Below are 72,089 nucleotides of genomic sequence, written 5' to 3'. Positions count from 1 at the left end.
ATGTAGGAGAGTGAATATAGTGTAAATACTATGTACACATGTATGTAAATGGAAAAATGATACCTGTTGAAACTATTCCAGAAATGGGAGGGGGAAGATAAGGCAGAATTATGAAGAACATGAATTCAAGTATGATATATTTATATATCATGATTTATTTATATAAATGCCACAATATACCCTCACCCAGTAAAATAAAAAAATTAATACTTAAAGAAAATGTAGTTTTTCATCTTAATATCTAAATATCTTGACTTTGAGCTTCTCTATCTCTAGGGTGGCAGCCTACAGAACTTGAGCTTTCATAGAAAAGAATGAGGAAGACTTGGCGATCTTTCAGAGTAATAGTGCAGGGAGTGTAAGGAATACAGGATGGATTTACGGATCTTCATGCCACTTTCCAGGTAGCATGTACTGAACTGCCATTAGCCAGACAGAAGAAGGGTAGTTTCAGAAATTACTTCAGGACATTGAGAGAGTTGAAAGGTACTACCAAGACATAGTCTTCTGCACATTTAATAATATTTAATAAATTTACCATGAATAATTTTTAAATGGCTCTTTAAATTTGACAACTATGCTAAAAAAGAAACCCAAAACAGAAGCTTTTTAGTTTCATTTTGTCCCATTTGTCACTCCTTTCTCTTAGTTGATGAGTCATTTCAGTTCTAAGGAAGTCCTTGCCTATATGTGTTAATTCCAATGTATTCTCTGCTCTTTCCTGCACTAGCTTCAGCGTTTCAGATTTTTTATTAAGGTCCTTAATCCACTTTGAGTTGATACTTACTTGTACAGGGTGAAAAGACATGGATGAAGTTTCAGTTTTCTGGCTGTAGGCTTATCATATGTAGCATTTATTATGTGGAGATACATTCCTTCTATTCCTAGGTTTATCAGAGCTTTTATAATGAAAGGATGTTGAATTTTATTGAAGGCTTTTTCTGCATCTATTCAGATGATCAAGTGGTTTTTATCTTTGCTTCTGTTAATATGCTGTATTACATTTAATGCTATGCATATGTTGAACCATCCCCAAATCCCTGGGATGAAGCCAACTTGATCATGGCATATGATCTTTTTGATATGCTATTGAATCCGTTTGTCAGTATTTTATTGAGGATTTTTGCATCTATGTTCATTAAATAGATTGGCCTGTAATTTCTTTTTTTCATTGTGTCCTTGTCCAGTTTTGGGATGAGTATAATACTGCTTCACAGAATGAGTTTGGCAGTGTGCCTTTCCTTTCTATTTCATGGAAAAGTTGGAGGAATGTTGGTATTAGTTCTCCTTTCAAGACCTGGTAGAATTCAGCAATGAATCTGTTGGGTCCTGAACTTTTCTTTTTTGGGAGACTCTTTATTGCTGCTTCAATTTCCTTGCATGTTATAGATCTGTTTAGGTGATTAACATTCTCTTGTTTAATTATGGATGTTAATATGTATCTACAAATTTTATATGCTACAGTCTTCAGTATTCTTTCCATGTTCTCTGTGCTAATTGTTTTAACTGTAATATGTATGAAGAGGTTCAGTTTTGGTTATGTCTATTTGGTGTCCGGGAGGCTTTCTGTACTTGAACAGGCATTTCTTTCTGGAAATTTGGGGAATTCTCTGCTATTATTTAATTGAATACATTATATGTACATTTGGTTTGCTCGTTTTCTCCTTTGTCAATGCCCATGATTTGTAGGAATGGCATCTTTTGACGGAATGGCAGAGTTCTTACATATTGTTTTGTCTAAGAATTCATTTTTTCTTTAATATCTAATTTGGTTTTGAACCCTGAAATTCTGTCTTCTACTTGGTCCTGTCTGCTGGAGTCACTTTCAACAATAGTTTTGGTTTGATTTATGGGACTTTTTATTTCCCAACTTTTGTTTGAATCTTTTTCCTGCAACTTTCCATATCTTTGCTACATTCCATTTTCATGCCTTATGCTGTCTTCTTTCTTTCATATAACTCTTTTTAAAAAAATAATCTTTTTAGTTTCATTATGGGGCTTGTTTAAATCCTCTCTGAGTTCATTTAATTGTTTATATGTCTTTTTCAGGATTTTTTCCATGTTCTCTTGATATTCATTTAGTTATTTTTGCATATTGTTTTAAAGCTCCTCTTAAACTCAGTGAACATTCTTATTGTCATTCTTCCGAGGTCAGCAACTGGGGATTCACCCCCTTCATTTTTTACCACTACTATGTTTATTATTTATCCTCTGTTATGTTATTGCTAGTCTTTTGTGGAGTTGTATCCCCCTGCCCTCTTTTTCTCCTTGTATTTCTATTTTGTGCTTTTCTCATGTGTTGTTGATTTAGTTAATTACCTGCTATCTTGACCTTGACTTAATTTCTATGCTCTGACTAGCTTAATTGTCAGCTAGGTTGTCGTAATATTTCTGTTCCTTGAGCAACTTAGCATTAACAAATTCACAAATTCAATGCCAAATCAGTTATTTACATAATATATAAGGAACACTTTGGCAATGTTATCAATAAATAGAAGGCACTGGGGAGATAACAGTTGCATGGATAAGGAGACACTTAGGTAATTAAAAAGGTGGTGGTAGAAGAGGGGGCAAGGGTAAGGGGGGGAGGAGGTGAAAGGTTTGCGGGTTATAAGGTAATTAGACTCTAATGTGTGTAAGGTACAGTTCAGTCATTGTGGAGGAAGGTACTCTTATCGGGGACTGCAGAGGGATAGGAAGCTTAGGGGCAACATGAAAAGCTGTCAAAATAGACTACTCAGTGTGCAGTAAGTGTGGAGGAGGTAGGGGCAGTAGAGGGAAAGGGAGGAGAGGGGGAAGAAGGAAAGGAGAAGAGAGGAGCAGAGAAAAGAAGACAAGAAAAGAAAAAAGAGAAGACAAGTAAAAATTAAAAATGGGGGAAAGACAGGAAAGTGGGGCAAGAGGGGGCTAGATAAATTGATGTTTGAACAGAGTAGAAGAGATAGATATAGATCAGTAAGTTGAAAAAGAAAACCAAAAATAAAAAGAATAAAATAAAAATACTAAATTAAAATATCAGTTCAATTAGTTGTTCTGAATTCAAAATCCAGGTACTGACACTTTTGTCAGGGCCTCTCTCTGTGTCTGTGCCTCTTCTTAAGGTTGGTGTGCTGGGCTTTGTGACGGTGGATGGTGCCTTCCCCCTATGGGGCAGCTTTGGAGGTGGTTGCTCAGCGTGTTTGAGCCCAGATTTTGCTTGATGGGATGGGTCATCATGTGCAGGCAGGTTCTCTGAAGTGGTCCCACAAAGAGCTGTTATGTGAGCAGGTACCAGCCCCTACTGCCTGCAGGGAAGGTCTGGATGCTGGAATTGGGTTTTTTGGTCTACTGATTTTCTCTTGGAGATTTGTCAGTTTGAGCTCACTACCAGTTTCTCCAAGGTTGTTTGCACCAGACAGTGGCTGTGCCACACCAATGCCACTCAGGCTATGTCACCTCAGCATTTTGCCCACTCCCACCAAGAAAAGGTAAAATATTCCTTGTGTTAATTTGGCTCCCAGTTTTGTACAGAGAAGTGGGTGCAATCTGCCCACCATGTGCTGTGGACTGTATGATTCCCTCCAGAGAAGTTGATGTGTCTTGCTTATCTGTAGGGTTGCAGTTTAACTCAGCTCTGGGATGGCAGAGGCAGATGATACAGACAGTTTCTGTTTCTAGGACTTGTGGCAGATCCAGAAAGTCTCAGATGCTTGCAGTAAAGTATCAGATGCTTGCAGTAAAATCTCATATGCTTGCAGTACTCGTTCAGCAGTTCTCTGCTTTGTGATTTTGCTCTTCCAAGTTCCAATACAGGAGAAGGTAACAATAAAAGAAAAAAAGGGGGGAGAAATGCCTTCCCAGCAGGTAGAACAGTAGCTCCTTCTAGTCCCAGCACCAGGTCTTCCCTAGTTATTCTGTGCTATAAAAAGCTAATTTAAGGTTTGGTGCATAGTATGTATTGGCAGTTTCTTAGTTGGCAAGAAAAAGCAGAATCCTTGCTACCAAAAATCTCAAGTATTTTTCTGAAATCCTGGAACTCAGAGACTCAAAGTCCCTCAATTATCTGCCATCTTGACACTCTTCTGTGTCTTCTTCGATTTCTTTCCTTGTAGTGAAAGCTTTCCTTGTAGTGGTCTTTCACATCCTTCATTAAGTTTATTCCTAGGTATTTTGGCATTTTGTGGCTATTGTGAATGGAATTATTTTCCTGTATTTTTTCTTAATTTGTTCATTGTTGGTATATAGAAAGGTTACTGATTTTTGTGAATGGATTTTATATCATACTAATTTGCTGAAGCTGTTTATGGTATCTAGTTTTTTTGGTAGAGTGTTTTTGGGTCGTTTAAGTATAAAATCATGTCATCTGGAAATAGGGATAATTTGACTACTTTCTTTTCCATTTGTATTTCTTTTATTTATTCTTCCTGCCTCATTGCTCTTGCAATGAAAGAAACGATCTCTAAACTGAAGGGGCTTCCTACAGAATGGGAGAAAAATCTTTGCTAGCTATACATATGACAAAGGATTAATAACCAGAATATACAGGGAGCTCAAAAACTAAACTCTCAAAAAATCAATTACTCATTGAAAAAAATGAGCAAATGAACTAAATAGTGATTTTTCAAGGAAGAATTCCAAATGGCTAAAAATCAAATAAATATTCATAAAGGAAATGTAAATCAAAACCATGTTAAGATTTCACCTCATTCCTCTTAGAATGGCTACCATCAAGAATACAAACACCAGCAAATGTTGCCAAGAATATGGGAAAAAGGAACCCTCAGACACTGTGGTAGGAATATAAATTAGTACAACTACTATGGAAAACAGTATGGAGGCTCCTCAAAAAAAAATAAAAATAGAACTGCCATATGACCCAGAAATTCCACTCCAGGGATATATCTGAAGGAATGTAAGTTAAGTCACAACAAAAGCATCTGCATACCATATTTATTGCAACATTATTCACAATAGATAAACTATTGAAACAATCAAGATGCCCCACTACTGATAAATGGATTAAGAAAATGTGGTATTTATATACAATGGAGTTTTATTCAGCCATGAACAAGAATGAAATTTTGTCATTTGCAGGTAAATGGAGGGAACTGGAGAACATCATCTTAAGTGAAGTTAGCCAGAATCAGAAGACCCAAAGCCACATGTTTTCTCTCACATGTGAAATATAAACCTAATATAAATATAGCAATATTATGAAAAATAGGTCACACTAAAGGGAGGTCACATAGGAGAGGGGGAGTTGATAAGAAGGAGAATGTAGCTGATATACTCTCTATACAAGAATGAATATAGAATTTTTAAACCTGTTGAAGCCATAAAAGGGGACTAAGATAGAAAAACAAAAATAGAGGAAATGAACCAATTCAGTATATATACTGAATTTATTTATTTATATATAAATATTGGAAGGAAACTCTCTGTGTAGCTACCTTACACAAACAAAAATCATTGTTTGTTTTCATTTACAAAGTCACAGAACAGGAAGGCATAACAGATCCTACCAAGGGGTGCTGGTATCAGTGGGGTGGGGAAAGAGATGGGGAAAGGGCATGGGAGCATGAATATAGTGCAAATACTATGTACACATGTATGTAAATGGAAAAATGATAGCTGTTGAAACTATCCAGGAATGGCGGGAGGGGAGGATAAAGGAGAATGATGGAGGGAGTGAATTAAAGTTTGAAATATTTGTTATATTTCAGGGACATATGTAAATGCCTCAATGTGCACCCACTCAGCACAATAATATAAAATCCCAATGGTACCAATACAAAGAGATTCACCCATAGGCATATTGTATTAAAAAGTGAAGAAGAATGTTACAAAAGCAGTCAGACAGAAAACACAAATTCTCTAACAAGGAATGACAACCTAAATGAGCTCGGTCATTGAACAGAAATGGTATAAATCAAAAGATAATACAATTATATCTATAGAATAATAAGATTCTACTTACTAATATGAAATGTTAGAAATTGTTAATATTCCATTCAAGTTAAGAAAAAGAAAAATTACACCAGTATCACCATCCTCAGGAAACAAACTTCTAAATATTGTTCTGTCAGAAGACTATGAAACCTGTATACACCAATATTTATAAAAGAAACAGAATTAGGAGGCACAAACAAGTTTATAGCTTTCTCCTGCCAAATGATCAAGGGTAATTTTATCCAAAATCTGAAGAAGAGTAGGGATAGGTAAAATGATCTACATTTAATTTTGTATTAACTATTTCCTTAAAAATAAGATAAGCACAAAAATGTAGAAGAAACTATACTTGACAAGATAGGCTAAGCTAAATACTGATAGGGTGAAAGTAAAAAAACCCTCAATATAATAAATATTATGATCATACAGAATATAGCTCAAAGAAGGTTTAGTTTGGTTTCCCCAGAATCTGTCCTTTGTATAATTGCAACATTCAGGGATATTTTCAAGATATGGCTTCCCAAACTTGATTTACAAGAAGGAAAGAGAGGACAAGGAGAATTGATACCAGTCTTCCAAGTATTGATCTGGAAATGACATATGCCATTTCTGTCCATGGCACATTGACCAGTATTTCTCATATATCTGGACATAACTGCAAGTAGCCTGGGAAATGCAGGGATTTGTTTTCAGTAGTTGCTGAGTGTTATTGTCTTTCCCACAAGACAAGGATAACTTTAGTTATGAACCTATATGAAATTATCCTAAGTTTCTTCCTCTAAGAAGTATAAATGATCTGGATTAAGATTCTTAGTTAGGTCTAGTGATCTTGCAGAATCTTTGAAAGACAAGGAACATAAACTAAGGAGAAAAACTTAATTTTGTTGGGCATTTTCTAATTGTCAATCATATACTAAGTGTTTTATATACTTTATCTCATCCAATCCCCAGAGCAACCCATGAGGTAATTCCAGCATAATTATTTACTGTTATAGATAAGGAAATCACTCTTTGAGATTTCTAAATTATTGTCTGCATGTCACCCAAAGCAGAGGAGAGACATTAACACAAACAGTTTGACTTAAAAGACTGTATTTATCACACAGTGAAAATCCTGGTTCAACCACTTTCTCATTGTGTAATCTTGGTTGAAAATTCAACCTGCCTGAGCTTCAATTCCTTATAAGAAGTAAGTACACTAACAATAAGGATTTTGATATTTATTAAGTATATGTGGTTTGAGGATTATATGCAATAAAGGAGGAGGATTAAATCCATATAGAATGTGTCACCCAGAGTCTACCATATAGTAGGAAAAATATTAAATGCCATTTATTAATATATTATTAATATGCAACTTTTTTTACTATGCATATTTAATATTGTAAAAGTGTACCTTTTTAAAAATCGAACACATTTTGTCCAGAATGTTTAGCTACAGTGAATAGAGATCATCTAATACATGAATCTACTAGATGTCCCACAGGGTCTATAAACTAAGCCAAGCTACCTACCATTCAGCAAGTACTGGGCAATTTGTGATCATATTAACATAGCATACATTATTTTTACAATTCTTTTTCATAGTTTACTATTTTAAGCAAACCATTCTATAATTATAATATAGATTATTATAATTATATAATTATATTATTATAATTATAATATAATTGTTTTTTATAAGATGACCTGAGAGAAAATGGGCACTTTTAAAGACAGGTGCTGTGAAATTGCCATTATCCTAGGCCTGACCTAAAACCATTATTCTTCCAATTAGACAAATTTCGCACATGACTACAGTAACAATGTGGATAAATGTTCTCTACTGTTCAAAGGATCTACAGTGTTTGTGAAAGAAGTTACACAATGAAGAAAATGGAAAAGCTAAGGTAACTTACTAGTATCACAAAATCCTAAGCTTTGTTTTCACAAGTCATATACTCCATTTGCTTCATAGAAGAAAAAGCCTAAGGTCATAACAGATAACAAAGAGAAAGACACCCTTATTTTCTACACTCCAGTTTGTGAAAACTGCATCCATTCATGAAAATGTTGACTACATATATATATATATATATATATATATATATATATATATATATGAGGCAATTAACTTATTTATGTAAATAATTAAAAACAATATCACCATTTTTTAGACAATTAAAATGTGGATGCATTTTATGTTCATAATAATTTTAGCAGTTTTTTCCAAATTGTATCAACTGCTTCACTGGACTTCATACTCTGGTAAATATCCTTGGTCATCATTACAATGAAGAACATATCTGAGAAAATAAAATTTAAATCACAACAACATGCAGAATTAGGTCTTTAAAGACATAAATCAACGTCTGCATGATCTTACCTCTTACCTCATCTCATTCATGTTTCGTTTGCTGTTCATTATCCAAACTCTGCTGCTATGGTAATTGTTTATGCTGTGAGTTATTGTCATACTGTTAAATACAGTTTTGAAAATGACAAGACCAATCTTTTTTATTTATCATCAACCAGTCATCCTGCCTAGAACCAACAAAAGTAAATCACATTTTTGTTAAGTATTTATTGAAAACATTGCATATTGTCATTCAACTTCTTTGAAGGGGGGAACCAACAGGGAAGCTAAACAAAATGAATAAACACCTACAATTCAAATACTCTTGTCTCAAATACTAGTAAAACATGAATGAAATGGCCTTAAACTAATATTCCATGCTACTGCAGTAAGAAACAAGATAATAATTTCTGATCTTCATCTCTGTGCATGCCTCTCCCTCACATTTGCCTATTTCTTCTTTTCTTATTGAAAAATTGAGCTCAGTCTTCAAATACATCTGATCTTAGACCTCTTCCCTCCATGTCTAGTGTTACACTGTTGTGCAAATCAATATTGTCTATGCTCAGATTTTTACACTGAGTACTCCTTACTGATACTTTTGCTATCATTCCATCCATTCTCAATCTAGTCCACAGTGAAGCATTGAAACAAAATGCTTCTTTCTCTAAACCTATAACGGCTTTCTAGTTTTAAAGTGAGTCTAGAATCAGCCTTAACATTCACAAGGCCTCACAAGATCTGGTACCCCATCCCCAATAGCTTTCCAGACTCATTTGATACAATCCTCCCTTTGCTAGCTCTTCTTTTACTTCAAGATACAGATGACTCTCTACTCAACTTCATGTCAAATGACTGTGTTACTTGAAGCCTTGTTCAATACACTCTTACATTTTATTCACATACACACACATGCACAGACAGAGGCAGAGACAACTTTCCTCTTCTATTCTGTTTACCTCCTTCATGTGTTAATTTTCCCTTTATAGCATTTACCATCTTCTAACATTTTAATTGTACCTATATATTTTCATTAAGATATGTTCCTGTTATGCATAACTAAAAATAAGCTTACTTAAAAGTGGGGATTCTTATTTATTTTATTCACCAATGAATTTCTAGTACCTAGAATAGTTACTGCTTCATATTAACCACATATCACATGCTAAATAAATGAATGAAGAAATAGATGTGAATGTATGGCTGAAAAATTTGTACCCTCCCCACTAAACACTCTAATTAGTGACCTGTGTCACTTTCCTTTATGAAATTTATCTCCATCTGGACTTAGCCTCCCCTCATGTTCTGTTTTGATTCTTCACCAATAGAAAAATTACCCCTCTACTCTTACTACCCACAAATGAGTGCATGCTTACCTAAATAGGAACTTTAATGTTTTATCTTCTGTTTTTTTTATTTTCTTGTGATGCAGAAGACCAAACCTTAATCTTTTAACTTCTAAACATTTTCTCATTTATTATATTTCTGTTCATTTTCTAATCCCCTCTATCCAGTCTGGATTACATTATCCTACTTTAGCTAACTTTTGATCAAAACCCTATCATTCCTGCCTCTGACTTTTTATTATACACATCTAGCCGAACAGAAGGCTAGATGAACCAATTATACACTAGACTCCCTCCAGGCTTAAACCTGGGTGCACTGGAAAATTCAAACACTCAGTTTTGCTGACAGCTCTACTGTAGGAGTCAGGTCAATTCTGATCAGCTCTGCACTAAATATTCTTATTTGAGAGTCTTAAAACCACAAACATGTTATGGTGGCACAACAAACGTTTAGGGAGACTTAACATGTTTCTAAAGAAAGTCAGTAATGGATTCATAACAACTTTAAAGTGACAATTGAGGAGAATTCAACTTTAAAATTCCTAGAGTAATCAAATTCAGAAGTATCTTTGAGCGGCTTCTTTAATACCTCTGGAAGACCTTAACTACCTATGGAACTAAAATTTCCTGATTGACATTCTTTAAACTATTAAAACAAAGATGGAAAAACTTAAAAATTCTCTGTCATGTGATCTAAGATACAATAATTATATAATCAAAATTAGTTTGCTATTATCAATTCAGAAAATGCATGTTTACTAAATCCCTAGGAAATAACTTATATTTTAAATATTTGTACAGCTGAAGTTAAATTTTTCTTTCCCTGTGAGATCTTTTACATTTAATAACTCACCAGTCTTCCTGAGTGCCAGATCATAGAGACTTAACCCTTGAACAGAGGCAATCTCATAAAAATTAAAGGTCAAGAGCATACCACTCTCCAAGTGTGTGTCACATCCCAATGATCATTTTGCTTTTATTGCCACATCTTATGGGATCAGGAAAAAGATGTCTAATCAATAAAATGAGTAAAATATAATAAATAAAATACACCCTCACTGTTTAGCAAAAGAACTAAATAATATTAAACAGAAATGTAGACTTGGATAAAGCATTACTCATTATAAAACTAAATCTGATTAATATAATTGGATTAATACCAAACGCTATTGGTCTGATCTAAACTCAGTCTACTCTGTGCTTTCTAAATTATATTTAGATAACTTGGGCTTCTGGAGCTGTCCCTACTGAATCAACAATTTGATCAAGTCTACAGTGTAAATTCACTCCCATTGCATCTGAATTTTTTAAATTATATTTTTAAGTACATCCTAAAGTAAATGGAGAAATCTCTATTAGTTCATTTTGGCTGCTATAATAAATTACTATAGAATGGGTGGGTGCTAAACAACAGAAATTTATTTCTCACAACTTAGGAGGCTGCAAGTCCAAGAAAAAGGTACTAGCAGATTCTACATCTGGCAAGTAGTCATTTCCTGGTTCTTCATAGATAGCCATCTTTTCACTATAATCTCACATAATGAAGGTTAAGCTCTTCTATAACAACACTAATTCCATTTGTAAGGGCTTCATGTTCTTGACCTGATCTCTTCACAAAGGCCCAATATTCTTATACCAATACACTGGGGTTACAATTTCAATATATGAATTTGGAGGATAAAAACATTCAGTCATTGCATACTGAAATATTTTTCTGTTATGCAGAAAGTCTTAACACATTCCAGTATCAACTCATAAGTCTAAAGTCTAGAGTTTTGTTTAAGTATCAACTAAATAAGATATGGGAGATACTCAAGGTGTGATTCAACATTAGACACAGCTCCCTACACCTGAAAGTCTGTTTCAAACAAGCTATGTGCTTATGGTAAGATAAGCACAGACCAGACAATCCCTAACAGCTCTGGAGGAAGCCTGAAACCTTAAGGCTAGAGAAGAATCTGTTGCTTAATGCCCCAACTTCTAGGTCCACTAGGAATGTGGTGGCACCCTCACAGGTTTTCTGGGTAGTGGTTGAGTCCCAAAGGACTATCCCTATGACTTCACTGAGTACTGCCCTACTGCAGGCTCCCTGTAGTGGCACCACCCTGTAAAGATTCTTGGCCTTGACTGTGTACCACAGCTCTCAGAATTTTCATGCTTAGAAATCTAAATGGAGTGAGAGATCCTTTATACACACCATGTGACTGTTTGCCAAATACCTACATCCTCAGAAGGAACAGCCCATGTAGTCAAACATGTCACCTGAGCCAATCAGACCTTCAAGGAATGTGATGCAGGAATGCAGGGAGGGAAACCTGAGATAGGAAGCAGTGCAAGGTAGCATGCACCCAGGCAAAGCAAATGAATTCCACCCCTCCATTGAAACTTCTCTCTTGATCTCTGAATTAGTTTGGGGTTGAGGGGAGTCATTCTTTCATTGTCTTGGATGGTAGCTCCAGGATTCTGTATAGATGGATGACTAATATCCTTAGGAAGTGAGTTTTTTTTGGCCATGCTCTTTATGTTCTCTTCTGAACAGACTCTCTCATCCTTTTCAGCATGGATAGGCTGAGAGTGTGTCAAGTCTTTCAAGCTATGCTTCCCTTTTGATCAACAATTCCAGCTTTAAGTCATTCCCTTCTCCTTTTGTTTTGTGATACATGGTCAGGAGAATTCAAATTACATATTCAAAACATTGCTTAAAAATTTCTTCAACAAAATATCCAATTTCATTACTCACAACTTCTATCCTGTAAAAAACACTAGTTCACAAAAACAAAAGGTTTTTTTTTTTAAAGTTTCTGATACAGATGGTATTACTTCCAGTTCCCGTTTCCTTATTTCCCTCTAAGATTTTACCAAAACTCAAGATGTCCAGAATTGTTGGGTATTTTCTCAGAAGATTGAAACTTTTTCTTCTTTTTTTTCTGGCCCTCATTAGAATTTCCCTTAATCGTCCATTCCTAGGAATGTGGGTTTTTTTTCCTATCATGTATCTCAAGACTCTAAATTTCTACAGCACTCTGTACTTGTTTTAAAGAACCACCCCCACTGCTTCATATCCATTTTTCTGTCTTAGTCTCTTCAAGGCGCTATAACAAACCATCATAGGCTGGGTGGTTTATTAGCAGAAAGTTACTGGGTACAATTCTGGAAGTTGGGAAGTCCAGGAACAAAATAATGGCATATTCCACGTCTGATGAAAGCCTGCTTCCTAGCACAGATGATCGTCTTTTTTGTATAACCTCAATTAACAAGGAGTGAGGTATATCTTAGAGTTGTCTTTTATGATGGCACTACTACTGCCATTCATGAAGGCTTAGGCTTCATTACTTCATTATCTCTCAAAACCCCACTTCTTAAGGTCACCATCTCAGGGGTTAAAATCTCAACATATATTTAGAAGAACATGAAGATACAACTTATTACAAATATATTTTAAAAGAAATTTTGTATTTTTAAATATAAAACCGAATTCATCCAAATAGAATTCATTGAGTTCGAGGCTACATATCCTTCCATAAAATTATGTAAATTGTATTAAACATATTTCGTGTGAATGTCTTTGACTGATATATTGGTTGGAAGTGCAAACCCAAAGCAACCCTTAACATGTAATAACCTTTACTATCTTATGTCTGTTCTGTAAGTTTTCTCATGTTTCTTGCATATATCACATAACAAATTCCTATTCCATATATTTGAGAAGAAGAAATAAAAGATTCTTTGCAGAGTTGTCTCGAAGAATGAATACTGGTTACAAATGAATACTACAGCCCCCATCCCCAAAAAAAATAACAATTGTGGTAGAATCCTGAAGTATATGAGAAGCCAGGTCATGCAATCACAGCAGTTGGACTCCAATCTCCTGATCACACCATAGATTGAGGGTATGCTCCCAAGCCATAGGAATACTAACAGCAGATCAAAACACTGACCTATCTTGATAATATCTACAACAGCAAGTCCCAGAGCACTTCAGGAGATGGTATGTTGTTCCTCCTCTTATGAGTGATAGGATAGCAAAATTAGACTTAATCCAGGTACTATATATGGTACATAACACTGGTAAGTCCCATGGCCTGACTCTACCTGGTGCATGCCTAATGCTTTACCTGTGTCATAGCCTGGAAATCCACTCTCCCGCTTCCAGAGCTTGATGTCTTTCCTTGCTGTATCCCTGTGCACTGATTCAGCATAAAATAGATAATTAAAGATCCAGACATGTCCTATTTCTCCTGCTTATATGAGATTAATTTAGTAAACATTGTACCAATAGGCTTAATGTGTGTGTGTTTTCAAATAATTTGCATTTTTAGATTCAGCAGAGACTTTTGTGCATCATTCAGATGAGACAGATAGGGCCCACTGCAAATGGACAAAAGGCTAATAAACTCTAGACCCTTAAGCTGTTACCCACTAACAGTATGTCAACAGCTTTATCGTAAAATACCAGATTAGGCCACAAACCCAGAATATGTGCAGACTAAGAACTCCTTATGACTAGATCAAGATAAAGTAAGTGAAGTTTGAAATGGATATGCAAATTGTCATGCAAAAACAAGGAAGGATTGTTACCTAAATAAAACCTAAATAAGTCTTCTAGCTTCACTTTCTCTTTGTTAATTTAAAAAACTACTAATTTGGGAGGCCATAAACTCCCCCTGCTGGCCTTAATGCAGATAACACCTCTCGCAGGTGGGTTCTGATAACAGTTGCCTAGGTTACTTTGCAGAAACTTGAAGGCTACTTTTGCTAAGAACAAAACAAAAACCCCAGAGTCACTAATGAGGAGGAAGGATAAAAGAAAGAAGTTAATAAGCTGAATATGATATATGCACTTTCTATACAGAATGAATACAGAATTTTTAAGAAAAAAAATCACCATAAGAAGGGTATTAATGTAGAAAGGAGAATAGAGGGAATGAAACAAATTCGAGTCATAATACAAATATACATGGAAATGTCACAAGGAAACTTCCTGTGAAGTTACCTTAAACTAACAAAAGTGCCTTTTTTCAAAAACAGAGAACAGGAAGTTGAAACAGGTCCTTTCTGGGGTTGGTAGCAGTGGGAGTGGTGAGGATATAAGGAAAGGGAGAAGGAAGCTGAATGTAGTGGAAATATTATGTACTCATGTATGAAAACTTTAAAATGAGACATGTTGAAACTATTTCAAGAATGGGGGAGGGAGAGATAAAGGTGAAAGATGGAAGAGGTAAATTCAACTGTGATGCATTGTAAGAACTTTTGTAAATGTAATAGTGTACACATAGTACAACAATAATATAATAATAATAATAAACTACCAACTGTTCACTGCAACTTAAAATATCTAATAGATAACTACATTAGAATGAAAGGCTTGGCATCACTTTATTCATACTGTGCCTGTCCTCTTTGCTGTCTTAACCCTTCTACTGAGATCTGCAGGTAGACATATTGATCATTTAAAAAAATTTTGTCCAAGACTACAGTATAAGGTTAATTGTGTGTATTACCTGTTGGAAGGCTATGTATTTCTTCTACTTCACCACTGCATTTTCTTGTCACTTCATACGTATACAGTCCCTCAACCTTGTCACAAGGCCCCATCCAAACCATGAGGCTGGGACATTTATGCAAGAAGATGAATAATTCAGCTCCTCTTGGGTTAACTATTGTCTGTTAACCTGAAGGCCTCAAGGCCTTCAAGGCCTACAAGAATGAAAACATTTTTAAAAACTGTACCCAAAAAGACAATAAAAGCTTGCTACTTTTCCTTGATTAATAAGCAGCAGCTTGGTTGCTGTCTTGGTCATTGCTATATCCCTTGGACTTAAGCTGAAGTTAGCTAGCTCATGGAGCCTTCCCTGTCTTGTTGATAGTGTGTAGATTAGTCTCATTTCTACATTTTCCATGTCATAAAATCCTGTCATCTAGTTTCATAGATATACTAGAATTTAAATTTAACTAGGTGACTAAGACTTTGGGTTGTGCCTTTGTGGAAGGATTGTGAGTGAATTATAATTGAGGGAATAAGAGTACACATAGACTTTTGAGTTTCAGAAGAATGATCCTAACTATCTGATCTACCAAGTTTCATTCTTGCTATTTATACCAAAAAGATTAGTAGCTGGGAGGTGGTTCCCACCAAAAAGTTACACATTTCATACGCCCTTATCATTAGGTGTGACCATGTGACTAATTCTTCTCAAAGAAATCAGAGTAAGATTTCTGTCTGTTTCTCCCATACAAAGGGTTTTAAAAGCACAAGGGCCTGTCCATACTGGTTTTTTCTTTCACTTTGCTGTTTGAAAACATTCAATAATAAAGTCCTAGGAGATGATGGATTCATAAAATGAAGAAGCCTGGGTCACTGAAAGATCACTTGAAGAAGATCCAGACCCTGACTGTGAATAATTTCCTGAGTTATTGTGTGAACATGAAGTAACTTTCTATGTCATTGTGCCTTTACATATTTGAGTCTATTTGTTGTTAAAGCTTAGGTAACAGGCTACTTAAGTTCAAGTTAACTGAAAGAAATTTTGCTTGCTTTTTTAAATAGACAGATTTTATACTACTTATTAGTGGTTATTGAAAGAATAGATGACCTAAATTCAACAATATCAGAAAAAGCAATCTGAAATGGATAAAGTAAAGGAACACATGGCATACCCAATTATATAAATCATAGAAAATAATAAAAATACTATTACTGCAAAGAGAGAACTAATTCTACAAAGGTTATCTCCTATTCATAGACACTTTGATTTTCTAAAACCTTAGTAACAATGTCTAATGATGAGATAATCTTGCTAATAATTTCAATATTAGGTGTACTTTAATATGTGTGCCATTATAAGTCACCAGATCATTACTTCTCATTAATATGTCAAACTTTAAAATCTACAAATCTACTGCAGTATGGGATTGCTAATCTCTCTCTCTCTCTCTCTCTCTCTTTTCTCTCTCCCTGTCTCTCTCATGCACACACATTCACACACACACAGAGCACACATGCAAGCACACACAAAATAAATTCATATGTTGATTAGACACTCAGACCTCTGTAACAATTAACCCATTCAAAAGCTGAGAGCAATTTAAATGGCCTAAGACACCTAAAAAATTAGCTAGCATTTGTTGCCCTTAACGCAGAGAAACTAAAGCAGATACCTTAAAGCAACTGAGGCCAATAGGAAAAGGGGAACAGGTACTAGAGAAAAGGTTAGATCAAAAAGAATTAACCTGGAAGGTAACACCCACGCACAGGAAATCAATGTGAGTCAATGCCCTGTATAGCTATCCTTATCTCAACCAGCAAAAACCCTTGTTCCTTCCTATTATTGCTTATACTCTCTCTACAACAAAATTAGAAATAAGGGCAAAATAGTTTCTGCTGGGTATTGAGGGGGGGGAGAGGGAGGGGCGGAGTGGGTGGTAAGGGAGGGGGTAGGGGCAGGGGGGAGAAATGAACCAAGCTTTGTATGCACATATGAATAATAAAAGAAAAATGAAAAATAAATAAATAAATAAATAAATAAATAAATAAATGGCCTGACCACCCTGTGTCCTCTCTGTTTGGTCCTTCTACCAGCCTCATGTTTTATCACCAGTGAGCCCAACTCTGCAGCCCCTACAACCTGTTTTCCTTTTTTTCCCTTGATGGCTGTTACACTTCAGCCCCCTTGTGGCAGCCTGAGACATCAACTGTGACACTGTTGACTTTCCCAGAATTTAACTTCTACTCATGGATGGCTACTGCTGCTAGTGCTCTCATTATGCAGGCTAACCACATCCAGGACTTTAACCTTTATTAGTCAGCAGAAAAAAACATCTAATAACTTTCTTGATCCACTCTGGCAGAACATCTTAAAGTAGTGTGAACTAATCCTTTATCATAGTTCACTCTTTTAGCAAAATCTTCCTCTTTTGTTTTATAAAGCAGTGCTAGGAAAAGGTGGATAAAAAGGAGAAAGGCTGGGTCATAAGAAAACTGAAATTAGCTTAACATATTACCCCTGACCTGTTGATACAAAACTGATCACTAGTCTATTTTGTTTCATCATAAATTTTCATTGATGAGGATTTTGTTTCAAAAGTCCCATTTTCTTCCTCCTGGAATGAACACTTTCTAGGAAAACCAAGTATATCAAGCTCATCTGTACATACTTGGTTCCCACCTTTCAAATATCAAGACATCACACTTTCAGATATCAAATTTTCTATACCATAACGGGAGCGAGATAGAGAAGAAGCTACAGAATTCTGTGCTCTAGTTAAGATAATCATTTCACTTGGAACCACTAAGCCTTCAGCAATATTGGAAGATCCAAGATCTCGGGGTACTCTAAGGAGTGAGTGATTTCCCCTCGTCCAGTTTCCAAATTACCATTTCTGTGGATGAGTGTTAAGTCTGATATCTCTACATAATTTTAAAATTCAACCACCACTCTTTGGACAGTCTACACCTCCAACCTATGTACCATCATATGCCTTGAAAACTGTAGAACTAATGGTATTATATTCCTTGTTCCTCTTTATAGCAGTTCCCTGCATTTATAACCCAAGGGCTAATGATTATCCCTCAATTATGTGATGCCTATCAATGCTTAATTCCACTTTCTTTTTCAAACATCAATTCTCAGGTTCCAAAATCTTTCTCAAGCTCCCAAAACCATCATTATGTCTCAATAACTACAGTCAGGATTAGAAAAATGCTCTATATTTTCTTCTCCTCCTCTAAAGTTTTCTTTACTTTCCTCACGTAAAGGAAACCTAAGCCCATAAAGATGACTGCCATGCAGCGCCTTATGTCGGGTCTGTTTTTTCTCCCACATCCTGCATGCCATGTGGACTGGGTGTCGAGATTTTGTTGTAGCTCTTAATTATTTTCTCAAATTATCAGATTCATGCAAATATATTATACCACCTACTATAACTCCTTATTGAACTCATCAACCAAACCACAGTAACTCTACTCATTTCTTGAAACTCTTAACTCCTGAATCACTATAATTATCTTCATACTTCATGTCATAATTGTTGAAGGTTTCTATACCCATCAGTATATTTTCCCAATATCCTTACTTCACAGTTTTTGACTTACGTCAAATTTCACCTTTTTCTCCACCTACCTCAACTTTACTTATTGACCATTTTCTTGCCATATCTAATCATTCCAACTCCTTATATTATACCAAATTCAAGCATCCCAATTTTTAGTTTTTCATTCATTTGTCCAGTTCAAATTAGCTGATTTCATGAAGCAAACAGATTCCAACTATACTTTAGTTTCCAAAAAATTAAATAGATCTCACTATCATTTCACTGTGAATTATTCTTGCAATTATCTTACTCTTACTGTACAATACAATCATATAATCTATACTTTCACATGTCTTTTGTGCATAAATTATCATTGGCTGTTCATGACTAAGGAATTTAAAAAACATCCTATTGGTATAAGGCACATGTTAAATGATTGGTACCAATTGTCTTGCTTCCTTTCATACCAATGACGTTATCTATTATTATAATTTTATTTATTAAGTAACATTCTGTGTTGAAGAATGTTTATGAAAGTTTTCCAAAGTCACATAGACAGTACATGGCAAATCAGGAATATGACAAATCATTATTTTTCTCCTAATTTCATTCTCTTTACCTAAGGAAATATTGTGATCTTTAAGTTGTTTTTATATTTCTCAACTTAAAATGGAATGTTCCACTTAAAATATATTTAGTCAAATTGTGCTTAAGTATGTATTCTCTCAATATATATTTTTATAGTCAAAGTACAACATTAGTTGTTTCATTTTGTCTTGCTAACTTTTTTTAATTTTGAAATTGTTCAATAATTTGGCCACTGCTCAGTTAATGAAATATTTAAAAAATTGTGAACAACAGCAAAGAACTAATAATGGAGAGTTAAGACACAGGGATGGAAACAAAGGAAGCCCCCAGTACCATTGAGAGCCAAAAGGAGGGACTTGTTAAGAGAACTCTGAGGACCTGGAAAAGTGCCTGTGGACAAGTTCTAAGAGATTGGTAGAGAAATACACTTGCTATAAATCCAAAGACAAGGATGGAATAGGGGAGATAAAATCTCAGTCTCTGTGTCCTTAATCTCTGATCTCTAGTGCCTTCCAACTGACCAAACCCAATTAGCAGTTTAACAGTAGGGAGCCTCTGCCTTTTTAATTGCATACGAATGGAAATTTGCATTTTTCATGAGCATAACAAATGTATTTTTTTAAATGTATGTCTTTGATAGTTTTTGCTTGTTCCCCTTATCCAGAACAGAACAGAAAGCCAGACAAAAAAGACACAACAAAACAAAAAAATGGATCAGAAGAGCAAGCAAAAAGTAAGATGATTTTTGACTCTAAAATTTTTATGTAAGTCAGCTTAATAACATCCCTTAGGACATATGAGAAAGAGAATATGGGGGCAGTTCCTACTTCATATAAATTAGAATTTTAAAAGAATACAATTTCAGAATTTGATCTCATTTTAATAATTTAGCAGGTACTATTGCTGGGTGCATGTGGCTCACACCTGTAATCCTAGCTTCTTGGGAGACTCAGATTGGGGAGATCACAGTTTGAGGCCAGCCAGGGCAAAATATTTCACCAGAAATCATCTCCAGTATACCCACAAGCCACAGCAATATGGACTGGAGGAGTGGCTGAAGTGGTAGAATACCTGCTTTGCAAGTGTGAAGCTCTGAGTTCTAACCTCAAACCCACCAAAGAGAGAGAGAGAGAGAGAGAGAGAGAGAGAGAGAGAGAGAGAGAGAGAGAAGGTACTATCATGATATGAAGAAGATATTTCTATGAAGTCATATTACTTCTCTCCAGTTAATAATGTTGTTATAGAGTTATGGTCAGAACTTTATCAGTAATCTCTCTCTCTCTCTCTTTCTCTCTCTCTCTCTCTCTTTCTCTCAATCTCTCTCTCTCTCTCTCTCTCAATATTGGAGGATAAACTCAGCCTCATATTTGCCAGGCAGGTGCTCTAACCACTTGAGTCACTCTACCACACCTTCTTCTGTTGATTATTTCCAAAATAGAGTCTTGCTTTATACCCAGTCCACTGTACCTGGGATGACAGGCATGCACCATCATGCCAGCCACTTATTAGAATAGCATGGGATCATGCAAATTTTTTGCCCAGGCTGGCTTCTAACCATGATCTTCCCAACCTCCACCTACTGAGTAGCTAGGATTGTAGGCTGAGCCACTATGCCTGGCATATATTAGCAGTATCTTTTGAGCACTTTTGAATATGTGTGCAGGAAATTCTGGTAATGTCTCCCATGCATATAAATTCACACTCAAGCATGACTTTTTAAAGATCCAGTGGAAGTGTCGATATTTTAAATGTTTCTGAAAAAAAATCAAGAATCTTTTTTCTTTTTTACTATAAATTAACACATTATGTGTGAATTTATTTATGGGTATGAAGTGATGTGAATTATGAATACAATGTGGAATAATGAAATCTGGCTAATTAACATATCCATCACCTCAAATACTTGTCATTTTTTGTGAAAACATTAGAAATTTACTATCTTAGTAATTTTGGAATGCAAAATGCACATTATCGATTGTACTCTTCACACTGTGAAATGATTTCAGGGAAAAAATGATTCTTCCTTTCTAATTAAGACTTTGTACCCTTTAGCAATCATCACCCTATTCCCCCGCTCCCAGCTCTGTAATCACAATTCTACTCTCTACTTTCATGCGTTTTATTCCTTTAGATTTCATATATTAATAAAAACACACAGTATTTGCTTTTCATGCCTAGCTTATTTCACTTAGGATAACGTTCTCAAATTACAACTGTGTCATCATGAATGAGAGAATTTCTTTCTTTTATAAGGCTGGATATTATTTCAGTGAGTATATATATATATATATATATATATATATATATATATATCACATTTTCCTTATTTATTCACCTATTGATAAATAATGCTTAGCTTGCTTCTGTGAATCTAGCTGTAGTGAATAATGGTGCACTGAACATAGTGAACACGAGAGAGTCGACATCCCTTCAACAAAATGATTTCAGATCTTTTGAGTAAATACTCAGAAGAGGTATGGTTGAATTTTATGGCAATTACGTATTTTAGTATTTTGTGGAATCTCTGTTATTTAAAAATGTCTGTGCAAATTAACATTCTCAATGAAGGTATACAAGGGTTTTCTTTTTTACTTTTTATTCTTTCTCACTTTATTTTGTGAGTGAGTGTGTGTGTGTGTGTGCGTGTGTATAAATAGGGTTTGCCTATATGAGCTATGCTGGCCTTGAACTCTTAATCCTTTTTGTTATGCCTCCCCAGTACTGAGATTCTAAGTGTGCCCCACCATACAAGTGAAGTGTTCTTTTTTCTGGTTTCCCCAAACCTATTATTGTTTATCTTTTTGATCGTAGCCATTTAGGCAGGTGAATTACTCATTTTAGTAATTTAATGTAGTATACCTTGATTAATGATCAGTAATGTTGACCATTTTTCATATATCTACTTGTCATCTGTACACTTTCTTTTGAGAAATGTCTGTTCATATTTCTGCCCATCTTGAATCAAATACCTTTTTTTCTGTACACTTGAGTTCTTATATATTTTGGATAGTAACTTCTTATCAGATGTGTGGGAAATAAATATTTTCTTCCAAACAATAAGCTGTCTCTTTATTCTGTGAACCGTTGTGGAGAGTCTTTTATTTCAGTATAATCATATTCGTCTACTTTTTGCTTTTGTTACCTTTGTCAAGTCTATAAAATCATTGTCCAGACCAATGAGATGGCATTTTCCTCTGTGTTTTCTTTCAGGAGTTTCAAGATTCAGGTTTCACTTTTAAGTCACATACATTTTTTTTAATGGTGTGAGATAAGGATCTAATTTCATTCTTGCATGTATGCATATCCACTTTTGCCACTGCCAGAAATTCAAGAGATTGTTCTTCCCCCATTGTATAATCTTGATATTTCTATTGACAATCCATTATTCTTACAAGAATGGGTTTATTTCTGGGCTTTCTATTCTGTTCCATTGGTCAATGTGTCTGTTTTTATGCCAGTACCATGCCATTTTAAGTACTACTGATTTGTAATATAGTTTGAAATAAGGTAGTGTGTCTCCAAATGTGTTAATTTGCTCATGATTGTCTTGGAGATCTAATAATTTTTGTGGTTCTGTAAGAATATAAATACTTTTTTTCTGTGAAAAATTACATTGGAATTTTCATACACATAGCATTGAATCTGTGGATCATTTTCGGTAGAAAGGACATTTTAACATTATTCATTCTTCCAAGACATGAAAACAGAATGTCCTTCCATTTATTTGTGCTTCCTTTAATTTCTTTCGTTAACTTTTAGTTTCTTATAGCTCCTTGGTTAAATTTATTCTTATGTATTTAAAGTTTAATAGCTGTAGTAAATGGCTTTATTATTTATTATTATTATTATTCATTTATTCACAAGTGCATACATGGTTTGGGTCATTTCTCCCCCTGCCCTGCCCTCCTACCCTCTCTGTCTTTCCCCCCTCAGTTCCAGGAAGGACCTGCCCTGCCTTTATCACTAATTTTGTTGAGGAAAAGAAACAAGCCTAATAAGAAAGACAAAGTGTTTTTGCTAGTTGAGTTAAGAAGAGTTATCCAGAAATATCCCTAGCATTACTTGTGTGTACGTGTGTTATGACCCATGTTAATTCATCTCTAACTGAGCTTTACCCTGGTCACTGATCCTCTTCTCATGTTAACCTCTGTTGCTTTAAGGTTTCTGTATTAGCTCTTCTGGAGTAGGGACTTCAAATGCTTTCATATTTTGGGTTTTCTACCTATTCTTATATTTCCCGTATGTGCTCTCCCCTTATTATGTGATCCAAGTCCAACCACATTGCTGCATTTGCCCTAGATCTAAAGGCCACATATGATGGAGAACATACGATTTTTGTTCTCCTGAGCTTGGCTGACCTCACTCAGAATGATGTTCTCTAGTTCCATCCATTTGCCTGCAGATGATAAGATTTCATTCTTCTTCATGGCTGAGCAAAATTCCATTGTGTATAGATACCATATTTTCTTGATCCATTCATCAATAGTGGGGCATCTTGGTTGTTTCCACAACTTGGCTATTGTGAATAGCACTACAATAAACATGGGTGTGCAGGTGCCTCTGGAGTAACCTGTGTTGCATTCCTTTGGGTATATCCCCAGGAGTGGGATTGCTGGATCATATGGCAGGTCTATGTTTAGATTTTTAAGAAGCCTCCAAATTTTTTTCCAGAGTGGTTGTACCAGCTTTCATTCCCACCAGCAGTGGATTAGTGTTCCTTTTTCCCCATATCCTTGCCAACACCTGTTGTTGGTGGTGTTTTTGATGATGGCTTTTCTAACAAGGGTGAAGTGGAATCTTAGTGTGGTTTTGATTTGCATTTCCTTTATGGCTAGAGATGGTGAGCATTTTTTCATGTGATTTTTTGCCATTTGAATTTCTTTTGAGAAAGTTCTATTAAGTTCAGTTGCCCATTTTTTAATTGGTTCATTGATTTTAGGAGAGTTTAGTTTCTTAAGTTCCCTGTATATTCTGGTTATCAATCCCTTTTCTGATATATAGCTGGCAAATATTTTCTCCCACTCTGTGGGTGGTCTCTTCAGTTTAGGGACCATTTCTTTTGCTGTGCAGTAGCTTTTTAATTTTATGAAGTCCTATTTGTCCATCCTTTCTCTTAGTTGCTGAGCTGCTGGGGTTCTATTGAGGAAGTCCTTGCCTATACCTATTAGTTTCAGAGTGTTTCCTGATCCTTCCTGTAGTAACTAAAGAGTTTCAGGTCTGATATTTAGGTCCTTGATCTATTTTGGGTTGATACTAGCACAGGGTGATAGACATGGATCTAGTTTCAGTTTCTTGCAGATGGATAACCACTTTTCTCAGCAACATTTGTTGAAGAGGCTGTCTTTTCTCCATCGTACGTTTTTGGCACCTTTGTCAAAAATGTGGTGGGTGTAGTTGTGTGATTTCATAGCTGGATCTTTTATTCTGTTCCACTGGTCTTCATGTCTGTTTTTATGCCAGTACCATGCTGTTTTTATTACTATTGCTTTGTAATATAGTTTGAAGTTGGGTATTATGATACCTCCAGCATTGCTTTTTTTGCTGAGTATTGCCTTGGCTATTTGCAGTCTCTGTGTTTCCAAATGAACTTTAAAGTAGATTTTTCAATCTCTATGGTGATAGTCATTGGGATTTTGATGGGAATTGCATTAAACATGTATATTGCTTTTGGTAGTATAGCCATTTTTACTATGTTGATTCTACCAATCCATGAGCACGGGAGATCTTTCCATCTTCTGTAGTCTTCCTCGATCTCTTTCTTCAGGAGATTGTAATTCTCCCTGTAGAGTTCATTCACATCTTTTGTTAAGTTTACTCCTAGGTATTTGATTTATTGTGAGGCTATTGTGAATGGAATTGTTACCATATATTCCTTCTCAGTTTGTTTGTTGTTGGTTTATAGAAAAGCTAATGATTTTTGTAGGTTGCTTTTGTATCCTGCCACCTTACTATAGATGTTTATGGTGTCTAAGAGTTTTTGGGTAGAGTTTTTTGGGTCTTTAAGGTATAGGATCATATCATCTGCAAATAAGGATATTTTGACAGTTTCTTTACCTATTCCTTTTATTTCTTCTTCTTGCCTAATTGCTCTGTCTAGGAATTCCAGTACTATGTTGAATAGGAGTGGGAATAGTGGGCACCCTTGTCTTATTCCTGATTTTAGGAGGAATGGTTTCAGTTTTTCACCATTAAGTACGATGTTGGCTGTAGGTTTGTCATATATAGCCTTTACAATGTTGAGATACATTCCTTCTATTCCTAGTTTTCTTAGAGCTTTTATCATGAAGTGGTATTGGATCTTGTCAAAAGCTTTTTCTGCATCTATTGAGATGATCAAGTGGTTTTTGTCTTTGCTTGTATTGATGTGCTGTATTGCACTTATAGATTTGTGTATGTTGAACCACCCCTGCATCTCTGGGATGAAGCCGACTTGGTCATGGTATATGATCTTTATGCTGTGTTTTTGGCTTGCCATTATTTTATTAAGAATTTTTACATTGATATTCATTATGGAAATTGGCCTATAGTTCTCCTTTTTGGAGGTGTCTTTGTCTGGTTTTTGGATGAGAGTAATATTGGCTTCATAAATTGAGTTAGGCAGTATTCTTTACCTTTCTGTTTCATGGAACAGTTTAAGGAGAGTTGGTATTAATTCTTCTTTAAACATCTGATATAATTCAGCAGTGAATCCATCAGGTCCTGGACTTTTCTTTTTTGGGAGGCTCTTGATTGTTGCTTCAATTTCTTTTTGTGTTACAGATCCATTCACGTGATTAATATCTTCTTGGTTCAGTTTTGAATGGTTGTAAGTTTCTAGAAATCTGTCCATTTCTTCAAGATTTTCAAATTTTAGAGTATAGGCCCTTAAAGTAGTCTCTGATGATTTCCTGGATTTCCATGGTGTTTGTAGTTTTCTCCTCTTTTGCATTTTGATTTTACTAATTTGAGTTTTTTCTGCCCTCATTTTAGTCAGGTTTGCCAGGGGTCTGTTAATCTTATTTAGTTTTTCAAAGAACCAGTTTTTGTTTCATTGATTCTTTGTATTTTTTTATTGTTGTTTTTATTTCATTGATTTCATCCCTTATTGTAATTATTTCTTTCCTTCTGCTTGTTTTGGGATTTGCTTGTTCTGGTTTTCTAGGAGTTTGAGCTATAGTATTAAGTCATTGATTTGAGATCTTTCTGTCTTTTTAATATATGGACTCATGGCTATAAACTTTCCTCTCAGGACAGCCTTTGCTATGTCACATAGGTTCTGGTAGGTCGTATTTTCATTTTCATTAACTTCCAGGAACTTTTTAATTTCCTCTTTTATTTCATCGATGACCCATTCATCACTGAGCATTATGTTGTTCAGTTTCCAATTGTTTGCATGTTTTTTACTGCTGTTTTTATTGTTGATTTCTAGTTTTACTGCATTGTGGTCAGATAGAATGCATGGGATTATTTCTATTTTGTTATATTTGCTGAGGCTTGCTTTGTGCCCTAAGATATGATCAATTTTTGAGAAAATTCCATGGGCTTCTGAGAAGAATGTCTATTGTACAGAAGTTGGATTAAATATTCTGTAGACATAAGCTAGGTCCATTTGATCTATGGTATGATTTAGTTCTAGGATTTCTTTACTGATTTTTTGTTTGGATGACCTATACATTGATGATAGGGGAGTATTAAGGTCTCCCACTATCACTCTGTTGGAGTTTATATATGTTTTTAGGTCCTTCAGAGTATGTTTGATTAAATTGGTGCATTTACATTGGGTGCATATAGGTTGATAATTGGTATGTCCTTTGGGTGTATTTCCCCTTTTATTAGTATGGAGTGCCCTTCTTTATCTTGTTTCATCAATATAGGTTTGAAATCTACTTTGTCCATGACAAGTATTGCTACCCCTGCCTATTTTTGGGGACCATTGGCTTGGTAAGTCTTCTTCCAGCCTTTCACTCTCAGCCAGTGCTTATTTCTGTTGATGAAGTACATCTCCTGTAGGCAGCAGATTGTTGGATCTTCCTTTTCAATCCAGTTTGCCAATCAGTGTTTTTTGATGGGGAAATTGAGTCCATTAACATTCAGTGTTAGTATTGATCACCTGGTTATCCCTGTCATGTAGTTGTCTTTGTTGATTAAGGGTTTGATTATGTGTAGCTAAATCAATGTTACTCTCTACTTTCTTGCCTTTTCTTCTGTTGTTTGGTATTGCCTGCCCTTTCATGATTTCGTTTGCCTTCATTATCTGTATGCAGAATTCCTTTGAGAAAATGTTGTAGTGGTGGCTTTGTGGACATACACTGTTTTAGTTTCTGCTTATTGTGGAAGACTTTTATTCCATGTATTTTGAATGATAGTTTTGCTGGGTAAAGTATTCTAGGATTGAAGTTATTTTCATTCAGTGCTTGGAATATCTCACCCCATGCTCTTCTTGCTTTTAATGTTTCTGTTGAGAAGTCTGCAGTGATTTTGACGGGTTTACCTTTGTATGTTACTTGTTTTTTCTCTCTCTTACAGCCTTCAATATTCTTTGTCTAGTCTATGTTCTTGTTGTTTTAATGATAATATGTCATGGGATAGTTCTATTCTGGTCAGGTCTGTTCGGGGTTCTGGAGGTTTCCTGTACCTGAATGGGCATAGTTTTCTCTAGATTTGGGAAATTTTCTGTTATTATTTATTGAATATATTACACATTCCATTTGCTTGCACCTCTTCTCCTTCTTCAATGCCCATGATTATCAGGTTTGGTCTTTTGATAGAGTCAGTGAGGTCTCATATTTTCTTTTCACAGGTCTTGAGTTGGTTAACTAATTGTTCTTCAGTTTTTCCTTTGATTGTCATTTCATCTCAAGTTCTGAGATTCTGTCTTCTGTTTGTTCTATTCTGATGGTATGGCCTTCTGTTTTCTTTTGTATTTCTGTTTCATTCTTTTTTCTGAGGTTCTTCATATTATGGGTTACTTCTTTAATATTGTCAATTTTTGCTCTTAATTCATTTATCTCTCTGTTTATGATGATCTTTGTTTCAGTCTGGTGTTTATTTAGGACTCCTATGATTTCATTTATTTGTTTCTGTGTTTTCTCATATTCTTTAGTTTTGTTGTCTTGGAATTTCTTGAGTGCCTCCTGTACATTTTGGTTTACCATGTCTAGTAGAATCTCTATGAAATTCTCATTAATTACTTGTAGAATTTCTTCTTTCAGGATGTTCTTGTGGTCTTCATTGGGGTTCCTTGGTATAGTTTATCACTGTTTTATTGGAGTCTGCATCTGGGTATCCATTTTCTTCATTTTGCTCTAAATCCTGTACTACTTTATTTTTGGGAGGAGAATGGTTTCCTTCCCTTTTCCTTCTTCCCATGTTTCCACTAGGTACCATTTCTGTCCCTGGACTATGTGTAATTTGTATTAGCTGTGTTACAATATTAATACTAACAAAATTGTGAGACAAGGATAAAAAAGAGAAAGAGAAGGAAAGATAAAAGGAAGAGAGAAGAGAAGAAAAGAAGAAAAAAAAATAAATGGGAGAGATGGTGGATGATCAAACAGCAAACCAGGCTGTCAAACCCTTAAAGAAGGGAGAAAAAGAAAAAAAAACTCACTAGTTCTGGAACAGTAGAATTGCAGGCTTAGCTCCCATTAGCCCTTTAGTGTCCAGTCTAGTCTGAGTGTCTCTTAAGCATGCTTGGAGCCCTCTAGTGGTGGCCTGAGTGGGAGCCTGGTGGAGCGGTTATCTGGAAAACCTGTAGAGCTAGGGCAGCTCTGGGGCGGGATTCCTGGTGGGCTGGTGGTTGCAGCTGTCTCACACCAGGCTGGGGGATTATCCTGGCAAGCTGTGGGACTGGATCCAGGCTAGGGTCTGGCAGAGCTGAGTGGCGGTTTGGGGCTGGAGGTCAGCGGGGCTGAGGGACTGGTATTCCAGTGGTGTGTGGATCCTGCACGGCCACAGAGGCAGGGATCCCGCTGTGCATGGCTCCAGTGTGGGGCTGTGGCCTGGCACAGCCCGAGGGGTGGAGAGACCAGCAGAACAGAGCAGTGGCTCTGCAGGCCTACGGGGCAGGGATTTGGCAGGCTGGCTGTTCTTTTATTAGATCGTGGTGTGGAGAAGCCTTCCACGATCTAAGTGTTTAGGGTGCCATATTTTTGGCTTTCCCTGGTGCTTTGCCAGCTTCTCCTCAGGGTCTTTGGTTCAGGAGCTCACAGGTTTGTGGCTCTCTCTGTCGCCATCTTGGATATGGCATTATTATCTTGATTACCTTAGGAAAGTTCTCTAAGGGTGTGTAGAAGAACTACTGGTTTTTGTACATTGATTTTGTGTATTTGTACTTTCTGTATTCATTTACAAATCCTAATATTTATTTAGTAGAATGTTTAGCATTTTCTAAATGTAAGATTGTGTTAAGAGCAAACTGCAACCATTTTGCCTTTTCATTTTCTATTGAACAAATAGAATCACTCTCTTATGTTACTTAATTAATCTGGCAGGTATTTCCAATACTGATTTGAACAGAAATAATAAGAATGTGGATTTTATCTTTGTTTAGATATTAGAGGAAAGGATTTTACTTTCCACCATTGAGTGTAAGGCTAGCTGCTGGTTGTCATGGATGGTCTCTATTGTGTCATTGTTCATTACTTTATACCTATTTATGATTTTTTCTTTTAACAAGAAAGCATGATAATGCCAAATGATTGTTCTGTATCTAGTGATGTAGTCACATGTGTTTTTTTCTTCATTCTGTAATGTGGCATATCACATTTACTGATTTGCATGTTTTAAGCCATCCTTGCATCCCAGTGTTCAATACCACTTCATCATGGTGAATTTTTTCTTTTATTGAAATGTTGGATTTAGTTTCCGAGTCTTTTGTTTTTGCATCTAGGTTCATAAAAAACTATGAGCCTGTACCTTTGTTGTGATGGTGAGAATAGATATCTTTCTCTGGCTTGGGATGTGGGTGTTGCCAAACTCAAAAAAGTTTAGAAGTATTCTCTCTCTCTGTCACTTTTTGAAGAGTTTATAAATGAATCATATTAGTTATTCTTTAAGTGTTTAGTAGAATTTAACAGTGAAACTCTCAGGTACTGATGCAGTCAGTAACTCAATTTATTAATAATTACTTATTGGTCTGTTCAAATATTTTATTTCTCAAGATTAAGTCCTGGAAGGTGGTATGTGTCTATCAATTTTTCCATTTCTTTTAAATCATCAATTTTTTTCTTCCTCATTCAACTCTCTTCTAAGGCCAATTGTTTTTTAAAAAACTGAGAAAAAATATAAGGGAAAAAAATCTTGAGATTACATTGATTATAAGTTAATGTTAAAGTTATCCTAAAAGTACTTCTGTGTTAACCAGCATAACTTTAAAAAGTGATAACATTAAAAAATGTGAAAGATTAAGAGGTGCTTTAGGTTTATCCAAAACACACTAGCTCATAGATACTATTAAACACATTAAACTATGTTTTTGAATGTCTAAAGATAGTAGAAATACAAAATAGGGCAATGTATATATTTTTATTCTGAAGTTAAAGGGATCAGAATTATCAATAATGAAAATGAAAAGTAAAGTTTAAAAAAACCAAACCAAACCAACAAACAAAAACATGAGTTATGCAGAGTCAGAGCTGGGAAAGCATTTTGAATTTAGAATTCTTTTTGTATGAAAAATACTTTAAAAATAATCAAAAACTCAAATTTCTAAACACAATATCTTTTGTAAAGTTGTTAAGAACATTATTAAAGGATGTAGAAAATCTTTTTGCATTTATTGTTACTGGGTTTTTTATGGGCTCTATTTTTCTTCTGGTTGTTTAAATGATTGTGAAGTATAGAACTCTTTCATGTACTTGAGAAGTGATAAAACAATTAACTAAAACTTTAAATTATTTGTTTAGGCATGTACCTAGACTGACTAAGTCTGTTGGGTTAAACCAAGCAGAAAACTAAATGAAGAAATGGTTACCTGTAGGAGTAGGTGACTATGCAATTTAAACAAAGTAGTGAATTTAAATAATTCAATATGTTTTCAATGAAAAGTCAAAGCTTTTTTTTTTTAATTTAGGCAAAAATTAAGCATTAGCTTTGTGTGCTGTCATTCAATAGCATCTAATGTCATTCATATTTAATAGCATTGTAGTTGATTTCACTAACTGGAGAGAGAGGGTAAAAGAAAAACGTTAAGAAAGTGAATATGGTTGATGTACTTCCTATACAAAAATGAATATAGAATTTTTAAACCTGTTGAAATAACTACTCAAAGGAGACTAAGGTAGAAAGGAGAAAAGTAGAGTGGATGAACCATATACATGTATATGGAAATGTCACAATAAAACTCCTTGTATCGCTTATACAAACAAAAATATGTTTTTTTCAAAAATGGAGAATAGGAAGGTAAAACAGGTAGTTTCTGGGGGTTGCCACTGGTAGGAGGGGAGGGAATATTAGGAAAAGGTGTTGGAAAGTGAATAAGGTGAAAATATTAAGTACTTATGCATGAAAATGGAAAAATTACACCTATTGTAACTATTCCAGTAATGAGGGTGGGAGAGTAAAGGAGAATGACTGAGGGGATGAATTCAACTATGATACATTGTAAGAATTTTGGTAAATGTCACAATAAACTTTCAGTACACCAGTAATAAAAAAAGAAATTAAGAGCCATCTATCAATATTAAGTCAATGTAGAATATTTGTGTTTTAAATATATTACATAATTTATAATTATTCCCAATGTGGTATTTGTCATGTGAGATTTAATTTATCAAAAGGAATGCACACTTCCATTATTTAGAAAAAGCAATTATAAGAACAGAAGAAAAGTGGTATGATTATAATACAGTAATGAAGGAATTTATTCTTCTATCTGACTCTTCATATTCATTGAAGTATGTACATGGCCCTCAAATGTAACTCTTAATGAACAAAACCTTAAAATAAAGATCACCTCAATTATGAGAATATTTTAGCTCAACCTTCAGACAATATGAGATTATACTGTCTTATGTGAGAAGAAATATGTTATGTATATTCAACATCAAATATGTATGTTTGCTATTATTTTAATTTTATATTGCCTTAGTTTAAATTTCTGTTTTCATTTTATATATGCATAATATGCCCATTTCAGAAAATGTAACATAATAAATGAATTATGAGATGCATGCATAATTTTTTAAATGTACTCTCATTTCTGAATATGAATTGATAATTAAAATTAAAAGAATCTTTACTGGAAATAAAAATACCCTCTTTTATTTATTTGATTTTTGTGTATAGATTATATTTTATTGTTGTGCTAAGTGGGGATACATTGTGGGACTTACAAAATTTCTTACAACATATTAAATATATAATGCTTGAATTTATTTCCTCCATTGTTCTCCTTTACCCCCCCGACTCTCTTTTTCCTGGAATAGTTCCAACAGGTCTCATTTTTACATTTACATGCATGTCTACACAGTATTGCACCATATTCATGCTCCTGCACCCTTTCCCCACCACCTCCCCACCTTCACTAGTACCAATTCCCCCTCTTGCAGACCTGTTCCATCTTCCTGTTCTCCAATTTTGCAGAAGAAAAAAAAAGGAAAAAGAAAAAAAGTGACATTTTTGCTTGTATAAGATGACTACACAGGGAGTTTCCTTGTGACATTTCCATGTATGTATGTATTAAAACCTTAATTGGTTCTTCTCTATTTTTCTTCATTCTACTTTAGTCCCTATCTTATGGTGGTTTCAACTGGTTTAAAAATTCTATATTCATTTTTGTATGGAGAATACATCAACCATATTCACCTTCTTAATTTCCTTCTTTTACTCAACCTCTCTTTTATGTGATCTCCGCTTAGTTTGACCAGTTTTTCTCTCCAGTTCCATCCATTCACCTGCAAATGACAAATTTTCATTCCTCTTTGTGTCTGAATAAAATTCCATTGTATATATATAAACACCATATTTTCTTAATCCATTCATCAGTAGTGGATCATCTTGGCTGTTTCCATAGGTTAGCTATTGTGCTGCAATAAACATGGGTGTACATGTGCCTTTCTTGTAACCTGAGTTACTTTCTACTTCATAAGTCATCTTATTTCATTAGATCCTAAATCTTCTGTACACCCTAAGTAACATTGGTAATACCCTGAAAATATAGAATTATATAATAGTATCAGTGATAAGATAAAGATAATCTGTGTCTGTATGTATATTTTGACATAGATTTGTAGAAATTAGAGGAAAAATCAACAGTTACTCTATTTAAAAAATGTACACTATATAACTAGGTATATTTTTTCACAGAACTTAATATAATATGCTCACACTATTACCAGTGTCACATTTCATATTGTTGATTAAAAATCATTTGAAAGGAAGATCATTAATAATAAAACACACATGATCATTTCAGATGACCATGTTTGAAATTTTGAACATTATTACCAAATAATTTACTTACGATTCATGCATGATTAGCTGGATAACCACAATATTATTTAGTGTACACTGAACAAAACAGAAAAAAGTCAAGTGAGTTCACTTCTCTTATTACTATAATAGTCAGTAATACTTTCTTAAAAACAATCTAGGGTTATTGGTTACATAAAAAGAATATTTTATTTCATTTTTAAATCATAGACTATAAATTGAACAAAACCAAAATATCTATAGTTGGAAGATGAATACTTATGAAGTATTTTATTGATGTCATGGGAAGAAAAACAACATTTTTCCTAGAAAAGAAGCTTCTTCAGTAATTCAAGGTTTGAAAACTTATCTAGTGGTCCCAAATTAAAGAAAGGAAATCAAGTGCTCTAAAGGAAATCCATCTCACCATGAGGAGAAGGTAAAGTCTAGGCTGAGCAAAGAGTTGAGTTTTGTAGGTAGGACAATTCCATAGATTTTTCAGAGTAAGTTATTTACAGAAGCTCTGGATATCTTGAGAAGATAAAGGGTCTTCTTTTTTTACTCAACGCTCTATCTTGAGCTGGGTGAGGTGGTACACAGCTGTAATCCCAGCACCCCATATGGTGAGATTTGTAGCTCAGGAGTTAAAAGCCAGCCTGAGTTATAAGGGAGTCTGAAAAAAAAGAAAAAGCTCTGAATAAAGACTCAGCAAACTACACAAAAATAACCTTGAATTTGTGAAACAATACCAAAAGCAAAGAGCCTTAAGAAGGAATAATTGAACTCTGTTTTGTTCAATTCTTAGAGTGTGGAAGAACTGAGATCTTGAGATTCAGTAGATTAACAGTTCTTGGGCAAAGAGGAAGAGAAATAAGACACTGGTATTTATATTGTTAAGGTCCAGTCAGCATAAGTGTAATTTAGAAAAGTAAATTAGATAAAATGGCTCTTGAATCATGAGTTCATGAAACTCACTAAAACTGTTTGAATCTATTATACAAGATATTCTGGCATATCTAAGTCTGATTTAATCTAGCAAATGTTTATTGAACATCTGTTATGTATCAGACATTTTAATAATGCTACATAATTTATGATAGATTCTGTCAGTTATTTTTCACACAAAAATCCTGGTAATATATTCTAGGTTAAGATAATCCATGCTAACATAAAGTCAGCAAAGTTTCTGAAATACCACAAAAGTGTTTTTAAGGTCAATATGACATCTAAATATATTATAGCTTTCTACTCCTTGTGTTATAAACTCTTAAAATTATTAACTTGTTATGCTCTAGTTCAATTGTCTCAATGGTGATGTTAGTTTATCAAACAGGATTCCACCCATTATTATAGATTCTTCTTGTTTCCTTATAAAAGACACAGTAATTATGCCACATGACATCAAATAATTTGGATAAAAAAAGAAATAAAACCCCATTATCCAGATGTTGAGTTTAAGTAATACCAAATATTTGTTGTTGCCAAATAATTTTTTCTTGACTCTGCAAAGTCAATTTGAGAGACCAAAGACTTAAATGTCTGACTCAAAATATTTCTTAGCCTAATGTTAGCATAGAAGAATTTATGATACATTGGAAAGAATTTGTTACAAGTGATGAATTGATACAGAAATCCAAAACTTGAGATTTTGCAACCACACCCAAAAGAAACATTCCATTATTCAGCTAAGACATGTTCACATAAATGTCCTGCATTTGAAAAGCTCTTGTCATTTATCTTATCAGTGGTTTGTCTATTCTTCTACACAGTTTGTCTGTTAATAGCAGTCTTATCATCAAATCAGAGACAGTATCAATGAGTTAGAATGGAAAGTTTTCAAATTAACTATATATACTCATATATGTGTAAATATATATAGTTCACATAAAACACCAAGATTACAAAAAATTGACTGATAAATGTATATTAAATGCAAGATTTACAATAAAATATCACTAATAGCATACATTAAGAATATTTTTTAAAAACTTAAAATATGTGGGAAATCTATTTAATGCTATCTTTTATTTGTCAAATTTTAATTTTTTTCCATAGTGTACTCAGCACCACAGATTTCAAAGGCTCCTCTTTTCTACTACCAGACAGCGACATGTTTGTCATGAACCTAATACTACATTTGATTACGTTTGCTCTGGGAATGTGTTTGATTCTATTGGATATTTATCCCCTTTTGTGTTTTTACCTTAACATTTCAATTACTGTACAGTTTAGTAATCTCATCAGCACATTAAGACCATTGTGGAAGGAAGGAATATTTGATTATTGTTTTTTTAAAATTGTCAGTGCATGGTAACAATAAGAAGCAACAAACATATTTTCTCACTTTTAGTATGGCTTCAAAAATCTGCATAGACAATATGTCCCCTTGTGTCCTGAACCCAATGACCTGCTGTCACCATCCCTCACATGCTTGATCATCTGTATATAATTATTTTATCTGCTGGAGAATGCCATTCAAAATTTTCTTGAAGGGTTTCATGTCTAAAATGGAAATTCTCAATTCTATATATATTTTGTAATTAATTCAAAAATAAAATGAACAAAACCTCTAATAGCGAGAATAAAAACTATGATTTTCACTGAAATTGGAATTAATCTATATGGTATTTTGGAACTGGCAAAGTATATATAGAGAGAGCTCATGCCCTATGTGCACTCTGTTCTTATTTATTTTTCTCAGTAATGGTCTATACTTTTTGTTTGTCTCTTGCATATTTGCTGATACTACTTAATATTTAAATGCTATCCTTAATATCATCCTTAATAATATCCCTAAATTAATTAATTACTATAAATTAGTTCTCTACATTTGCTTGAAATTTCCACCTAGGAATCTGTAACATTTGACTACAATTTTTACAGTAGGTATTAATATGGAAATAAATCAATAAGCATTAACAAAAATATAAGATGTTTACATTACATTGCCAGAAGTGGTTATTTTTTAGCAAAACACAAAAAGCAAAGGTCACAAAGAGAAGAAGTGATAATTCACCTATGAACTATAGTGGCACCCTTATAACTACAGTCCCTCTTTCTGTGGTTTGAGTTTACTACCATCACAAGAACAAGAAAAAGACATTCTGAAAGAGTGCATATTCATTAACTTTTGTCACAATATATTGTTAATTGTTCTATTTTTATTAGATAGTATTGTTAACCCTTTACTATGTAAAATTATAAATTAGGTATTATCATAGTTATATGTGTACATATATATATATGAAAAACCATAGTATCCACAGGTTTCAGGTATCTAGTTGGAGTCTTGGAGCACATCATCCATTGATAAAGGAATAGTACTTTAGTTTTATACTACAGCATAACAAGTTGCAACAAATTTAGTGGCAGAAGTCTAGGAATGGCATAACTAAGTTCTCTGATTAGGGTCTCACAGGTTAAAAGCAAAATGACAGTTGGGCTCTATACTCTTGTGGATGCGTCTGAGCTCATGTGATTTTGACAGATTTCAATTCTTTGTGATTATCATTTTTGGTTTCTAGCCTTGGTGACACAATTGAACAAAAACTGGGGACCATCTTAGAATTCTGCCTGTACAAACTAGTTACATTCTGTCACTAATAGATTTTTAATATCAAATGGCTCGTGTTTATAAATTATAAAGAACTTCTAGGAATGAATAAGAAAAAGCATGGAGAGTCTCATGAAAAATGATAGAGAATCTAATAAAACTTAAATCAGTTTTTAATAATAGAGTTTATCTCAATGACCTTAAAATGTATGAAACTATTTATAGCTATTATATAAGATCAAATAGTCATTTAAAAAAACACAGAATATACTCATAAGTTTTTCCCAAAGTTAATAATACAGCAAAGAAAAAAGTTCTGGCAATCATCATAAAGGTCTGAGACTTTCAAGTGCAGGATCAGGTTACATTTAGTAACCTCATTGAAAATGCTTTATCTTTGGATTGTTAATCACCAAGGTAACAACCTTACTGAATTCTCTTTTACACTTCACTAGTCATGTGTCTAAAATCAGTCAGTTCAACTAGACAAGCCAGACTTAAAAGGTCCATTTACATGCTTTTAGTGAACAGTAGATCCACACTGGTGTAGAGGGTTTCCAAATAGGTTCTGACATGAAACTGAAAGGCATAAATCACTAACTGGTATGTTTCACCTTGCTCTTAGGGAGAAATCAGTACCATCATTCCAAAAAACCTTGGAGAAAAGCTTAGGGATACCATAGACTAGCTACAAGTTAATACTTGTTCACATAGTGGTCAATTTTCTTTATTGGGGGGTTGGGTGAAGAGTAATGGGGCTGAACTCAGGGCCTTATGCTTGCTAGGCAAGACCTCTACCACTTGAGCCATGCCCCCAGCTCTTCAATCTTATGGAACTGAGAAATGTAAATCAATAGCCCACTACTGGGTTAAAATTTAGAAACTGCCATTAAAAAATATGAGAGAATATGTTGAATAACAGGAACTTTCCTGGCACAGTACCTGTGAATATAAGTTGATTAAACACATTGAGCAAGAGAGTTTAACATTTTCTGCTAAAATTAAAGATTCACATATTTAAAATCAATAGAAGTCAAAGTTTGATTATATTATGTATAGATAAATGTATTTCCAACATAAATGTGTACACCTGTGCTTTTAGTATGTAAAAATAAAAGTTGAAAATTCTGCATAACCCTCATACCCATCAGTTTTAAAATATTTAAATAAATTGTGTAATGTCTATACAATTAATACTGTAAAAAAAGGAAAATAAACCATATTATATACAACAATATAGGATAAACTTACAAGCATAATATTGAATGCTAAGTTAATGGTAAAGATTGTTTATGTAAAGCCAAAACAAAGCAACACTAAGTGATAGAATTAGGGATGGATATATATATTGTAAAACAATAAAGATAAGTAAGTCACCATCTTAAAAATCTTTTAGAGAGTAGGGTTAGATACTTATTGAATAGAAAATGAGATAGACATATGGATTTCCAATTAGAAATGATTTATTGAAGGATGCTCCTCATTTTAAGCACTTTTCTGTTATGTGTTTCCCATTTAGATTTAAAAAGGTATAAAATACATAGAGTATTCATCTAAATCTTATAAAGATTATATTACTTTTGTCATGATTGAAACAGTTCTAATTTACCCTAAATGAAACAAATTGATAATATTTAATACCTAAATAGAGATAAAGTCACATGGTTATAGAAGTCTGAATTTGCAAAACATAATTACCCCTTCAAAACAATTATTATTTGAGGAAGGGAAAACTACTCATCTTAAGATTTGTTAAAATGGACAGGATAAAGTGAGGCAACACTTCCAGCATTCTACTTGCTTTGTTTTTTCAAATTAAGTTTTAGGCTCCACAACAGGAGCTATTTCTACTTGGAGGTAAATGACCTTTGTTCCACAAAATTTATGAGATTTTCACAACACGAAATAGCCTTTGACAGGCATTTTCCACCTGCCCGCTTTGGATCATACCTATCTCTCCTTACTGTCCCAACCAGGCTGACAAAACACCAGAGATTCATCTTCTATGCTTGTAACATCACTTCATCTCCATACTGTCTATCCAAGGAAAATCATTAAGTATCTGTGTATACCAGTTTCAAAGATAAATTATCATTTTTAAAGCAGCTTAGAACACCTTTGCTGTTTGGATGCCTTTGATGTCTACTAATGGGTGTTATTTTTCTGTCAAATTCAGCATAGCATTATTAGGGGATCAATATAAATTTTTTATATGAAAATGATTTGGGAAGTTAATTTTATAATGTTTATTCTGAAGACTGGTGTATAAAGAGAAAACACTTACTTTGATCTACTTCTTCAGATTAATGTAGCAATAAAATTGAGATAACAAGTTTAAACTTTGTATATGTGTTTCTATGCAAAAATGAATATATATGTGTGTGTGTGTATATATATATATATACAGTGATCATTTTTTCTCTATTTGTTTGTAAAGTTGTATTTTTAGGAGGTGGAGACGAGCACTAGGGTTTGAACTCAGGGCCTCACACTTGCTAGGAAGGTACTCTATCTACTATTTGAATTATACCACAGCCCTGTAAATTTTGTGCAGTCAAGAAGTTGGAAAGCTGAAAAGTCAGAAGAAATTTGAGTAGTCAAGTACTCAAACAAAAACAAACAAACAAAAACACTAGTGAGATGAGAAAAAAACAAGGATCACAGTTAATTATTCTTACTCCAGCAATTTGCCTATGTACTCATACTTTAATTTTAAGACCACATTACCACAAACTTAAACTGCTACATCTCAGTCAGTTTCCATTACATTATTACTTCATTATCAAACATCATTTTCTTAATACTATCTTTCACTAAACTAAAATTGTAGAGATTGTTTATTTTCTCATTGGTTTATAATATGACTCCTTCTATTGGAATGTTGTCTGAACTCCTGGTCCCTAATTTTTCATCAAGTCTCTTAAATTATTGAAATTTGACTTATCTTTAAAACTCCATTGACACTGCTGTAGATAAGGTCACAATAACCTCGAAGTTTTCAAATCCAAGGACCAATTATCCTCCATAATCTCAAGGACTTCTAAGTACCATACAGGGAATGTGAAAACAAAACTCCCACTACCCCAGTGATACACTGGAATTCTTGGGTGGTGAGGTTCCTTTTTTCTGTGCATAGATAGATATCAAAGGCCGAAACTCTAGCAGTAAAAATCAGAAAAGTTTTATGTGTAGAGAAGAAAAAGGAAAGGCAACATGTGGAAATATGCAGTGGGACCTGGAAACTGGTAGTCCCTGAGTTGGGTTGGATGGCAGGTTTTATTGCTGTTTTATTGCTGATGAGAGGAATATGTTTTGGCATGAAGATTTTGGCATGAACAGGTGTTTCTTGGGAAGGAGATGGGGCATTTCTCCCTGGCTAATCATCATCTTTGAGGAACATGTCAACCTCCCACAGTCTGTCTTCAAGTTTCCCCTCTCAATGATCACCCTAACTGCTGTTAGGAACAGAAACAATGAAGTCTATGTAGTAACTACTTCCTGCTGAAAGGGGATTATGAAGGGGCCCAAGACATCAGGGATGACTATGAGGGGGTTATTGAGAGGACCATGATAATAGGTAGTCTTTATTTTTATCAGCATCTGTAGTTTGATGGATTCTAGGTGAGAGGAAACCAACTTGACATGTAAGTTTACAATGTAAGAGCAAACACAAGTAAGAGAATAATGGCAACTATAGGATCCAGAAAGGGTGGGAACAATTTCATAGAAGTGAGTCAGGATTTTATATGATCCCATACCTTTGTAGATACCTGAATTTTGAGGGACTGTTCCCAGAGCCATTTAATTGTTGGAGAACATAGTTTGTATGTCTCTCTACAATGTCTTAAATATTTATGTGTATAACAGAAAGCATTGGCAATTGTACATAACCTTCCCTGTTTAGCCAAAAGAAAATCCAAGGTTGTGGTACATAAGTCTAAGAAAAAAACAAACAAACATTGTTTAAGTCCAAACCTAAAAACATCACCTTTAAGTACAATAGGACATGTCTGGAGCCAACAGAAATAGTCACTTTTTCCTTGTTAAAGTAAAAGGCCCTGGCCAAAAATACGAGTTTGTGCCTAGAAAGGCTTTAATGCCAGCTAGCCACACATACATAAGAACCACTTCTTTAGCCAGCTCAGCTTTGCTTAGTTTACTCCATTTGAACTTTCACTGCATTTCCCTGTTGTCTACAAACTGTTTGTTTTTGAGCAGTCTCCTCTGAAATTTTTTTGATTGGTTACTTTGCTCTTTCTGTGTGAGGGTCAGTTTTTTTGTAGGGTAAGTGGGGGAAGCAATCAGCAGGTCAGGTGGGAGTCAGTGCCAAATCAACCACTTTGGCAATATTTAAGCAATAAAGAGGCTTAGAAGGAGTTGCTCTTAGGCAGTGGACTTTTAGATAATGATAATTCAAGACAAAATCTAAAGCTAACTTGGTTGACAGACAGGTATTTGCTAAAGTCATTTTTTTTATGGACTTCATTTTAAATGTCTCAGAAAGATGAGAACTATAATGACAAAAACTTAAAAGAGCCATGGTTAAATTTTCGATGGACAATTTAGCAACTAACAGAACAGTATGTCACTACCATACATTGTACAATTGTACAATTTTTGTTACAATGTTCATCTAAATTTTGTATTTTAGAAGGCCTGATGGGACAAAGGACTGATAACCAGAGTGTACAGGGAGCTCAAAACACTAATTCCCCCCAAATCAATGAATCAATAAAGAAATGGGCAACTGAACTAAACAGAACTTTTTCAAAAGAAGAAATCCAAATGACCAAAAACCACATGAAAAAATGCTCACCATCTCTGGCCATAAAGGAAATACAAATCAAAACCACACCAAGATTCCACCTCACCCCTGTTAGAATAACTACCACCAAAAAATATCACCAACAAGTGTTGGTGAGGATGTGGGGAAAAAGGGACCCTCATATACTGCTGGAGGGAACGCAAGCTAGTGGAACCACTCTGGAAAACAATATGGAGGCTTCTTAAAAAATAGAAGATCCTCCAATTCTTAAAAAGTTCTTAAAAAATATAGATCTGCCATATGACCCAGCAACCCCACTCCTAGGGATATACCCAAAGGAATGTGACTCAGGTTACTCCATAGGCACCTGGACATCCATGTTTATTGCAGTGCTATTCACAACAGTCAAGCTATGAAAACAGCCAACATGCCCCACTACTGACGAATGAATTAAGAAAATGTGGTATTTATACACAGTGGAATTTTACTCAGCCATGAAGAAGAATGAAATCTTGTCATTAGCAAGTAAATAGATGGAACTAGAGAACATCATCTTAAGCCAAGTTAGCCAGGCTCAGAAGGCCAAAAATCATATGTTCTCCTTCATATGAGGAATTTAGACCTAAAACAAATGCAGTAATATTATTGGACTTGGGTCACACTCTAAGGGGAGAACACATACATGAGAAATAGGGAGACGTAAGAAACCTAAAACTTAAAATTGTTTGATGTGCCCACTGTAGAGGAGTTAATAAAGTAACCTTAAAAGAACAGAGGTCACTATGGGAAGGTGACTGGGAAGTAGTGAAGAGGTCTGGTAGAGATGAATCAGTTTGGCTTGTAATACACATGTGCATGTGTAATACACATCTTTCTTATTATTGCTTATGTCTTCTCTTCAACACAATTGGAGAAGAGGGAAGAACATGTTGTGCCTGGAAGACAGGGGAGTGGGGAGGAGAGGGAGGGGGTGAGATAGAGGGTAGGAGGGAGAAATGGTCCAAACAATGTATGCACATATGAATAAATAAAAAAATTTGAAAGCATTAAAAAAAAAAGGCCTGATATACTTGGGAAATGCAAATATATTTAATACACAAGGGCCAGAAACAGCATCACAGTTCTTTAGAGGTTATACATACATATTAGTTGTTATCCTTGGAATAAAATCTTAGATTTTTCCATTAGTTGAGGGGACAGTGTCAGTGATCCCATATAGCCTAATCACAAGTACATATAGGGTACTAACTGTATTAGAATCACCTAAGACAATAGTTGTTTAACCCCAGTTATGAGGTCACCTATATAAAATTTTACATAAACCAACTCTTAAATGAATTTTTATTTAGATATGACTCAGTTATCTCAGTAGTCAAACCCCTGACAAAAATCAGCAGAGAACACAAGTAAATATTTATGAGAACTAAGTGCAGAGTTAGGAAACCTGATGGCAGACATTAACTGGTAGCTTAAGACATACACCAGAGTTCTGCTGACCTGTAGCCAACGGAGACTCTCAAAATTAACAGGGTCAATCTGAGCATCCCAGGTCAAGAATTTCCTCCACCTGACATGTGGAAGGAGTTGATAATGTATAGCAATATATTGCCCAGTTTTAGACACAACCCAGTTTTTTTAAAACAACCTCTATTTTGTTGACTCTAATAAAGATTTGAGGCCTCAAAACCTCTAGTGTATTTTTTTTTTTAAGGTCTTGTTTTTTTCATATCCTGTCTGGCAGGTATACTTTGGCTCTGTTCTTACTTTGTTTTACGTAAGTAGATTTGTCCCAATCTACATGTTAGTCTAGCAGCACTCTTGACTTTAGCTGGCTATTGTCTCTCTGTGTCCTAATAAACTTTTGTTTTCCTACTTGATTGTCTTGGCAAATTCTTGGAGCACCAAAGATTCCTGATGGTTATCTTGATAGAACAAAACCACTGTTTTAAGACAGTTTTTTTGTAAATGTTATCAAGAACCGAACAATATTTTTAAGACAGACTTGTTATGAGCTTAGAGAATTAAATTTTAATTTAATCTAAACATATTAAATTTTGACCTTTTATCGTTTAATGTAACTCTTCAATTTTAGTCAACTTAGTCGCTTATATAGCACTTCTTACTCTGTACCTTTAAGCCTTAACCCCTTTTTTAATACCTTTCTATATCTTTTTATATTTTTTATTTGTTGAAAATAATACACAAGACCTTTCAGAGCCTTAGATTCACCTGAAAAAAACTAGAAAGCAAGCAACCTTAAAATTTTATTTTTATATAAAAACAATTTATAGAAAGCTCAATTGTTGATAGACCCATGTATTGTAAAAAAGAGAATTAGGTCTTAGATTTTATTTACAACACAATGAAACAGGCTAAGGTCATTTCTTTATCCCAATTTTTAAGATTTTTGTTGTAGGTTTGAGGCCAAGGTTTAAAAAGGCTTTTGTGTCTGTGTGTGTGTGTGTGTGTGTGTGTGTGTGTGTGCTCTTTGCTGGAGCGTTAACACCTGAATGCCTGTATCTTAGTGAGACCTGACTGAAGTAAGTTTGAAACTCTTTTTTTTTTTTAAAGTAGTAGTATAAGAGAGTGGAAGAAACAATTTTTTTACATTAACTCTACAATAAGAACCATCTCAAGATGTTTATGTATTTATATGTCAAAAAATTTAAGTAGTTTACCATAGAGATCTCCAGCATAAACACCCTGGGTTTTACGTTATTTTACATTTTTGTTGCAATTGTTAGTATAAAACATTTTAAATGACCCGAAATACTCAGAGAAGCCTTTAAACAAAGAATTTAAATAAAAGGTTTAGATGCTTATTTTTCTATTTTATCAGGTGGTGGTGAAAAAACAACTGATGTTGGCCAGAATGAAAAGACAAAAACGAGGTCCCTGGAATAAAAGCAATTCCAGGAGCTACAGGGGGCCAATTTTATTTTTTTTTCTCCATCCAGGATCAGTCACAGCTGTGAGTGACCACCAGCACCTAAATGGCAAATTTTCTCCAAAGCTAGAAGCTGAATTTTGGGACCAAGTTCCAAACTCTTGAGATTTTTATATGCCAGTTTTAAAACCCAGTTTTTAAAGCAACAGTTTTTACCTATCAGTTTTATATATGCATAACCATAAAAAGTTTTAGGCATGCCTACGCTGAAGCACACATAAAAATGACAAAAACAAACGAACAAAAAAACCCTGAAAAATCAGCCTTATAATTAATTATTGGTTTTCTGGAATTCCAGGAGCAGAAGAAGTTTATGCCTAGTGTTTTATAGACTAATACATGCTGTTGTAGGATGGTTCAGACAGAGAGATTGGGCACCAAAGTTTTAGGGAAGCAAGTTAACTAAGCAGGCTGGCAGTGACTCGGTACACTCAAGTCCAACAGCTGAGCCTCAAGAACAAAAGGGGATTTCCTTATACACCATTTAGAGCAGGTTATAGAATTGGGGGGTATGGCTTATCCCATACATGGTCACATATTATTTCATTGGCTATTTTAGTATATGGGGCAAGGTGACACTTCTCTGGTCTTGCTCCAGGTGCTACTTGACATTCCTCAAATCCATTTCTTTTTTTGTTTTACTCTTGCACTCATTATCTCTCATTATCACCCTCATTGTTTTCATTATCTCCCTGCCCCCTCCCTGCCTTCCTGCCACATTCCCCTCTTTGATGCTCAGAGCGTCTTGTGGGTCAAAGAGCACCATCTTGATCTAGGGGGATCTGGACTGCAGTACCAGGGGGATTAGACATGGTAATACCAAGCAAACTCTTAAGACAAGAAACATTGTCCCTATTAAGGTTTTGAACCCACCTAGGGTTGAGAACCAGCCTCTGAACAGGTCAATGGGACTCCATCCCTTCCAGGTCTGCACAAGAATAAGTATGAAAAATCAGAGTTTTGGTAACAACAATTCCCGCTAGAGTAGTGTGTATACATGAGTCACAGTCCAAGGCCTGGTGGTCCCCACGTAGAGAGCTGACTAAGATTAGCATGAAGAAAACACAGAAGGGATTCATCCTCAAAGGTGAGATGGGTGACCCCTCAAGCTTCAACCTTGCCCTGTGTAAACTAGTCAGCTTCTGGAGTGACTAAACGAGGGCTGACATCTCATCCTTTGTGGTTTCCTGTTGTCTCCTGGGAGCAGGGTCCTGTCCTTCTGCAGCATGCTAGAGCACCTACATGAGAGCAATGAGCTACTCAGTTCTGGTGGATCCAGGGAACAATCTCTGCTACCTTAACTGTGGTGGGGGGTGGAAAAACAACAACAAAGGGCCCCTTCAGCTGGGCTTTAGCAGTTAAACACTCCATTCCTTTACCCAAACAGCATCTCCTGGTTTATAAGGGTGTGTGGGAATTGCCAGGTTAACAGGGAATTTCTCTCTTACCTAGTCATTGATTTTTGAGAGTCCACCCAAGGGCATTCATCTGCTGTCTCAGGGTGAGGTCACCTATGTCCTTAAGGTCCCATTGCAGGCCCTTAGCTAAAGGGAGTGGGGGCTCAAAAAGAATTTCAAAAGAGGAGAGCTTCATCCATTTGGTGGGGCTAGACCTAATCCTGAGCAAGGCTATGGGCAGTAACTGATCCCACTGTAGGCGGGCCTCCTGACATAGTGTTTTTTTTTTTTTTTTTTCATTTTTCTTTTATTATTCATATGTGCATACAAGGCTTGGTTCATTTCTCCCCCCTGCCCCCACCCCCTCCCTTACCACCCACTCCACCCCCTCCCTCTCCCCCCCCTCAATACCCAGCAGAAACTATTTTGCCCTTATCTCTAATTTTGTTGTAGAGAGAGTATAAGCAATAATAGGAAGGAGCAAGGGTTTTTGCTGGTTGAGATAAGGATAGCTATACAGGGCATTGACTCACATTGATTTCCTGTGCATGGGTGTTACCTTCTAGGTTAATTCTTTTTGATCTAAACTTTTCTCTAGTTCCTGGTCCCCTTTTCCTATTGGCCTCAGTTGCTTTAAGGTATCTGCTTTAGTTTCTCTGCGTTAAGGGCAACAAATGCTAGCTAGTTTTTTAGGTGTCTTACCTATCCTCACCCCTCCCTTATGTGCTCTCGCTTTTATCATGTGATCAAAGTCCAATCCCCTTGTTGTGTTTGCCCTTGATCTAATGTCCACATATGAGGGAGAACATACGATTTTTGGTCTTTTGGGCCAGGCTAACCTCACTCAGAATGATGTTCTCCAATTCCATCCATTTACCAGCAAATGATAACATTTCGTTCTTCTTCATGGCTGCATAAAATTCCATTGTGTATAGATACCACATTTTCTTAATCCATTCGTCAGTGCTGGGGCATCTTGGCTGTTTCCATAACTTGGCTATTGTGAATAGTGCTGCAATAAACATGGATGCTGACATAGTGTTTTTAACTGAAATTTAAGAGTCCTATTCATGCCTTCTATTTTCCCTGAACAATGGAGGCAGCAGGATGTGTAAAGCTTCCAAGTTATTCCAAATCACTTAGCCACCAACTATACCACCTTAGCCATGAAGGGTGGCCCATTGTCTGATCCAATAGACAGAGGTATTCCAAACCCAGAGATGACTTCCTTTAACAGGCACTTGGCCACTTTCTGGGCTTTCCCAGTCAGAGTAGGAAAGTCTTCCACACATCCTGAGAAGGTGCAGACAAACACCAGCAAATATTTATATCCTCTGGCTTGTGGCATCTCAGTAAAGTCCACACTCAGGTTTTCAAAAGGAATTCCTCCAATACTTTGCATCTGTCCCTTGTTGGGGATTGCTTTTGGCACACAGACTGTACCTCTCACATAAAGCTGGAGAGCTTGGGGACATAAAATACTGGGCCAAGGTGGTCTTGAGAGTTATTCACCCTGAGTGAGTTCCTTCATGGAAATGCCTGACAAATGTAGGAGCTAGCAATTCTGAATTGCATATGACCATTGGCAAACTTCTACCATTTGCCCAGTAGAAAATTTCCCTCCTCAGTCATAAATCAAGTCTGTGCTTATGGTGTGTATAATGGGTCCCATTCAGATAAAAGACACAAGAACAAGGCAGCTGTCAGTGAAGTTGAAGTTTGTTGTCCTGTGTGAGCTGTTCCTTTGGCTTCCCTGTCAGCCTTTTGGTTTCTCAGAACAGTTGTTGTCTCCCCCTTTTGGTGCCCTTGGCAGTGCATGACCACTACTCACTTATGGGCCCATGCAGCTTCTAGCAGTTCCAGAAGTTCTTGTCCATACTTTAAAACAGACTGGGAACCTCAACTGTGAGTCCTTGTCTCAAAGTAAGTTTGTCTACTTCAGCCACCAAGATGGCAGTGGCCACCAGGATGTGCAGACAGGTTGGCCACTCTTGGGAAACTGCATAAAGTAGTTTTTATTTTTTAATTTTTTATTCATTTATTCACATGTGCATACATGGTTTGGGACATTGCTCCCTCCTACCCCCCCTCACTTCCGGGCAGAACCTGTTCTGCCAGTGTCTCTAATTTTGCTGAAGAGAAGAGATAAGCAATAATAAGAAAGACAAAAGCATTTTTGCTAGTTGAAATAAGGATAACTATACAGAGAGATACTAGCATTGCTTAGATGTACAAATGTATTACAACCCCAGTTGATTCATCTCTACCTGAACTTTTCACTAGTCTCTGATCCCCTTCCCATATTGACCTCTGTTGCTTTAAGGTTTCTGTAATTAGCTCTTCTGCAGTGTGGACATCAGACACTGTCATGTTTTTTGTTTCCTACCTATCCCCATACCTCCCGTATGTGCTCTCCCCTTAGAATGTGACCCAAGTCCAAAAACATTGCTGTATTTGCCCTACACCTAAAGTCCACATATGAGGGAGAACATACGATTTTTGGTCTTCGGAGCCTGGCTAACCTCGCTCAGAATGATGTTCTCCAGTTCTATCCATTTACTTGAGAATAATAAGATTTCATTCTTCTTCATGGATGAGTAAAACTCCATTGTATATATACCACATTTTCTTAATCCATTCATCTATAGTGGGGAATCTTGGCTGTTTCCACAATTTGGCTATTGTGAAAAGCGCTGCAAGAAGCATGGGTGTGCAGGTTCCTCTGGAGTAACCTGAGTCTCATTCAATTGGGAATAACCCTAGGAGTGGGATTGCAGGATCATATGGCAGACCTATGTTTTGTTGTTTAAGAAGTCTCCACATTGTTTCTCACAGTGGTTGCACTAGCTTGCATTCTTACCAGCAGGGTACGAGGGAGGGTTCCTTTTTCTCCACATCCTCACCAACACCTATTGTTGGTGATGTTTTTGGTGGTAGTTATTCTAACAGGGGTGAGGTGGAATCTTGGTGTGATTTTTGATTTGCATTTCCTATATGGCTAGAGATGGTGAGTGTTTTTTCATGTGTTTTTTGGCCATTGAATTTCTACTTTTGAGAAAGTTCTGTTTAGTTCAGTTGCACATTTCTTTATTGGTTCATTCATTTAGGGAGATGAGTTTTTTAAGTTCCCTATATACTCTGGTTATCAGTCCTTATCTGATGTATAGCTGGTAAATATTTTCTCCTGCTCTGTGGGTGGTCTCTTCACTTTAAAGACCATTTCTTTTGTTGTGCAAAAGAAATGTTTTATGAAGTCCCATTTGTTCGTCACTTTCTCTTAGTTGCTGAGCTGCAGGGGTTCTATTGAGGAAGTCCTTTCTTATACCTATTACTTTCAGAGTATTCCCTGCTCTTTCCTGTACTAACAAATAGTTTTGTGTCTGATACTAAGGTCTTTGATCCTTTTTGACTTGATACTTGTACAGGGTGATAAATATGCTTCTAGTTTAAGTTTTTTGCAGACGGAAAAGCACTTTTCCCAGCAACATTTGTTGAAGAGGCTGTCTTTTCTCCATCATATATTTTTGGCACCTTTGTCAAAAATAAGGTGGGGACAGCTGTGTGGATTCATACCTGGGTCCTCTATTCTGTTTCCCTGGCCTTTATGTCTTCTTTTGTGCCAGTACCATGCTCTTTTTATTGCTGAGTATTGTCTTGCCTATTTGCAGTCTCTTTTGTTTCCAAATGAACTTTAGGGTAATTACTCAATCCTTTTAATATATGCACTCATGGGTATAAACTTTCCTCTTAGCACTGCCTTTTTTATGTTCCATAGGTTCTGGTAGGTTATGTGTTAATTTTCATTAACTTCCAGGAAATTTTTAATTTCCTCATTTATTTCATCAATAACCTATTGATCATTGAGCATTGTGTTGTTCAATTTCCAATTGTTTGCATTTTTTTTACTGTTGTTTTTGTTATTGAGTTCTAGCTTTAATGCATTGTGATCAGAGAGAATGTATGGGATTATTTCTATTTTCTTATATTTGCTGAGGCTTGCTTTGTGCCCTAAGATTTGATCAGTTTTGGAGAAGGTTCAATAGGCTGCTGAGAAGCATGTATACTGTGGAGAAGTTGGATGAAATATTCTTTAGACATCAGCTAGGTCCATTTGATCTATGGTGTGATTTAGTTCTAAAATTTCATTATTGATTTTATGTTTGGATGTCCTATCTATTGGTGATGGAGCATATTAAAAACTCCCACTACTATTGTGTTCGAGTCTATATATATTTTTAGGTCCTTCAGAGTATGTTTGATGAAATTGGGTACCTTAACTTTGGGTATATATAAGTTGACAATTGTTATTTCTTTTTGGTGTATTTTTCCTTTTATTAGTATGGAGTATCCTTCTTTACCTCATTTGATCACTGTAAGTTTGATGTCTACTTTGTCTGGGATAAGTAGTGATACTCCTGCCTGTTTTTGGGGGACATAGGCTTGGTAAATCTTCTTCCAGCATTTCACCCTAAGCTAGTACTTGTTTCTGTCGATGAGATGGGTCTCCTGTAAGCAACAGATTTTTGAATCTTCCTTTTCAATCCAGTTTGCCAAACAGTGTCTTTTGATGGGGGAGCTAAGTCCATTAACATTCAGTGTTAGTATGGATACATATGTGGTAATTCCTGTCATTTAGTTGATTTTGTTGTTTAAGGGTTTGATTGTGTGCAGCTGAATCAATGTTACTCTCTACTTTCTTGTCTTTTTTTTTTCCTGTGGTTTGGTACCACCTGTCCTTTCATGGCTTTGTTTGTTTTCATTTTCTGTTTGCTGAATTCATTGAAGAATCTTTTGTAGTGGTGGCTTTGTGGTCATATATTGTTTGAGTTTCTTTTTATCATGGAAGACTTTTATTGCTCCATCTATTTTCAATGATAGTTTTTCTGGGTAGAGTATCCTTGGGTTGAAGTTATTTCTGTTCAGTCCCCGGAATACCTCACTCCATGCTTTTCTTGCTTTTAAATTTTCTGTTGAGAAATCTACTGTGATTTTGATGGGTTTACCTTTGTATGTTATTTGTGTTTTCTCTCTTACAGCCTTCAATATTCTTTCTCTATTCTCTGTGCTTTTGTTTTAATGATAATATGCTGTGGTGAGGTTCTATTTTGGTCAAGTCTCTTTGGTGTCCTGGAGGCTTCCTATACCTGAATGGGCATAATTTTCTCTAGATTTAGGAAATTTTCTGTTATTATTTTGTTGAATATATTTTGTAATATATTTGTTGAATATATTACAAATTCCTTTTGCTTGCACCTCTACTCCTTTTTCAATGCCCATGATTCTAAGGTTTGGTTTTTTGATGGAGTCAGTGAGTTCTTGCATATTCCTTTTGCAGGTCTTGTGTTGTTTGACTAATAGCTCCTCAGTTTTTCCTTTAATTTCCATTTCATCCTCGAGTTCTGAGATTCTATCTTCTATTTTTTCTAGTTTGTTGAAGTGGCCTTCCATTGTGTTTTGTATTTCTGTTTCATTCTTTTTTCTGAGGTTTTCCATTTCATGGGTCACTTCCTCTCTAATATTGTCAATTTTCATCCTTAATTCATTTATCTCTCTATTTGTGGTTCTCTCTGTTTCACTTTGGTATTTATTTAGGGCTCCTATGAGTTCATTAATTTTTTTTGGTGTCTTCTCATGTTCTTTATTTTGTTGTCTTGGAGTTTCTTGAGTGCCTCCTGTACATTTTGGTTGACCATGTCTGGTAATATCTCCATGAAATTCTAATTGATTACTTGCAGGATTTCCCTCTGAATCTGGTATTAATTTATTTTTGTGAGGAGAATGGTTTCCATCCATTTTTCATCTTCCTGTCACTCCACTTAGTGCTCTTCCTGTCCCTGATCTGTGTGTAATTTAGTATTAGCTAACTTATAGTAAAACTAATAAAACAAAGAAAGAAGAAAAAGAAAAAGGAAAAAAGAGAGAGATCCAAAGAAATCAACAGGAAGAGGTGGTGGACAAACAAGCAGGGAACAAAACAAACAAACACATAAAAAATAAATTCCAGGTTCAGGAACAATAGAATTTCAGCCTTAGTAGTTTTGGTGTTACTCTTTCAGCATCCAGTCCTAGTGTTGGTGTTTAAGAAGAAGCTCTGTCTTAGTCTTGCCAGTGGTTAGGGAGACTTGTCAGTTTTTTTTTTTTTTTTCCTGTCAATTGCTTACTCAGCTCCTCCTGCAGTGAGGTGTGGCTTGTCCTCAGGTTCTGGAGATCAGCTCTGTAGCCCACTAGCCATCATGCTTTGGAGTTGGGTTTTCGCTGTGTTGGTTTACTGGGGCTTGTTTCTTTGCCTCACACCCTTTCTCTGGGGCAAGGTCAGAGATCCATTTGCCAGCTCTCTATTGTTAGTGTGTTATCCTGATTTGCTGACTGTTTTTCAACTTTGCAATGTCATTTGACTTTGGATGTTGCTCACTGGCTCAAGAGATTAGCTTTGTGGATTACTATCTGCTCTATTTCAGGCTGTGGCTTATCAGTCACCCACTGTCAGCCCTTCTGCCTTTCCACAGTCTTTGTTTACTGAAAGTTCACACAGAGATCAGCTTCTTGCTCCTCCCCCTTCTCCATTGTGCTCAGAGCACCCTGCTCCCTCTGCGTGTGTCCTTTTCAGTTCCTTGTTTATTATTCTTTTTCTTTTTTGAGGGACAGGGATCAGTCTGCCCAGGGGGCTATGTTGGTTTCTTCCAGGTATAGCTGTGGGAGTACCTTATGCTGCTTATTTGCTCACCTGTTTGTCTGCATCTCTTAAGTAGGTTTACAGCCTATGTCTGGTGGTGCAGGAGCCTTCCTGTTTTCTCAGTGTAACACGGCATGGAGAAGCTTTGTATGGGCTGGGGGCTCAGGGTGTCAGAATTTTAATTCTTCTTGGTATTTTTTTTTCTGCCAAGTGTGGCTCCAGCAACTCAGCAACATTTTTTATTTATGGAGTGCATGCTGTCTGTTTCTGCTCTCTAGTCACCATCTTGGATCCCTCATCATCATCAAGTTGCTTTGATAAAAATAGCACACCAGGTGGTGCCAGGAACCTAGCAGCTGGGTCAATATTTCCACAACTGTACCTGGTCTCTCATTCACATATTGGCAGGAGGGTTTCATCACATCTGGCAGACCCAGATCAGGGGTGCTTGTGAGTGCCATTTTAATTTTTTTAAGGCCATTTTTTTGTTGTTCTTCTTCCCATATCATGGGTTACTGTTCTCCCCACTTTGTGGCTTCATAAAGGGGTTTTGCTAAGAAAGAGTAATTGGGGATTTAGATCCAGCATTAATCTGCAGCCACTAGAAATTCTCTAATCTGTTGAGAGGTCTTGGGATCTAGAATGGAAAATACTGCCTGTTTCCTGTAAGGGCCCAGTCTACGTTGTCCTTGTGACAGGTGAACCTGAGGCCTTTGACAATATCCTGGCAAACCTGCCAGGAGTGCACAGCCATGCTGATTGGCCAAGAAAGCCTTTAGGTTTGATGTCAGGGCAGTCCCAAAGACAGTGGGAAAGGTTTGGAAGCCTTGTGGTAACTGAGTCCAAGTCAATTTTTCCTATTCTCCAGTACTAGAACTTTCCCACTGGGAGGCAAAGATGGGTTGGCTCTAAGGAGCCAGGAGGATACAGAAAAATGAATCCTTTAGATCCATACAGGTAAAGAACTTTGCCTCAGCTAGGATAAGGCCCAAAAGCATGTTTGGGTTTGGGAACACAGGGTGTAAAGTGACAGTTCCTGAGTTGACAGTACAAGGTAGTCTGTCAAGATACTTTTAGATTCTAATTTGGGCCTTGGAGTAATGTGGTATTGCCTCTGCCTAAGAGGAATAGCTCCCAGCTTTAATTTTACCACCACCAGAGGTATGTCCTGAACCATTTGGGGTGGGGGAGTGTTATCCTCAGCCTAAACCCAAGGAATCTTAAAGGGAAGCTCAGGGATCTCATTCTTAGAGGCAGAGTCACCATTCTTCCTCCCGCACAGCCATGAGACTTAGAATCTTGGCCTCAGGCTCTCTCAGCTTTAAGGCTGCCTTGCCATTTGAGTAAAAAATTATCTGTGCCTTTAGTTTGCACAACAATTCTCTGCCCATTAAGGTCACAGGGCAATCAGGAAGGTAGAGGAATTTATGCCTTACTTCATGCTTTTCAAGATTGCATTTTCTGGATATGAGGAACAGGAGATGAGTCTGATCTCCCATGGTCCTGACAATAGTTGCATGTCTCTGTGAGAGAGGGCCCATGGGTTGGGTTACAACAGAATGAGTCAAGCCACTGTCCATCAGTAAGTAAATGGTATGGTCCCTTATCTTCATTTGGTCCACCTTCCTTTTCATCTTTCTGTTGGCCTCCCGTTTGGCCTTCTGAGCTCAATTGACAAGGACTTTTATGGCCACCTCCAGAAGCTGGCTGGCATTCATACCAGCAAACCCCTCAAGCTTTCATAACTGTCACCTTATGTCCCCCTGTGCCAGGCTGACAAATATATTAATCTTCTAGTTTTCAGCCACCTCTGGGTCAAAAGGGCTGTACAGGTGGAAGGCTTCACATAGCCACTCATAAAATTGGCTGAGGCTCTCATCTGGCCCTTGGACTTCTCTTGTCTTACTTGTGTTCATGGCCTTTTTCCCTCCTTCCTTCATGCCTCTTGATACTGATCAAGCTGCTGATATTCTCAGCAATCACTAGAGTCTCAATGGTGGTACTCCTTGGGTAATGAACATAGGCTTTGGCATTTAGAGTACCCACAGAAGCATGATCTTCCAGCCACTTTAGAGCTGCCAAAGTTATACAGCATTGCTCCTCAGAAGAAGCTGTTGGCAATCTGTCTAGGTGGGCTTATGAGTTTGGATGATGGACTACATTAGATCAATTAGAGACTGATGCTTTTCCATGAAGGAGGGGATAAGGTGGCACATAATGGGGAGGGGGTCTCCTTGGGGTCCCCCACTAATATGGGTTTCTCTTGCTTTTCACATTTTTCCCTGCACTTGGAAGCTGCTGCAGCCCTGGCTACCATGACACTATATGCTTTCTGTAGGTGGGGGCTTTAGCCATGTAGGCTGACTGGGGATGGCATCTGGCCAGGAGTCAATATAAGAAACCATCTGGGTGTCCAGGCTCACTTATAATCACTTCAAAAACTCTATTGACTATGACCTTATCTAATGACCCCTCTGAGGGCCATCCTACCCCAAAATCAGTTCAGTCTATTTCACAGAAGATCCTAAACTTGTCAGGAGTCAGCTTGACTCCATAATCTCTATTAAATACCTTTTTTTAAAGTCTGCCTCCTGAAGCAAGCCTTAATTCACATCTGGGTTCTTACCAGTCTGATGAGTGGGGTTCCCAAGTTGGTTCCCAACACTTTCTGGGTTCCTTTGGGTGACCAAAACTCACATCCTTGGTTTGCCAGGAGACAGGCTTCAGTAGATAGCAGGAAGATTATATTAAGAATTACAAATCTGTTACCCTTATAAATGGTTTTTTTTTGGAAAAAAATTTGTTTATTTAGTTTTAGGAGCTAAAGCTTGTAAGGCAGCTAATGACACTGCATCTTTACAACACTTTTTTTATAAAGTTTAGATTTTCCCCTACTTTTTTAGAACAAGTTTAGTTGTAGGATGGTGTTATAGTCAATGTCTTTTCCTTATTTCCAGCATTCTGGGTCTTCCAAAAGATGTTTAGGTCAAACCTGGGTAGAACAGAAAATTAGTATCTTTTTCCTTAGGTTCTTGGCTTTAAGATATTTCCAATATCTTAATAAGCAAGTGATTGTGAGATCCTTTGAGAATTTGGTAAGTTTGAGCTCCAATTTAAAAGAGCGGTAAGGGAGCCTATCATTTTAAGAAAGGTCTCATGTGCCTATGTGTCCCCACGACCAGAGACCTGTTCCCCCACCAGGAGCCATACTTCTTTGAGGTGAAGGTGTCCCTTTATCCTATCTCCTTCCTCCAGTGCCACCCATGACCAGGGTCATGGGGAAGACATTTGGGTCTTCTTGGATTGTGACCACCCTTACTGGTGTGGCCTTTGACCAAGTCTTTGCTTGTTTATTTTATAACCTTCTATATCTAGCCATTTTCCAATTATTAAGAGACTCTATTTTAACAAGCTTTTATTGAGAAGAATCCCAGGATGGCTAGAAGGGCTAGCACAGATAGGAGAAGAATTTCTTTCCTAAGAGAAAGACCACAGGAAATATGTTCTGCCAAGTGCTGCATATAGTGTCCACTGTGTTATTATGTCCTTTGAGGTTATTTTTTTTTAATCAATACTTTGAGGATTTCTCCTTTCTCCTAACTAGAGGTTGGATTTTAACTTAAAGGGAGAAAAACTCTGCTCTCATTTGTTTCTGGTGGGATGTCATGATTTATGTGCCCGAGGGTCCTAAAAAAGCCTGAAATGTCAAGCTGGGTCAAGCAGAAATATATATTTTTTTCTTAGAGTATGATACTTTGTTTAAGCCCCAGGAATGTTTTTATCTAGAAAGGGAGAATGTAAGCTGGGCAGATGATGTTTGCCTAGGAAAAATTGCTGATAAACTCTTTCCCCAGGGTGGTTTTGACTCAAATCTAACTGTTGTCTAGTGCAGAAGGAATGACCACTTATTCTGATCTACTTGGGAAAGAAAGTTGAGAGAAAAGCCTTGGTGCACTGAAGTTTTAGCTCTGCCCAGATAGCATTGGCATTCCAGTATAAGCCCCCAGCTGGCCATGATCTCTCAGGTTGCCTGTCTTAATAACTGTAGTAGGCTCAGAGGGAAAAGCCCTCCTTAGAGAGAGAGAGAAAAAAAGTTGGCCTGAGAGTTCTACCATAGCTAAGCCATAGTGAGGGAGCTTCCCTGGAGGATGGACTCCACTAGAGTGCCAGATGATCACAGCCACTTTCTAGGAAGTCCCTTCCAGTTTGGCACAACCTGTACTGACAAAGAAGTGTCCCATCATGTGCTCACCACATATATGCTGGAATTCTAGTGTGGTGAATGTCCTTTTTTCTGTGCATAGGTAGATATCAAAGGCAGAAACTCAAGCAGTAAAAATCAGAAAAGTTTTAGTTGTAAAGAAGAGAATGGAAAGGCCACATGGGGGACCATGCAGTGGGACCTGGAAACTGGTAGTCCCCAAATTGGGCTGGACATCAGGTTTTATAGCTTTCTTATTGCCTATGGGAGGAGTATGTTTCAGCACAAAGAATTTGGCACCAACCCTGGGAAGGAGAGGGGGTGTTTCTTCCTGGCTAAGACTTTTTTGGTTTTCCTTCAGTTCAATGGCTACAACTTTACAGTTCCTCTGCCTAAGAGATCAACTTTTTCTACTTGAACTTTAAATATTGCATGCCTGTGAACCCAATCTAGACCTGATGTCTTCTGTTCTGCAAGTTCATTCTAGCATCACTAGCTTAATATATACAGATATTTCTATGAAATTTTTGAGTATACAAAAGTTATCCCAAACTTGACACATTCAAAATGTAAATTTTGTTATCTTTTTTATGGCCTAAATATGTATTCTACTGTTTTTAGAGTTCAGGAATAAGTCTATAGGTCTTAAATCACTTTTACTACAAATAACATTTTTTTTCTTAATTACAAGTATTTCTTAGCAAAAAACATGAAGGAAACTTGTCACCTCTTTCTAAGATCTGTGTTTGCTCTGAGGAAAGATGGCTATTCAGGAATCAACCACTTGAATCCACACTGGGCAACATAAAATTGTTTATATATATATGTGTGTATTTAAAAATATCCCTTTCTTTGTGTTGTGTTCTGGGTGAATTCCTAAAATTATGCCTCAATTTTGTACTTCTCTTTGATATCATGCAGAATAGAATATGTTGTTTCTATCAAAGTCATTGAACTCAGTTTATGATATACTTTTTTCATTTCAAGTACTTATAATTCAGTATTTTTCATACCTGCTTTTCCTATTTCATTTCTACCTATCTTTTAAGAGTTTTAATAATTAAAAAATTTTAATGTCTTTTCTTTTTTATGAGTGTTATTTCTCAATTATGTTGTGAAATTTCTAAACACATATATTTACAGTCATTTTTAGGTTGCTTTAATTATTTCTATTCATTTCAGTGCATCAATCTCCTGATTGCTAATTTCGTCACCTAACTTTAAAAGTTTTGCTCATATATTTTAAAGTTTGATTTGTACTCTTGAAGACAGTGAGTTTTCCCTCTTGCTTCAGTGATATTTTTCCTACATTTGTTTTTTTGTCTGCATGACCCTACAGGGTCACCAATTCTGAATGATATTTATAGTCTTCCTTACTGTGAACATTTTGTGGAATCAGGAGCTCACATAGCTGCCTAGCTGCATGAAGTTTGCAACCTACTTCCTTCTAAACTCCTGGATATACAGATTTTTCTAAACCCTACTTTCAGGCAGGGCTCAGTAGTAACACTTTTTAGCTTCATCTCAAGGGCAGACTGGACCTCACAATAAATCTTTACTTCAGGCAATGTGTCTGACTCCAGCTTGCCTGTCATGATGGTTGATTTAAGTACTCATTGTCCTTCAGCAAATGAAACTGCAGGCAATCTTTGCTTGTTTCTATTCTCAGAACAAGAGGATAGATTATTTTACTTTGTTGTTGTCATTACTTCTTTGCTGTTTATTGTCCACATAATAGTTTTTTAAAGAATGTTTAGACTACATGCTTCTACTGTGTTTATCATTGCTATGTGTTTGAAACAGAAAAATAACACCAAAGTTTAAACTTGCAATGCCACTTAGATTAGGAAGTTTTTCAGCATAAAAGTTTTGTATAAGAAAATGACAGTACTGTCATTTTGCTTTTAACATAGAAATCATAATAACTACTTCAATAGATTTACAATGCTTCAAACTTAGTGCTTTTGTTGAAGAGCTTCACCTTTTGTGAATACTGCACATTAAACTAGTTTCTCACTACTTGTAATTTTTTTTAGTATGGAAATATGCCTTTTCCTTTTTTTATGCAAAAAGTGTGGGAAGATAAGGCTAGTTATTAAACAATGACAAGAAAAATGCAATAGTTATAAATGTGAATAATTTGTTATATTTTTATTCTAAAAATAAAATTCTTGCCAAAGTTTCATGGGTTCTTCATTTGAAGTTATATACCATTTTACATGTCATTCATCTTTAATTTAAAAATACTTAAAAGTCTTTAAATGACTCTGTTTATATTGGTTTTATTCATATGACTAGTCTCCAGATTTGTGTACATTGGAGTATTTCATAGCTTTTATTACTCTGCACATTTAACTGGTAAGAATTTCATTAATGTAGTGTTAGTTTCCAGAGGGCTGGTGGCATAGGTAAGATCTTTAGATGATAAATTTATGAGGTATATACAATTTGTGATTCCTCCAATTTGTAGCTAGGATTATTTCAGATCTCACAGAATATGTTGTAAACCTTCATTTTAACAGTTCTTCAATTTCAATGTTCTACAACTTAATTAGTTTCTGAAAGTAATCAAATATAATATGTAATATAAAATACAGTATTTAATCTACATTATGTAGTTAATTAGTATTATATGACAAAATATACATATATTTTAAGATTTTAAATTTGGAATAATTTTAACTTACATAATATTTGAAGAACAGTATTATCAATGACTTTTCATATATCCTTACTACACTTAGACAGTTCAAATGTTTGAAACATTTGAAAATTGTTTTTACCTCTAAAACAAAATGTTTTTTAAATTGTACCACAGTTAAACACAGTATCTGTGCATTCTTTAAATTTGTGCCAGTTATTTCCCACTTATATCCATTATAACAATATGAGAAAACACTCTTTTTCCTGGTCCAGTGTCCAACCCAACATCACATGAAACACACAGCTCCTTAGTCATTAATCTAGAATAATTCCACAGTCTCATTTCTGTTTTCTGTTCCCTTGACTTTTCAAAAAAAAGAAAAGGCCTGTTTTATATTGATGTCCTAGAGTTGGCCTTCCTAATGTTTCCTCATGTTGAATTAGACATTTCTGGCAGGATTACTGCAAAACCAATTGTGTACCCTTGTGGGTAAGTTATAGCACCACGCATTTATCTTCAATGGTATGGTTAATTTTGATTATTTTGTTCTCTTCACTTTCAGGTTTCAACATGTTCTTTGCAATTAATTTGTAAAAAATTGGGGGGACACATTCAGGCCATGCAAATATTCCATTTTTTACTTAATCTTGTCCACTTCTTTAGCATCTAGATAATTTTGCTGAGAGGACTGTTACTGTTATTCAAATCATTATGTATTGCAAATTTTATCATACAGCTACAATTTTTTTTTGGTGGGACTTTGGTTTGAACTCAGGGTTTTGTGCTTGGAAAGCAAGCACTCTACCTTTTGAGCCACACCTCCAGTCCATTTTGCTCTGAATATTTTGGAGATGGAGTCTCACAATTTGCCCAGATGGCTTCAAATCTCGATTCTTCTGATCTCAGCCTGCCAAGTAGTTAGGATTACAGGCATGAACCACTGGCACTCTACTACATCTACAATTTTTAAGTTAGCATTCTACTGAAAAACAAGAGTTATTTACTGTCCCATTTAATAACTTATTTAAGCACTTAATTGATTAGGTAAGTATAGACTCATGACTTCTCATTTTATATTTATATTAATATTCACATTGTTCCAGATTTGGCCTTTGGAAGTCTCTCCAGGCATACTCCAGTGTCCCTTGACAGATCACCATTATATTTTGCATAATGTTTACATTGTGGCTAAAAAGAGGGTACAGCTTATTTTTATTTCTACCATGGCCTATAGAAAATAGAAATTTCTCCAAAAAACCCTAAATTCTTTTATATGGAAAGTATATTTAGAAACAAAAATATCTACACTATGTATGCTTGCTACTACTGGGATGCCATTATTTCCATGCCCTTTCATTTGGGAGAATTATGACATATTGTATATGTGTATCAACTCCCCTTCTTATCAAGACAAGGTTTTCTGTGGTATGATGACCAGAGTTCATTCAAACCTTCAAAAAAGGCATTTAGGTTTTTCCCAACATTTTGCAACTATATATACTATGTTTCAATGAATAGTAGTGAGCATATGTATTTTGTCTGAATGATAATAAAAACGTGAAATTTCTGCTAAAAGTTGAAATATATATAGTTTGTTAGATTTTGGCAGAATAATTGTACAAATTTATATTCCTGCATCAATGCATGAGAATGCTAATTTTCCCATATTTTTTCCAACAGAATGTGTGCTTATGATTTTTAAAACATTTTTTCCTCAGGAGAGAAGTAGTATATCATGCAGTTTTAATAGCCAACTCTCTGATTATGAGTAAATCTGCTGCATTTTCTTGTGTTTAAGAGATTTTTATATAATTTTTATGAATTGGTTCTCTGGCCATTTTTTAAAAGAATTTTTAGTTTCTTAGGACTTCAAATTCAAAGAGTCCTTTATATATTAAAGATATTTGTTCTTCCTCTCTGGAATACTTTTTAATTTTTCTTCCACTTTTCAGTCCTGTTTTGAAGGTGTTTTAGTAGTTTTATCTAATAAAAGTTTGCTTCTTATGATTAAATTCATCAGTGTTTTCTTTCCTTTTTCTTTTAACTTTAAAAAAGTCTGTACTTTGAGTAACAGTTTAAAAGAAAATACTTCTTCTGTACTCCAGATACAGAAAGTATATCCGTGCTTTCTTGTGTTTGTAAGATTTTTTCTGCTTGATTGTTTAAGTTCTCAGATTTACTTTGAATTTATTCCTATGTAAACTCTGAGATTTGTATCTAGTAGTAAATATTTTTCAAATGGGCAACTAGTTATCTCATCAGTAATTATTGCAAAGTTTCATAAGGCTGGGTATGGTAGCATATTCTTGCAATCCCTGCAATCAAGAGACTGAGTCAGGAGGATCAAGGTTTCAGAGCAAGACTTGGGTACACAGAGAGACTCTGTCTTAAAAAGGAATCTTACCTTTCATCCGAGCATTTTGATGATATTCTTATCACATGCTGAATTCTGTATGGACATGGGTCTATTTCTGGACAGTCTCTTTCCTTAAACTTGTATAATTATCTAATTGTTTTAAAGTAACAGATTTATTTAGACATCTTAAGATTTTTATTTCTACCTTATGACCTTTGTTTGTCAATTATGGCTTTTGTTTCTTTTCCCTTTGACTTCATTACTAACTTTCTTTCTCTTTATGAGAGTTTGTTTTGGCACTTTGCTGGGGATTACAAAACATTGATAATTTAATATTTGAAAGTTCACAAATTTATGATGATGAGTGATTCAATACAGTAACGATCTTTTTTCCATTTTCTGGTTTCTCATTCACAGTGTTTCAAGAGACTTGCACATATTTTTGAAGTTTCGGGAAATGAAATTAAAATTGGCCCCAGACTTCATTTCACTTATGAAATCAATGTCCAGATTGTTGAAGTTTTTTACTTTATAATATGTTGTATGGAGTATGTCTTATAATTACCTAAAGTTTCAGTGGCAAGCCTATTCTAATTCCCCCACTTTATAATAAGTGAGAGATTGCTCCCTGCATAGTAACTTTTTAGGCATTTTTCTCATATCTTTATTTTGTAGCTTCTGAACATGTTAAAAATAAATTCTGGCCAGGTGCAGTGGCTCACACCTGTAATCCTTTTTACTTAGGAGTCAGAAATCTGGAGGGTCACCATTTGAGGCCAGCTCAGGAAAAAGCTTCAGAAACCCTATCACAATCAATGGCCAAAAGTGTTGGTTCACATCTGTCATCTCCAGCTATGTGGGACAGCACAGGAGTATCATGGTTCAGGCTGGCCTAAAGGATGAAGTGAGATCCTGTCTCAAAAATAACCAACACATAAAGAGCCATCAGTGTAAGCCAAAAATAAAAAAGGAAACTCAATGAAATTTAAGTTTTTTTCTTTTCAAATATCTTAAATAAAAACAGACATTAATGTCAGAATGTTTATGTAAAGCAAAGAAAACTATCCCACATTTACAGAAGTAATGAGGTTAAACTGATTATTTTAATCACAGTTGAACTGGTTGCAAAATAAGTTTGTTATAATGGTTTGCAGTTAGAGAGGTAGCTATACATTGTACTCTAACTTACATCACACATTACAGCTTATCTACAAGCTATACCAACTGAGTAGACCATTTAACTATAAATTTCTTTCAAATTGTTATTAGAGTTCTAGAATTTTTATTTGAAATTAGGTTCAAAATTTTTGTAACTAAAATTTAGCTATGTAGATGTGAAATGTAAGTTATGTATAAAATAAATGTTATTAGGAAAGGATTAATGATTATACAAATATCTCAAGAAACTATTTTCTAATATGGCTTTGCTAAAATTAAATAGCAGATTTGAAAAAGTTTATGTTTCCCCATATGCTTATAAGTTTGATTCTTCTATTTGAATTACAATATTTTTCTTTATCATGTATCAGTACATACATCTATTTCTCTAACCATCCATCAAGCTATATCTTTTATAATGACAAATTAAGTTGGGAACATCACTACTTAGAAGTCTTCCATTAAATACTTCAACATCATATCATTTACAAAGATTTGATATTCTTTCAAATTTTTTTCTTTTGATGTAAAATTTGCTCAGTAAAATGCATATGCCTTAATTGTCTTTGAGCTAGATTCTGAAAAATGCCTATGCTTACACAATACATAATTCTACCAAGGTTCAAGCAGTGCCAACACCTCAGATCATTCCCTATACCCTTTCTAGTCAAGCCTCTCATCCTATTCCCAAGGTAAACATACCTTGGACTTTTTCTAATATTGAGCAGTTTTGTGATCCTAAAAATTCAATACATGAAACCCTACTAAGGTTTTCATGTACTAGATATTTTTCTTTTGTTATTTGCTGTATCTAGGTTTTTGTCTTTTACTATTTGTTGTAGAATATATGTATGCATCCCCTGTATGAGTCTTTTGTCAGGTATATGTAGTTTGAATAATTTCATTTTATTAGTGCTTGTCTAGGTATTTTTGAAAGATGTCTGTGCTTTGATTTTCATGTGTTTGTTCCTCCAAAATTTGTATGTTGACACCTAATGCCCAGTGTGATAGTACTAAATGAAGCCTTTTGTGAAGTGATAAAGCTGTAAGTTAGTGTATGAATTAGTGCTTTCATGGAAGAGGCTTAAAGAGGATGAAAGGAGCACCTTAGTCCCTTTTTCTTCTTTCATCCATTCCAACATAAGAGAATATAGTGGACATAAGAGGACTCCAGATGGCACAGCAATGAGGAATACCAGCGACTTGGTTTTGGACTTCCCAAGCTCCAGAAGTGTGAACAATATGTTTATGCTGTTTATACATCACCCAGTTGAAAACAGTAAACTGTAGCTGCCCAAATGGGCTAAGACAGCTCTCGTTAGAAATGCTGACCATAGCTCTTGAGAATCCTCATCTTTCAAAATTTACTGAAAAGTACCAACTATAAGCAAATTCTTATTTTGAAATATAATCAATGCTCAAAATAAGAAGATCAAAAATGTACTTATTTCTGTTCTTCCTGGTAACCCTCACCTAAGATGTGACAAGAGACTTCAGAGGTGCCAGCCACTGTCAGCAGCAGGGTCTTTTCCCCTGAATCAACTCTTCAAGCACAGTTCTTACATAATGTTCTTGTTGGGTTTTTTCCTGAATAAATAGTGTTCAGAGTCCAACAAATACGTGTTGACTTTGTCCTAGGTGCTAAGCACTCTTCTGAGAGAAAGCATGCCTGAAACAAAACAGAACTCATGTTACAGATTGCCAGAAAAGAACAGACATTTAAAAGTATGTTGAAAAGTACTTGAACCAAGTCTTGAAGGAGTTGACCTACATACTGAAATCCATTTTCTATTCCTTTCCATTAAAGATATGCCATATGCTCAGGACAGCAAAGATTATAGAAAGAATTGATATTTTGCCCACCTTTCTCTCGTTATTTACACTTTTTCCCTCCATCTAGAATCCATTTTCCTTCTTTCTACTCCTCTGCCTTCTTCACTATCTTCTCATCTTGTATTCTTTCAGATTATTATCTACATATTAGTCATAACTATATTCATTACTAATCATTTTACTTGACTACTTAAAATTCTTTAAAAGGTCATCCTTGTTGTGATGGTAAAAGACAGAAAACTACTTTGGCCTACACATCTTGTGTCATGTGCCTTGGAACATCCTCACCTCATTATCCTCCATGTGGTAACTTGTTTCTACTTTGACTCTGTTTCAACTTCTCAGGCATAGCATGGTCTTCTTGCCTTGAAGGTCAGAGCATGTGCTACTCTTCTACCTGGACCACTTCATTCTCACTCCATCCCACCTTTCCAATGCATGATGCAGTTAGCTCACAATTCACTTCCTTAAGAAACTCTGCCCCATTAACCCTTACGTTTCTTTTGGAAATATTTTATTCTTCCATGACATGAGTACAAAGTACATGAATTCCTCTTTTGCAACACTGTATGAAAATATTGCTTCATCAGTTATTTGATGTTTATTTTACTCTCTATAATATGAAAGAGTATAAAAGTGGTTTTGTCTTGTTTGGTGCTATGATTTTCTCTATTTAGTGCTGTAATTTTCTCTAGCAAAGTTTTTGCTGAGAGTAGATTTTAATAAATACTTAGAGAATGATGATGTATTTATTTTTAATAAAGTAAATATTTTAAAAAGAAATGCCAGCAGGTATTTTTAAAGCTGACAAAAGTTGAATTCCAAAATATAGAAAAATAGTATTTTTATTTCTTGCTTGATATACTTTACCTCATTACTCTTTGATAAGCTCTTCACTTGACATTTTTGTGTACTTTTATATGGAGAATAAAGAAAATTACTTTAATCTTTCCCTTAAAATAGTACATTAAAGCTGCTATTAAAAATAACTTTCAAGCATGGTGACTCACACCTGTAATCCTAGCTACTCAGAATCATAATCTTAGACCATCCTGGGCAAAAAGTTAGCAAAACTCTGTCTCAACCAATAAAAAGATAAACATGGTGGTGTGTGCCTATTATCATAGCTACAGGGGAAGCATAAGTGGAGGACTGAGGTCCTTGTTAACCCAAGGATAAATGTGAGACCCTATCTCAAAAATAACCAAAGCAAAAAAGGTTGCTGGTGTAGCTTGAGTGTTTATGCACCTATTCAGCAAGCACAAAACCCTGAATTTTGAGAGGACCCTCAGTCCTCTCAATAATCATCACCATCTAATAATAGTAATAATTATTTTTCTATCACTGATACACACAAAACATGCAATTTCTCACACATCAGTACTTAATTCTACTTGTTTGAATCTTTACAGTTAAGGAATCTGATAAATTCTATCAATTGATATCTATCACTGATACATGATACATTTATATGTCATGCAATCATATCTATTTCTGATATCACCATACTGTGTTTGTTTTTTACTGTTTTCTATTTACAGGCTTGATAGCTGGAAGTGTTTTCCATAGACTAGCCACCTATGTTGCATATTTAAACCTAGACTTCTCTTTGATCCTCAACCTTGCAGTTCTAGATTCTGTAGTGCTTGCTGATAAAATAACAAGGACTCTGACCTTGCAACTTTAAATCATCAAGGCAGTAGGAATTCTAGTTCTCATCACCATTCTTATCTTTATCTATATGGCTTGGAGTAACTTAATAATAATCAGTGATTTGGAACTCTACAAATATATCAATAACTCCATCAATTCGAAGCTATTTTACAAAAAAGGAAGATAGAATGGAAAGAAGCAGAACTCATAATATATTACAGTATCTTCTTTTTGAAAAAATGTAAACATGTGAACAGATTGTGAAGATGCATCATTGGACTTTGAAAAGGACCCACTTTGGAAGTGAAATTTAGTAAAGTAAGCATCATGAGTTTTATGGTAAATCTAGATCTTGTATTACTTATCTTAGATATTTTTTCTGTAATCTCAAGCAAACATTAAGAAAGTAGCTGAAGATTCTGTTACTTAGATTTGCCCTTTAGGATGAATAAGTTTTAATAAGATGGTTGTTTTCCTGGAGACTTATATACAGAGAAAAATTAGCATTTTTGATTTAGAATTATTTTGATCATTTGATTTTCTGTACATTTTCCTTCTCAATATCTTCTCACCTCTCTTTCCTCTCTTGTTCTTTCCTTTTGCCAGCATGAAAGAGATCGCTTCTTTCCATGGACATAGTTACCCCCAGATTACCTGGCTCATTCAATATCATGCACGGTGCAACGAGGATCCCCAGTTTTCCATCACGAGATGAAAGCAAATGAAATTTTAGGAACTAGAGGCTGCAGAGAGAACATGACAATCACAAGGAAGCATTTGTGTGTGTTGGGGAGAGTTTTTGTTCAATGAATGAATTTTATGATACTTTTCCAAGGGCATTGCTGATTAGCAATGTTTTTGTTGAAGTGGTTGTTTCACAGAATGCCAGAAGCAGGTAAGTATTTAAGCTTAGGGCTCTTGCCATCAGTACCTCATTTTGGGTTCTTTCTTTCCTTCCTTTCTTTATCCCTTTCATATATTTTGTTGTTTTTTTTTAACATTCTTGCATCTATTTCCATGAAAGACATCAACTTCTACCTTCATACTCTTATAATAACTGACAATACTTTAAATCAGATTTTTTTAGTACTACTGAAGTTTGAACTCAATACCCTGCACTTGCTGAAAAATTCTTTAGCTTAGTTTTTGCTTTATTTTAGTTTCTACAGAGGGTCTCACATTTCTGCCTGAGCTGACCTTGGACTGATATCCTCCTACCTACACATCCCCTGTAACTGAACTTGCAAGCATGCCCCACCACGCTTGGTTTATTCAGGATTTTTTACTAGCTTGGTTTAGCAAATTAAGAAATGTTACCTATTTGCATGTATGTGAAATATGAAGGATAGTCTTCTTGATAAAAAATTATTAAGTCAGGTGTGGAGACAAGAACCTGTAATCCCAGCATTTTGGATGTTGAGACAGAAACATAATGATTTCAAGGTTAGCCTAGGCTACATAGCAAGACCTGTCTCAAAAAAAAAATTCCATATACTTGCATAAGCATAAAATACTCAATAAATCATTAGTGATTTGAACCATCTCTAACAACATTAGCTTCTTTTTTTTATTTCATTATTTTGCATTAGTGTCATTATTTTAACCCTAATTTTATAGCTATTTTGGTAAACTTTCAGGTAGCAATTTCTTGTGTTCCTTCACAATGCAGTTCAAGTGAATGATAGACTCTGGCATAAGATTTTCAAATTTCATAAAGAAAAAGTGAAAATTGTCCTAATGTAAAATTTCAGGAACCAGGCAAAATCAAAGGCAGAAATGTGTGTGTGTGTGTGTGTGTGTGTGTGTGTGTGTGTGTGTGTGGTGTGGTGTGTGTGTGTGTGTAAGGGAGTGGGATATTGATTTTATAGCTTTGTATACTTATCCCACAGCAGTGGGTAGAAGGAGGGGCAGTAAATGATAGTATTTCCCATGAGCTTTGTACTGTATCTTTCCACAAACATATAGAAGGAAAGTAGTCTAACCAGGGTCCAAAGTGATGAAAATTGGTATGCATGGGGAATGGAAAGGCATGCCATTTCTTATGGCCCAAACAGTTCTTTCTTACTTGATCCTTTGTAGGATTGCCAGAAGATGAGATCTATATTTATAGAAAAGGTTGTAGGAAAATGTATGATCTGTCTCTCATTTTCCAAAGAAATCCAATATTTTCCTATCACAGACAAATTCACAACAGAAGAAACAATTGTAATGATTGATAGAGGCATTATTAGATGCAGACTTGAGAATACAGAGGGCAATTTTGCCATTTCTATCATGTGCGACTGTATTCTTTGCTTATATACTTTCAGACTAATATGATATTTTGTATTAAAGAAAGTTTTACTACCAAAGTGTTAGGTAGCATGTATTGTCATGAAGCACATGTAAATAAACAGAAGTAAGCAGACTCATTTGGCAAATGTACTGTTTTCTGAAAAGGATTTTGCCATCTTGGGAGAGATGTTTATAAGCATTTTAGAGAAATACAGTCAAAGGGCATTTTTACATTCTTCCTTAGCTACCAATACTAAATATACACTTGCTTAAAGTGTGATTATATAGTATTTATGGTTCTCTGATTTTTAATGCTGTATACGTCATGTGTCTTATTCACATTGTAAGTTCTGTGATTTCTGATATTATAGTTTGTTTTTAGTGATCTTACATAGTAAGTGCTGCATATAAATTTGAAAGTCTGAGTTGAATCACATTAGATATGTTTCTCATGCATCTATCACTTTATACACTTGTTGTTTTGATCATGAACTTCTTGTCCACTAAAAATGTACTAACCTTGAAAAGAACAGAAGACAAATTGGCTTTAATTTAAAATACAAGACAGGGATCTCAGATGTTTTCTGGATAGGGCCATATAATAAAAACTAATAGTCAAGCTTACTTAACTCTGACCTTGAAGGTGAAATCAATTATGGAATATACATAAATGAATGGATGTTATTATGTTCCAACAAAATTTTATTAATAAAAACAGATGGCAGGCTGCATTTGGCCAATTCTTGCCAACTCCTAGGCTAGAATATTGCACACTCAAGATAATATTGCACACTCAAGATAACTTAAAGCTTAAAATCATCCAGCTATAAACATACCCTCACTCTTTTTCTTTCTTCTCTTTTTCTCCTCCTGTAGGGTTAGGGTCTACTTCTCTTTGATTTCATATTACCTTAAAAATTTAATTATATTTGATTCAATTATGTAACAAGATAAGAACGCTATTGGCATTTTTATATTCCCCACAGGAAACCTCTGCAATCAGGCCCATTTTATATTCTGGTTACAATTAATTTAGTATCCATACAAGTTTCTTCTTAAACATCATTATAGTTTCACAATCTATGGTATTAAGATGTATCAATAGTTCTCACTGAATAAAAACAGAACGTTAGTTTATTTTGTTTAAAATCATCATAGAAAGCTTCAACTTATTCAACTTATCAACTTATCAATTTACGCAACTTGTCAGTTGCACTTGCTTCCCCCCTTCATCTGAAACAACCACATAATTTGTTTTGAAATGTATCCACTTTGTTGTTTTCTATCATCTCAAATTCTCATTTCCTATATCTTCTGCCATAGTATACTACATTTTAATGAAATTCATTTCAAGAATGTCATATATAATGAAAAAAATTTAAAAATACATCAAGGAGAAACTCAGTGACAATGATTCCTAGTCACATGGGCTAAGGTCTCCCAATCAGCCTTCAGTGAAGATGGCATGGATAGATTATTGTAACAAAAATCACTCTAATCTAGATCTCCATTACTGGCCTTAACTTATACAAAAATATCATTTTAAAGGAAATTTCTTGTTTTAAATATTCCAATATGTTATGAAAATAATGTCATTGTTCCTTATGATCTGGGACAGGAACCTTCTGTCATTCTCATCACAAATAATTTTATTTAGATTACCTTTATCTATTAAAGTTATCATTACTCTTGGGTATATTATGGAATCTTTCTAATAATTATAGCATTGGGTTTTTTATCTTGAACACTGGATTGAGAAACATAAAACAGGTTTGAATATGAAACCCTAATTCATAATTGTTTTATAAAATTCAAGTTATTTTATGTAATGCCATTACTACTATTTATACCAAAGTGGTAAACTTTTAATTAAGGAATTTTTGTATGATATAGGTATATGTTTAATAAGCAAATTATTTGTATAATGTGAGAAAAACTGAAGCAATATTTATTTGAAGTGAGTGATCCATTAAGAGTAAATTATTTTCATTTTTCCTAAAAAAGAAATACACTTTAAAGTTTTTCATTACCCCAAACTATGTTAAAATAACTACTCTTATTGGAAAGATAATTCACAAAAACAGATATGAAGACAAGTGGAACAGAAGACCTAGATATAAATCCATGCAGCTATGTCCACCTGATTTTTGACAGAGGCACCAAAAATATATGATGGAGAAAAGACAGCCTCTTCAACAAATGTTGCTGGGAAAACTGATTATCTGCCTGCAGAAATCTGAAACAAGATCCATGTTTATCACCCTATACAAGTATCAACTCAAAATGGATTAAAGACCTTAATATAAGACCTAAACTACAAGATCCATGTTTATCACCCTATACAAGTATCAACTCAAAATGGATTAAAGAAAGAGCAGGGGATACACTGGAGGCAATAGGCTTAAGCAATGACTTTCGCAGTAGAACTCAAGTGGCTCAGCAACTAAGAGAAAGGATTGACAAATGGGACTATATCAAATTAGAAAGCTTCTGCACAACATAATAAATATTCTCTAAATTGAAGAGGCCATCCACAGCATGGGAAAAAATCTTTGCCAACTATATGTATCTGACAAAAGGTAGGTTGATAACAAGAATATAGAGGGAGCTCCAAAAAACAACCCCCCCCCCAAAATCAATGACTCAATGAAGACACGGGCAAATGAACTGAAAAGAGCCTTTTCAAAGGCTGAAGTTCAAATGACTAAAAGACACATGAAAAAATGCTCGACATACCTGACCACAAAGGAAATGCAAATCAAAACCACATTAAGATTCCACCTTATTCCTGTTAGAATAGCTACCATCGAGAACACAAACAATAAATGTTGGCATAGATGCGGAAAAAGGAGCCCTCATAAACTGCTGATGGAATGTAAGCTAGTGCAACCACTATGCAAAACAGTACACAGGCTCCTTAAAAAATTAAAAATAGACCTGCCATATGATCCAGCAATACCCGAAGGATTGTGAGTCAGTTTATAACAAAAGCACCTGTACACCATGTTCATTGCAGC

Source organism: Castor canadensis, chromosome 14, assembly GCF_047511655.1.
Source record: "Castor canadensis chromosome 14, mCasCan1.hap1v2, whole genome shotgun sequence".
Classification (NCBI taxonomy): Eukaryota; Metazoa; Chordata; class Mammalia; order Rodentia; family Castoridae; genus Castor; species Castor canadensis.
This window is presented reverse-complemented; position numbering follows the sequence as displayed.